Raw genomic sequence first — 62,432 nt, 5'->3', positions numbered from 1 at the left:
TTGGTTGATGGGTGAACCAAGTTTGGGAGAATCCTACTTGGATTAAGGAGAGGTTATTTTGTTTTTGGTTTTTCAAAATATTTTGATTCTTATTCAAATAATAAAGCTGAATTGAGACCTGTGTTAAAGAGAATAAAGATTTGTAAACATTTGAGCCATACTAGTATTGATAATGAATGTGATTCGATTATTGTTGTAAATTGGATAAGATCCAGTAGGTGTTCCTTATGGTATTTGTAGGATTTTTGGGAGCAGCTGATCGGTTTATTAGAGGGAGTAAACTTTTCGATAAAGCATCGGTATAGAGAAAGGAACAAAGTGGCAGATATCTTGGCTCGTCAAGGTATTATAGGAAGGAATAGTTTGTTTACAAATAGTAATCAACTCCTTAGAGTTATCAATGAGTTGTATAAACTAGAGAAGATGGATACACCTTATATGAGGTACGTTTAACTGATTTCTTGTTGGATTTAGTTTATGCTTTATATTCTTCACCTTTTGTTTGTTTTGTTGCTTGAGATTTGTTTTGTAGGTCCTTATTTTATTTTGTTTTGTTTGGACTTGTAATCCTATTTTGGCTAGATGTTGGTGTTATTTTTTTGAGAGACCTTTATAACTTTGTCTTTTGTTCCTCCTTTTGATTGTCTTGTAACCACGACATTACTCCGCCAAAAGTGAGGGTTTATCAATAAATTAATGAAGATGCCGCCCTTCTTTAAAAAAAAAAAAAAAGGGATAGTTATTTAAGGAGGCATGCCCGATTCTTTTTTTAAGGAATGGTCATACTTGCACTATTAGAGAGGGGAATATGCATGATTATTTACTTGGGCATTTTTATTTTGGCCTAAATACTAAAGACATGCAAGATATGTGCAACTATAGTAGACTATTTGCAACTTTGAACTATTTCAACTAGCGATGACATTGCTTCGACAAATATTCTTAAGGAGGTATATTGTTCCATCTAGGAGATACAACTTTTAGGCAATTACTAAATACAATAGACCTTTTGTCAAAAGAATAAGAAACAGAAAGAAATCTCATTCTCTGAAAACTTGATAAGCATCACCCATAATTATATCATATACATATGTAATTATTCAAGAAACTCTAGTTAGCATTAAAAAAAATAGTCGTTTTTTAAAGATCTAAATTATTATCAAACACCGCATGCCATATGTCACCCTCGCATACTTTAAAAGGTGCAATTGCATCTTAACAATTATTAATTAAGACCTCTGTGTAGATGGCGGAGCCCTGGAGGTTATCTTTAATTAAAGAGAGTTCATCTTTTCTAAAGTGAGCACATCAACAAGCCGTTAGGGGAATTTCAGAACCATGAACAATTCCAACTGCTACCATTATGCAATGTGAATTGTCCCAATCCAACACTACATGGGTAAAATACATCAATTCAAAACCGAAAGCAGGGCCACTGTAGCTATAAGAATATCTTCTCTCTTAATAAGAATCTTCAGATAAAGAGAGAGCATGAAACGCTGGCAATTACTTCTCATGATATTAACAACAATAGTAGCTATAAATAAAAAATCAGTATAAAGATAATATAATAGAAAGCCACATGTCAATCACATAATGATTGTTAATAGTCCAAATTAATAAGAGAAAGGAGTAGAGCATTTGAGTGGTCCAGGGAGTTGAAGGTGCCAACGCCACCCCCTTTAGGAAAGAGAAATGCCAATAACCCCTAAAGGTGGCTGATCTATTGTCTCCGCCTAATGGCGATATTGAAACATGGAAAATAAAAGAGTTGGCAGGATAGATAACGATAGATTCAGTTTTAAAATGGAATGCATGGTTTTCATCAAATTGCAAAAGTACATTTAAGAGCATAAATTTCGAATCTTAAATTTAAATTTAGATGAATTTAAGTAGAACTAAATATAATTTTACATATACTTTGTCTATATCTACACAAATTTAAGGCCAAATCTTCTCCCAAATAAAGGAAAAAGTAAAATGCTCCCACAAAGAGCATTTGAGCCTAGCACCACATCAAAAGGGCTTCTGAAATGAATGCCAACCTCAAAAATGCATAAATCGCTACTCACTTCCGACAAGCTGAGAGCTCCATCACTGGCGAAAAGGAAAAACATGCATTGAAGTAGAGATGTCAAGCTGCATCTCATGCTGTAACTAAAATCTCTTGTAATTTATTTGCAAACCAACCATTGTGTTGTGTAATTTTTCAAACAGGAGGATTCACTAAAGGGCCAAACAAGAAAGGGGCCAAACCCTCGTACATGCGAGGTAAATACTAAAAAACAAAACCAACTTACCCTAACATAATTCAGTAAACAGTAATTTGTTTTTCCTCTAAATTTTATATCTATATAACAGGGAACATAGCTCATTTCATGCTGTGGTTCTAGCCAGTTTTGCATTTATGCAACCGTAAATTCAACCGACACAACCTGCTAATGCCAGATAGTGGCAAATATCACAAGCCCAGCTTTTTTCTCTCCTCAAGTTTCAGTTTCAAATCTTCTTCAGATGGAACTTTACCCCCAGCTTTCAAGGCCGAGCACCACCATGCCATGAGCTCATCCTGTGAGAAAGATTTTTTTTTTTAGAAAAAAAAAAAAATGAGGAAAAAAGGGAGGGTATAACAACTTTAGGAAAACATAACACAACAAAGGGGCATCAATCAAGATTTAAAACCATTATTCATATGGTGGGGTTCCCAAGATATTTCCTCTAAATTGCATGATAAGTCTCACCCAATTATACATGTTTTTTATCCTACTGAAATGAATAATTTGACAAATCTTTCTTCAGTGCTAATTGACAAAAGACTGCCCCCGCTAATTAGGCTGCCTATTTAACAAACACAGTAGCCTTCAACTACTTCGCAATGGCAAGGGCCTTTGGTAGGCATTCTCAACAATCTCTTGAGAATACAACCCAACCTCTCATAATTTCCTCTTTAAGAGCATTGACAAACCTACATGCATCCTCCACAATACTGTACAAAGCATAAGCTTCTCACAACGGTTCATATAACTAGTCACTGTTGGGATTTGGTTTTAGTTGGTGCTACCTACAATTGGGTTTGCTGGTAACAATTTCATGAATAGGTCCATGGAGTCCTTTTGAGTCTGTATACGATTACAGAGCTTCCCATTGATTTTGTCACTTAACCACCACATGCTCATATGTCTAAACCTCTTGTTCACACAACTCTAGCCCAGTATTTCCTTTAGGAAGCTCCATGCCCACACCATTGGTCCATTCTCCATCCTAACATGGCACTTGTTTCCCAGGATCTAAGATGCCCTGCAACATTGTGGTCCCCAAGAATCACGATACTAAAAATATAGGATTTTCAGAAGTATCGGATTCCTATATTTGTTTTAAAAGCATATTATTGGTAGATTCCTAGAAATGTGGCATTTGGGAATAATAATAAAATAACTATATTTTTCAAAAATATTCTAAAGTTTAATGAGTGATGCTTCTTAGAAACACTCGTACACAGTATTTTATTCATGACATCTGTGAGTTGCATGCAAAGATTAGGCACATAATTACCACGAATTATAATGACTATAAGCTTGTTGCTAATGTGCATCATAGGTCTATAGTAAATATTTGGGTGACTTGAATTCTACCCCAGAAATTCCTTTAGAAAGCTCCATGCACGACACCATTGACCCATTCTACATTCTTATGTGGTATGTCGTTCCAGAGATCTAAGATACCCTCCAGAATTGTGACTCCCAAGAACCATGATACTAATTGAATATAGGATTTCCACATTTTTTTTAAAAGCATATATTATTCATTGAATCCAGAGACTGTGGTATTTGGAAATAATGACAAAATAACTATATTTTCCCAAAATATCCTAAAGTTGAATGGTGACGCTTCTAAGAGACTTGTACAAGGTATTTTAGCACAAAATTCAACAAATAAAACAAAATAATAAAAAATTACTCAACTCATTAGAAACACAATATAAAAAATAACAATTAAAATAAGGGAAGACGATGGTAGAAAAATCGTAAAGAGGAGAGGGACAAACAATGTGAGATTGGGAATGAAACAAAAACATGTGCGAGTGTTTTTAAATATTTTTAGAGCTATTTTTGTTAGTTCATGCTTGTTAAAGAATTGAGTAAGCCATCACAATCATTGGTTATAACATACATCTAGTATGCGATAATGACCATAGTACCCTCACTATCTTTTAGTCACTTAAAATGTTTGGTTCATAGGCTAGGTTATACTCGGCTAAGATCCCTTGACCCATGTTTGGTGCAATACATCACTTGAATAGAACTGGACTGGAAGGACTTTTGAGCCATTTTATGTGGGATAGGGCTGGCCGGCTCTTCCCCACCGACCAACGCCACCTAGCCCAAAAAAAAATTTTAAATGGGCAAGGATGCTCCAAACCCACCCCCCCAAAAAAAAAAGAAATCCAAATTATTGGAGAAGAGAATCATCATAGGTTGGAAATTAGAATCAGGCCTCAAATTCATATGCAAAAAATCACCCCCAAACCCACAAACCATTTCCGGTGACAGCCGAGTAGGAGGATGATTTGGTCGGGTTGAACCTAGGCAGGGAGGTGTTGTTTTTGATGCAGTGGAGCCATGGGAGCTCAAAACCGGTGTTGATGACCATGGTGACGTTCTACCACAGAGTTCTGATGGTGAGAGAAATCATGAGACTAACACCATTGTATTTCCTCTCTCCTCACCCTGTTTCTACCCTTCTAAAATTTCCACACATAGACAGATGAGACAATTTTTGGAATCATAAATTTCCATCTCTCTCCCCCAAAACCACATGGTTCAGGTTTCATCCCATTTTGAATCCCAAAATCCAATTCCCATTCCAAGATTTTCCCCTTTCATTTCATTTGCCTCACCAACCTCACCTGTTCCATTCAATTGCCACCTGTAATGATGATTTCCAATCACTTCAACTCCTTTTCGAACCCATTTCCATGTCTGAAAGCCATCTCTCTTCTCTGTCTCTGCTCTGTTCTGTTTCTCTCTCTAACCCATTTTTGCTCATCTCAATCACTGATTCTTGCCTTGCCCCTCCAAACCCAGCTAATCATTTTCCAGTCCTATACAAAAATACCACTGAACAAGCTTCCCTTCCACAGCAATGACTCGCGGTTACTCCTGCCATCAATATCATCTCTCAGTTCCTCAAACCTGAAAAAATGGAGTTCATTTTACAGGGCTGAAAAACCTCATAGATCTGCATGCTACTTTTTACCTAACGATAGTCAATAATAATAAATAAATCAATAATAAGTTAAAAGGTATTTTGGTCTTTTTAATGAGTAGTCTATCCCATGGATGCTACCACCGAAACATGGTTAAGAATAATAATCATGGCCAGTCCAGTCCAATTCAGTTCTATCCAATCCAATCCTATAAACCTTAGCCAGCAAACCAAACGCACGTTTAGGTAATAATACTAAATAATCAACAACCTTAACATTCCCCCTCAAGCTGGAGGATTGATATCAAATGCTCCAAGCTTGTTACAAATCGATTGAATATTTAACTGGAGCACCCCCTAAATCTTTAGAACATTTTAGCAACTTAGCATCCAGACTTCACATGAGGGGTTTTAATAAGCTTATGCACTAGTTTCTCTTCGAAAAAAGACAGTGAACTTTGACTTGCTTCATCCTCTCATGGAGCACTGGAATGGAGGCAATGTGCAGAGCAGCCTCTTTATCACATGTTGACTCCATAGGCCAAGATTGTGGAAAACCATGTCCTTCCAACATGCTCCTCAACCAAATCAATTCACATGTAGTGTGTCATGGCCATATTCAGACTCGGTGCTCGAATGGGCTAGTTTGTTTCTTACTCTTCTATAATACTAGGTTACTGCCATCAACAAACACATAGCAAACATAGTAACTAGGGGATCTCCTATCAGAGTGTTACCCAACCCAATCTGTTTCTGTATAACCTTGAATAGGAGTGGGACCATGATTTTGATGTCTTTTTTGGTGCACCTTCTTAGGTATCGCAACATACAAATGATAGCATCCCAATGGCTCATTCAGGGAGAATCAAGGAATTGGCTCACAATGCTTGTTGCGAAATATATGTTTGGTCATGTGAATATGAGGTCGTTTAATTTCCTACAAGTCTCCGATCATGGTTAGCTAACAAGTTGCCTACAAGAAGTAATAATTTGCTGTTTGGATCTTGACAACTAAGTTTTGTCTTAAAGATCCAAAACATACTTCCCCTACAACAAGACAGTCCCCATATGAGATCTAGATACTTCTATATCAAAGAAGTATTTTAACGGATCCAAATCTTTAGTATAAAACTTTATTTGGAGAAGTATACCCTATGAATGAATTTCTGACTTTATTGACTATGGAATGTGTTTAGAGAAATAGTTCATTTAAGGGGAGTTATACTTGATAATGCATGATATATGTTGAAAGTACTGAAAGTTTGATATATATTCTGATATGAGTTTTGAAAATTCTAATATTCATAAAATGACTTGTTAAGGATATGCTTATTGTATGGGGGAGCCTTATTAAGACTTTCTCATTTTTGCTCCTTATTTATCATCATCAAAAATGGGGAGATTGCTGGCCTAACAAGGCTTAATCTCGTTTTGATGATAACAAATCAAGGTCACTTAACATGTTTGTTTAAGTTTCAAGGCTTAAGTATTTTTATGAAATCAGGTGAGTATGCTTGAAGAGCTTGAATGAAGTTTACACTTAAAACTATGAGCCATGATGGATATAAAGCTTCAAGTCATGAGGAACATAAAGTTTATTGAAGCATTGATCAAAGCTCAGAAGAATACTAAAAGCTTTACAACATGAAGACTTAGGAACTTAAGAGAGTTTTATCTTGTTAAAGTCTTAATATTGAAGATTGAAGCTCTTAGGATTTATTATGGACTTAGAGACCCGATTTTAACTTATAGAAAATATTTTCATAAAGCCTAAATTAAGTTTTCCAAGTTACAAGTTTAAGTTTTTGGAACCAAACTTTGAAAAACAAAATGTGGCTAAATGGTTAGGCAACTGATGACATAGCATCAGGAGACTGATATGCTACTAACTTTGTTAATGAGAAAACAGAACAGGATCAAGCAACTGAACCATCGTGACCAGTCGATTGACCCAATACTGACTTTTTGAATGCGCTATTTTTAAAGAGTTCAGGCGACTGACCCTATGGCCTAGTCAACTGATGTCTATGTTTTAAACTGTTAACAGCGCGGAACTTGTTTCTAAATTTGGATGATTTGGTTTCCAAACTAAAAATAAATTTTGGGGAAAATGGTCTAAAATATTTCTATCCTATATAAAGGTATTATTCTCGCAAATTAGGTTAACTCACGACACACATAGAATTCACAAAAAATGAGTTATATTGATGAAATTCTTTTCTGAACGGCTGCTGTGTGTTCTTGCTGAAACATTGAGAAATTCTGATTTGATCTTTCGAAACCCACACTCTATAATCATATTATTGGTGATTGATCTCGAGCTTCATCTCTTTATTGATTTTATTGAAGTATATTGTGATTCTAACCTGTACAAATCTGCTCTTTTGAGGAGTATTTCTATTGTACAAACAATCTTGTTTTGTTTGTTTTGTTATTGACAGTTCAGGGCTTTGAATCGTTGCCTAGCAAGAGTGTTATTCTTGTTAGAGAGGCATCTCCACCTTGAACGGAGAGAGGGATACTTCACCTGGTAACGAAGTGGAAAGGAATGCAGATTGCTTGAGGCAAGGACGCAGGCTGTTGGCTGAACCTTGTAAAAAATCCAGTGTTCAACTCTTCTTCCCTTACTCTTTAAATTCTTGCAAGATTATAACCTGCGTGTATGTTTATATATTTATTGAGAACTTGCCGAATATTGGGAACTTACTGAATATTTGATATTGATTATGATTGAACCAAGTTGTATCTTAAAGATTGGTTTATACTGTTGGATTAAAAATCAAATAAGCCTTATCTCTGAATCCAGGTGCAAAATTGCTGAGGTTAAGTATTGGTTATTGATTATTTGTTTGAAGCATAAGTGCTAAGACAATCATAGTTGTACTACTGAAATTGTGTCTTGAAAATATTGAGTATGGCTGGAAATCATTTTCTGTTAATTGCTCAACTGAATTAATTAAAGTTTGAGTTTGAGTTTGGATTATAATTTCAGATATCACATTCGTATATAACTAGGACTGCTATTGGTATAGTACGGTCGCTGATTAGATTCTTGTGTTTGTGTGATTGTGGTGATCTAAATTAAAAGGGTAAAACTAAACTAAAATTCCGCTAAGAAATTTTAAATACCCAATTCACCCCCTCTCTTGGGAATATATATTTAATTTCACAAAGGATCCAAAGTACACAAACTTTTCTTAAGAATAGTTACGAGCTTACAACAAGCAAATATGCCAATATACATAAGATTTTGTGAGCTTGAAAAAAATTCATGGCCGTTGCACCCACTTTTCATTATGTAACATCCACTACTTCCACTACACACCACACTCATCACCATTAGGTTGTGGATCCCAATCTAATAGCTTAAGCTTTTAGGTAAAGTGATTATCTAACAGAATTCAAATTCAATCAGATTTCCCTCTGGTCACATCCCCTCTTCCTCCTATACAACCCTCTTTTTCTACTTCCTCAACTTTCTCCTCTCTCTTTCCCCATCTCCCTGCTATCCTACTTCATTATTATTCCATTTTAGAGGCAACTTTTCACAGAGGCAGTGATTCAAGGCGATGACCCTTGCACTGTTTGGGAGTAAGGAATTTGAGTATTGGATCTGATATTGTGGGTACGTCCAAACACAACGCTAGAAGCATTTCAGTTATAGTTGTCAGTATTCCTTCATGGATTCCTAATTTCCTGCATTGTACAATCATCTCAAGGTGTTGTAACAGTTGTTATCACGAAAATTACCATATCAAACTTAAAATAGCATGATGGAAGCAAGGGTGCAAGAGTTTAGTTTAAGTCAAGGATGCTACCCAGAGCAGTATTTGTGCAGGAACTATGATACTGCTAAATATATTTGTCATGTCAGCAAACATGGGTATCATCACAATGCACTATCGTAAATGGTCATCATGTTTGAAATATTAGAAGTGGCAATTAGGGTGTATGAATGTTCTTACAAGTATGACGAAGTGACTACAGAGTAGTGTGGCCACTCGCCAGTGCAATTGAAAATCCATGACTTCTTCAAAACAACACTTGATTCACTGGTAGCAGAGACCACTGATATTGTCATAACCATTTCCTTAGGTCGGCCCCCGGGGGGGAGGGGGGGGCAGTTCTAAACAACTCACCAATGTAAAATGAACTCATCACAAAAAAATTAGCACACAGTTATCTCAATTGTCACCTTCCCTCTTTTCATAATGCTTGGCATGGAAAACCATCAAACACAAGTGTTTTGAATATGTCCCCATCTAATATTTCATAATCAGTGAAACTAAAGCGCCATTATGTATCTTCTTAAAAAAATTGGGAAAAAAAAACACCATCATCTTCCACAAATTATTTTCTGGTTGCCTGCTTCTGTGATAAAAAAAATAATGATATAACTTGAGGAACATACAATGGTGTACCAAACTGTACATAACATGGTATGGACAAACACAATGATATAAAGCTTACCACAGAAACTGTAATGCCAGTCTCTAACACAGATACAAGGTGTCACCTCAAAAAGAACCCAACACATGCACACGTGCTTACACACACACACACACAGATCAATATTACTATTTGACCAAGTCTGTACCAACTCACATGCAACACACACATGTAGTGTGCATCAACAATGGCAAATTGTAGGTACAAAAGAAATTGCTGAAAATAGAGTTTAAAAAAGTCAAAAAATTTTACCTCAAGGAAATCATGGTTGGAAATATTTCGACTTTCAACTAAGCATTCAACCCCTCCAATGTTCACTGAAATAGGATTTCTAGATCCCTTTGTTAATCTCTTTTGTTGTGCCCCTGTCAACACAAAAGGGGAAAAAAATGGAAAGAAAACAAAAGTTGATACATATGGAAATAGACATCAAAGAAGTACATAAAAAACCATTATTTATAGAGGATTGTATAATCTAATTATACCAGTCACAGTTACGCAAGCCACGTGGTAGCCTGTTCCCCCCAGCCCTTCTTTCCAATTCCCGAGCCGCAAGCGCAGGAAAAAACCATCAAGAGGCAAGAGTGAAGTATGGCTTTTCATCCATCTGAGGCCCATGTATTGATGCAAGATAGAAGCGATCAATTATGTAATTTGAAATGTAATAGCAAAAACTATGTAAGTGCAGATTATGATAAAATAGCACCCATCATATTTGCTACTTCAAATGTAACCTTTCAAGTTTAAGTTTGGTTTCTGTCAGTGAAAAAAATCATGCAAGTGGTTCAGCCAAGGTCAAATTTGCAAAGAATACTTCACTAACAATTCCCCAACTTCTACAAAATAAAATTCCGCCACACCCAAAAAATAAAATTAAAAAATAAAGGTCTTGTAATAAGGTATAAAGCCCCAAAATTACCATTCACATAAAATAATTGAAGATGGCACCCCTCACAAAGCATCTCACAAACTATGCTACATAAATATGTGTAGGTCTGCTAAAACACCTTTCAACCTACGAAAACTTAAGTTTCCTATTCCAATAAGAAGCGGCCATATATCTTCAGCTTCCAAATCCTATCTAAACCCATTTAGAAGAACCTTATTTGAATTTAAGCCAAATTCCGATAAAACTCCACCTTGGCTACAATTCTCCTTTGTATACGAAATCTTATTCTTTGGTGTTTGTCTATAGAGTCCATCATGCACCTCATTACTTCATCTTCAATGACATTCCCCATCAACTTGTGCAAATTACTAGAAATTCTCTCATTCCATTGCTACCAAGACACCTACATTAAAAACTCCAACTTGAGCAGAGTACCCATATCCAAGCGAATCAAGTCCATCCAAAGATATTTAAATTTTTTCCAAGATTTGGCACGTGCCTAACATAGTGACATCACCAACAGCATTCACTCTTCCATCATTAAGTTCGATGATCATTTTTCCAATGTCTATGACAATTTCTTTTCCATCACCGTCCATGATAATAGACTCTTCGCACTTTTCGTATGTGTGACACCACTCCCTTCTAGAGTACAGATGATGGGACTAGCCCAAATCAAGCAACCATGCATTACTCAAAATTTCTCCAAACTCTTGAACTCTTAGAACAATATCATCATAATATTTGTCAAACTTGTAGCTACCTCTTCTACTCTTCCTTTATTCTTCTCCTGATTTGTCTACAATTGTTCTAAGTCTTCATTCATCTTCTTGCAAAAGTATTGAACGTACTCTATTTTGTGACAATAGTAGCACTTCTCATCACAATGGTCCACCTTCAATTTAGAGTTTGATCAAGACTTCTTCCAGTTAAAATTTTTCTTGTGTAAAGAGCTCCTTCTGCAATCTGAGTTCACTGGAAAAGCTCCACCTTCACAGTTGCTCCTAGGCTTCTTGAATTTCTCATTCTCAATACCAATGACAATCAACTCCTCTAACTTGAGCGCCGCCTTTCTAGCCAATAGACGGTTAAAAAGTATTTAAATGTATTCTAATGATTTTTCCCACCTCCATCTTCAATTCATACAAATCTTTACTCAAAAGAATTTATTTGCAAGGGACTTACACATGTTAATTCCCTTTTATTTCTCCAACGGCCCCTTTGGATGTCTCATTCAAAACACTATATTGAAGTTAGAAGCGACAGAAAATCATAGTATTACTTACTGTTCTTAGCTGGACCCCAAACTCTCATTGCTTGTTCTTCCCATTTTCTTGTGTGCAATGCCTTGATCTGTCCTTGCTGCAGGAAAGCATCCCTCAGAATAATACAGCCACAGGCTGAGCCCCAAATTGGGAGCACTTAAAAAAATGTGCTTATGGCACTTATCTCGTAAAATAAGTACTTGTAGAAGTAAGTATGGTTTGGCTTGACAAATTAAAAAAAAATTACTTAACACAAAAGTACTTTCAGGAACCACTCCTTTATGAGAAAAGTGGATTTGGAGAAACTATTAGGATAGCTGATTGCCCACACATAAGTGGGTAGTATAGGTAGGCGGTGGCAGGTCTGTAATTTTAATGAAGTTCAGTGGCAATCTTGTAATTTCAAAAAACTTCTCTGCCTCTCTCTGTGCAGCTTCCCTCCCTTCCCCTCTTTCTGCAGGTGCTCCCCAACGCCCTGGAACCCTCTCCTTTTACTCCACCTCCCCTGCTACAGCAACACTGTCGCTGCTGCCACTTTTTTTTTTTTTTTTGGTAAAAGAAGGTGATACCTCCATTTATTTATTAATAAACCCTCACTTTTGGCATAGGAATACCGTGGTTACAAGTTAACACCAACCAACCAAACTAGGACAAACAAAATTAAACATAACTAACAAAGGAGAAAAAAACATAAAAACAATCAAAAAACAAAACAAAATACACCAAACGAAACTCTAGAGATGACCTAACGACGAATGGAAACAAGACCCCACCTATCCATCCGAAGGATACCTTTTCAGAAAATGTGGTAGAAGGTGTTGTTCTTCGTAGATTATATTATTTCCCCTTTCTCCTTCTTTAGCAAGAAAATCAGCAGCACTGTTGCCTTCCTCATATTGATGAATCACCATGACATTCACTCCTTCTAACTCTGCCACAAGCTCTTCCCAAAATTCTCAAAGATACCACAAAGTACATCTACATTTCCGAAACCAATCAACTACAATTCGTGAGTCACTTTCAATAATCACATTAACATAATGCAAACATTTACACAAACGAATTCCTTCCCTAATTGCTTTTAATTCCGCACTATTATTCGTACCATTACCAAAATAACTTGAAAAAACCACTTTTACCATGCCATGGCAATCCCGAATAATTCCTCCACCTCCTGAAGTACCCGGATTGCCCCTACAACTCCCATCACAATTAAGTTTTATCCACCCTACTGGAGGTTTAACTCATGAAATAATTTTTCCAAGCCTCTCGCAAACTCCCTGATGCTTAATTTGAAACTTATTCAAAATCTTAATCTCCGACTTCTTCAATTTTTGAAAAGAAATGGTGCTTTCAGCAATAAAACTAACCCAAAATCGAACACTTTTCCACATATGATCTGCACTTTGATAAACTCCTTCCATTCTCACTTTACATTTTCGATTCCAGAGGCACTATGTAATCAAACATGGAATCAGCCCGATTAAAATACCTTTAATAGACGATTTTTTTGCATAGTGGAACCAATTTGCCATTTTATTTTTCCAAGGAAGAGATTTTTGGAAAGGAATCCCCAAAACCACACTAGCCCGACGCATCGCTGCCGCACTTCCTCCTCACATTGTCACCAGTTGACTCCTCCTCCTCAAGGCTTCCTCCTTGCTTTCTTTCCTCACCAAGCAACCCAAATCTGCAAAGCCTTCTGCCAGCATCAAGCTTCCTCCTCATCCTGCACCCTCCAGCTGCTTCCTCTGCCTACATCCGTCCCCACCTCCCACCCTCCACCTTCCTTTGGAAACCCAGATCTGACTTGCTGTGTTGTGTATGCCTTCTTCTTTTTTTTCTAATTTTTTGTTTTTTAAACCTGGATCTTGATAAAATCTCTTAATAATGCGAATTATAAATAGTGGGTAAAAGATAATAATTATTTATTTAATGGAAAATATTAAAAATTTTAATTAAAAAGTCAAGTAACATAAAATTAATTGAATTGTTAATTAAAATATTAATAATGTTAATTTAAAACATTAGTTAAAAAGATATTATTATTTTTATTAGCTGTTATTAATTCAATTTAATAATTATGTATTATTTTTTGTATATAACCTATTAAGTATATATTGAAAAATAATATTATTATTTTTAAATTCATACAACACTTGCAATAAAATTCAATATCCAAACAATATTTATTTTGTTAGCACTCATAATCAGCACTTTTTTTAAACACAACCAAACAACACTTATGACTTTCAACACTTATTCAACACTTATTAAATTCAATTTTTTTTATAAAAGAACTTATGCATAATTTTTTTTATAAAAGAACTTATGCATAAGTGGTTCTAAATGATCCCTAAAATTATTTTTACCATTAAATAGCTTGATCCAAATTTTGCTTTTGCAGCTCTTTGCATCATCAATATCACAAATTCTACAAAATCAAGCCTTTTGGCTCTAAAGACAGTTGTTAATAAAAAAAAAAAAAAACACACAAGAAAAAAAAGGATGCACAAAATTAAAGTAGTTAGGCCAAGCCCTACTCCATAAAGAATACTACACTAACAATAAAAGGATTAAAATTCCTAAGCTCTCACTCAAAAAACCAAATCCTAATACACTCAAAATCCATCCCAAAAAAATAAAGGCTTCATAAAATTACCAGTAACATAAAATAATAGAAGATGGCACATCTTACATGGCCGCTCATACCATGCTGCGTTTCACAAACCAAGACATTAAAATGCCCTATGTCAGCTACAACACCTTGCAAGGGAATTTAGGTTTACTATTCCAGTTAGCAGCCAGCCATATATCTTCAGCTTCCAAATCTTCACCGAGCCCATACAGCACAATTGATTCTATGTTTTAAGGAGCATGAGTCTATCTAAACCATCTTTGAATATCAGCCAAATCCCCACAGTTCCTAACCCGTAGGTACTATCAAGTCAAACTTTTATCTTTCTTTAGATCAGGAAGAATGAGAAAATTGCATGTCAAATGCAAAGACTAGGGGATAGCAAAAGAAAATGCTTTAGGAAAGCCATCTTCTACCCGACATGACCTTAAGGATTACAATAACATTAAAGTATGCAGGCCAAAAGAAGGAAACTCATTAATAAACCAACATGAGATGGTTGCCTTTTGAATTGTGTAGTGTATCATATCATGTATCACAAGTTTTTTAACAAGATAAGAAATTTTTTTATAAATGTACACACAATTAGATTGAGATAAATTAGCAATAAAATGAAGTATGGTATAACAAAGAAACCATTTCATGCATGCTATAAAGGTTAAATAGTTAAATGTGAGACCAAAGGACTATAGAAGTGTTTATCAAAATTGCCTAGAATTTCATTGCATCATATACCAACATTTTTCTAATTAGTTCCAAATAGCAAAATAACCAGGGATTTCAAACCAAAAATTTCACTTGAACCTCAACCACCTGCATCATTATATGCATATCCTATGGGGACCACTCCCTTCCTAACTGCTTTCCTTTTTTACAAGCTTAAATAAGCAATGAGAGACAAGAACATCTACGCTATATACAAAAGTACAAATAGTGTAAGTCATTTTATAGACAAAAATATCATTAAATTTTAAAAAAAAACCAAAAAGTCCCACAAGATGTAATTGTAAATCAATTTCTGGGTAAAAATATCCATATTTACAAAAGTAAATTTTTATAAGACCAACATTCCTAAAATAAGTAAATTTCTATACTATATATGACCAAATATTCTTAAAAGAAATAAATTTCTATAATATATATATATAGTAAATTCAATCAAATTAGATAAAATTATATTTAGAATGTATAGAAGTTAATGTTTGAACTTAATAAAAAAAAAAAGGGTTCCTTCCATTTGGTTAAAAAATAAATTAGACAGACACTAGATATGATATCTACGTCTATACCTATATTATAATAATAAATTAATAAAATTACGAATACTATAAATCATTTTATGACAAAATATATCCCTATATTTTAAAAGCAAGATTTGGATCTACAAAATTCATTTCGTTCAAAAAATAAAATAAATGCAATGGTATTATAAATGTTAACTAAAATAGAAAAGGGGTTCTTCACTGTTGGATCCTTCTACAGGAAGCTCTTTCCTTTGGAGTGAAACAGCTTTAATTTCCCTTGGACTCAGATTTGAAAGACAATTGCCCCCACAAAAGCTGCCTTTCTTGCCTGGGAGGCAACATATGGTATCTTGAATTTGGATAATTTGCAAAGGGGTCTGTTAGTCGCCAGAAGATGTCCCCTTTGAATGGCTGCACAGACTCAGTAGAGCACATCCTCCTTCATTGCACTTGGACCAGGAATCTTCAGAATACGGCATTGACTCTGATTGGACAATGGTGGGTTACTTACTCTGTGGTAGGGGAACTCTAGGCCTGGAAAGGGATTCGGGCAACAAAAGGAAAGAGAAAGGCTATTTCCCTCATTCCCCTCGCAATTTTCTGATGCCTTTGGAAAGAGAGGAATAGGAGAGTGTTTAAAAATTCAACCTCAGCACTCCAGATCAGCAAAGAGCACTGGTTTACAGCGGGTCAATAGCTGGCATAGTGGGACTGTTGTTAATGACTATAATGTAATCTTTGATTTTTGTCACACCCTTCAGGGTGCTCAACTTGTTGTACCATGAGCTGGCATCCCCTTGATGCCTTTTCAATAAGCTTTCCTTTATTTATCAAAAATATATATTTGTAAATTAAATTCTAACAATTATTAATTCATTTTAATTATATATAAAAAAATATTTTAAAATTACTAAATAATTTTACACAATATTATTTACATGCAATCACTTGCAATGCACATGACATATTTACTAGTAAATAAATCAGAAGTAGAAACAACCTTGAGCTAACCTTGAGACAAATTTTGAACCATTAGATGTCCCTTAAAATCCACAAAGTTATGTCTAATACACTGCCTTCCCTTCCCGAAACAAGAATATTGAACAGACTTTTGTATCAATAAAAATAGAAACTAAATGCAATATCTCGAGTATGCCTTGAATTATTGTGCCTCAAGCTTAGTGATGCAGGGGTTCTTTCCCAGGGGGCAGAGCAGAAGGCAGAGTCCACTGAAATTGCACCGTAGAATTATCAAGCAATATAGGTGAGTACAATTGAATAGACCTCTCGTCCCAATCAATGCACACATAACATGATTATCATGGTTAGGGCACATCCTATAGTAGCTCTAAGAGAAAAAGTCCAAGTTTTGATCCTCCAAAATTTCTCAAACTTGATATGATGTCAAGATGCTCCAAGGTAAGCAATAAATACTAGCAGGACAATTCTCATAGGCAGGGAGGTCAGGTATATATGGACGAACCGTTAATTCCTTCTTGTGGTTGATTAATCCGGTAGAATGCTAGCAAGATGACTCTCATAGGCAAGGAGGTCATGTATGTAAGAACAAACTATAAATTCCTTCTAGCGGTTGATGTAGTCCAGTAGGCCTTTTCGTAGAAACCTTAAACCATGACAAAATCTTAATGGGCCCTACTTGAAGTGAAAGCAGAAGAAGAATTAGGGTGCACAAGCATTTAAGTTTGAATTGCTCTCCAAAAAACATTTTCAATAATGTAGAGTATATGAGTTATCTCTTCATATCAATTTATTGATCATCCAACTACTTCATGGTAAAAATCCAATTGATGACACATGGAACCCAAGGCAGAAGGCTCCCAGTGCAAAACGATGAATCTTTATAAGAAAAATCCTTGAGCTAATTAGAATCCTCCAAACTGCCATCCCTCATACTTAATCTTTCTAGGGGACGGCCAGTTCCACTGTTTGGTCCACTATAAAATATTCAAAGACTCTGCATGCAAACTCTCCTCCCCTTTTCAAGAAGCCCATAAATACCTAACATTTATTGGTTCTATGTTCTACTCGTAGAGGTAAATTTTCAAGCCGTAAATGTTCACAAAGAATCACACAACCTCCTCTCTTCAAGGATTTCCTTCTTTTTATTTTTTATTTTTTCAAAATATTCTGGCTATGTTTTCTGTTTCGGGGGGAGGGAGAGGGCAGCATGGGAATTTGGTTGAAACTCAATGCTGAATGAGTTACAAATAAATAAATAAACAAAATTTTGTTGTCTTTCTACAAATTCTACTGCAGGGAGGCTAAACTTGTATAGAAACGAGCAGCATCACTAGTGTAAAAGGCATTTTATTGGCAGAAATCCGGAGTATGAAGATTTTAAAACTAATAAAATGCTTTGAAAATGAGGAGTTTCATCAAAATCATCCAAAGAAAACTGAAGGAAAAGACAATGTGGTGTGCACATGAATCATTTTATTTTCGTGAGAATGTGAGTAAATTTTTTAGTTTCAACAAATATTTGATATGAAGAATTCTTCAAATTTAAGTCTCACTAAATAGGAAAAATTCCTTCTCCGCAGAAAGACACTCTAATGAAAATGAATTCGAACAATATCACCGCATAGGGAAGTCATAACACCATGTTGTTTCAAAAAAGACAAAGGCGAGATGGTGTCAAGACATAAATTTACCATTAGGTGGTTAGTATGCTATACTTACTTGAGGATATCTGTGCGAGACACACGAAGCTTCTTCATGGTGTCAAAGACTAGTGTGGGCATGCCTGAAATCTGCTGATTGACACAACTGCACAAAGCTGTAATCTGCTTCTCTTTCAAGCTTTCCCCACAACTAGAAGCAATGCACTTCACTTGCTTTGAATTTGAAATTACCTTGTCAGTGTTCATCAGCTCCATCATTTTCTGCTTCGAAGTAGGATCCATGTCCATCTTATGACTTCTTGTGGTGCTAAACAAATGTGCACCAGGTACTTGAATTTGGATTTTCTTGCTTTCCAGCAGCTTTGTAGTGCTTTCATTTCCAGTATAAAGATGCATTCTACTAGAATTGCATCGATTAAACAAAGAAGCATTGTATTCCAATTGATGCTGTTTTCTGGATGAAACAATAGGACATGCTACAGCCCAATGATTGAGCTGAAAACATCTAACACACCAACAAGTTGCCTTTTCTCCCCGATCAGATGCAACAATATTTCTTATCAGATCCTCCAGTTCGCTTTCTGCTATCTCTGGGCAATCTTGTAAATTATGTCCTCTTAGGCCACAAAATAAACAGGCTGTTATTGGATGATCTGTGTTATCTGTTTCATTTGATGGTATGATGTGTTTGAAAGCATCCAATCTCCTTCCAAAGACTGTAGCAATAGCCTCTGAACTTCTAAAGCTAAAGGAAGGGGAAATAGGGTTCAGTTTATACCTGAACTTCCCATCATTATTTGCCTTGGTTCTTTTGGAACCAAAAGAAGCCTCAGCATTGGAAACACAATGTTGCAATTCTTCACCTAAAGCACTCAATGGCTCTCTACTGCAGTACTCCCTGATCTCAATTTTTTTCTTGTCCTTAAAAGAATCGACATGATTCTGAGAACAAGGAAGAAGCCTAGAGTAATCAGTGGATTTTTTAATAAATTGGCATTTTCGTTGGCTGCAATCCTCTGTATTTAGCACACACCCAGGAGTTTTTGCAGCAAATCGAGTTATCCACAAGCTACCAAGACGACAGTGATCATTATCAATCTCTTTGCCCCTAGTTTGAGGATCAAAATCATTGTTATCAGCACTGCTGGTTTTACGCTTCCCCAAAGAATTTGATGAGCTTGCTGCATCTTTCTCTGTATGACTTTCTGGGTTACATATTTTTCTCAACTCTGCGGAGTTTATGGTGCAGTTATCTAGAATGGCAGAAAATTTAGTCGATGAATTCAGAGGCCGGGTTGATGGCCCTTCTTCATCTCCAGACCGCAATCGGTCGAACTTCTCATTTGGCAAAAGATATTGACTGCCAAGGTTATCATCTTCCGCAAGACAGGCTGATGGAATACTGTTGACGTCATTTATGTTATTAGCAAGCACAATTTTCTTAGACCCTTCTCCTGTTTCACATTGGCTAATCAACATTTTTACATCCTGAGCCCTTTTATTTGGCCAATACAAGGACTGAAAAATAGAACGGAATCCCATTCTGCACCCAGAATCTTGGTTTTCCATGCACAAGAAGTTTTTCTGCTCATTGCTTTCATGCTCATGATTGGGATGTGGGAGAGTGAGAGCAAAAGGCGTCCCCCCTTGATCAGATTTGGGAAACCCCTTAGTCACGTTTGATATCCAATTCAGAAAAGAGCTGTCTTGTCTAAAAGATGTGGAAGGAGGACTCTCTCTCATCTGTTTTTTGACTCTTTTACTACCAAACAGTTTTTCTTCCAAGCTCCATCGCTTATTTCCTGTTATGGATAACCGAGCCCCATTAGAACTTTCAACGCTGTCATGGATGTCATCCTCCTCTTTTGACATCCTCTCATTAGCATCTCCCTCTGATAAAGACTTTCCTTTGCCCTTCCTTTCATAACTATGGATTCTGCTGCCTTTTTGAGAATGAATTTTGTCCCCAAGAATCATCTCTTCACCCAGCTGATGGCTCCTATTAACTTCATTGGCTGATTCTAATTCTATTATCTTATTCGCTGCACCAGAAGCCTTTTCACAATTCAGAAGCGTTAAATCATTTTCAGCAGTTGACTCCAATTTTTCTAGAGTGGTGCTACCAGGCACAATTTTTTTCATTTTATTTTTGCTTTTTTCTTCATAGAATAAAGCCAATTCCTTGTCTCTGTTTCCCAAGGATGTGGAATTGGTTGCTTCGGTATTGTGTTCTTCATACTGTCCCGCAGCATGAACTTCAGAGGCCAAAACCTCTGCTCCTCGTGAATGATTGCAACAGCCATATTCTCCACTTCCACCAATGGGATCAGAGTGTATTGCTTTAATAGAGTCTCTGGGCAGTGGATCAATTTGTGCAATATCTTGTTCTGGTTCACCTACTATGAATAATGTAGAATCAGCTAATCTGCCATCTTCCTGATCTGCATAAAAACCAGAGTTCCGGCAAGATGTCATATTTGAGGAAAATATGACGGTTTCATTTGCTACAATGTGAGCTCAAATCCCAATAGTTTTGTGTCAGGTTAATGGAATAGTACATCCATATTCTACCCATCTCAAGTTTAGAGCAGATAAAAAGAGGCTCCAGAATTTCACAATGCTCTCACAAATAAAATTTCATTTTCATTCATTTTGGTAAAGATTTAATTCTTGAAAATCCATGATTAATACTATAATGCTTAATAATGAGATGCAAGAGTTTTCCAGAACCATGTCACAGATATACTTTCCCAGTGTGCCAAAGACAAGGAGTGGCATTGTGCACCTTGCAATCTTGTACAGTTCTTCTGTCTAGTCTCAGACATAGTGGCTTTTTGCACATTGATTGGAATGCATGTATCCTCATTATCTTTTCCTAAATATTCATTCTGATTGATAAGCAGAACAGATTCTTGAACCACTGTGTCTGTATGCTCCATCTTATCGCCATTTCCTGCATAACAAGATTTCAATTCCTGCATTTCAAGCATGATTCTCAGGGGAAAAAACAAAATTATGGCCTTAAATAGACACTCATAGATCAATATAATCATCATTATTCTACTGGATGTCCCTGGAAAGAATCATCAGTACCTGTATTGTTACCATGAGTTGATTCACATATTGGGATGCCAGCATCACTACTAGGATAATCAGACGTAGCTCTCTCAGCTACTTCATTACTCTTTACATAAAATGTCCCTTTTGATCCCATTAAGTTCCCTTTCTCATTAAGACCTTTAGAACAAGACAGTGCTTCATTGCTTTTTGTCAGTGAAAGAACCATATTGCTAGGTTCTGCACCCCAAAGAACAGAAGTTTTTTTCTTGGCTAAAGTGCAATCAGCACATTTAAGACTCAAACCTGTGTGTGGAGTCCAAACTAATTCAGAAAGGAAATCGGTGGCCACAAATGTCATGTCAGCACTACAACCTGCATTTGCACCTGCACCTGTATTATTGTTTAAACCTCTTTGAATGCCTTGACTGGAATTATCCAGAGTAAGTCCTAAGTCAGTCCGTGATTCCATGTTGTCATTGCTGATGTTGATTTTCAGCCAGATAATGGGCAATCCTGAAAAGCAATCTAAGCGATTTTTCTTTGATGCTTGACACACAAATTATGAACTATCAGATTCTGTTGATTCAGAGGTAAGTTCAACCAAGAAAAAAGTCAAAGTGAAGTTTAAAGCAGCATAAGCTTTGAAATGGCATACTGAAATAAATAATTGAAGAACTAATGATACTTTAAATATTAAAAACAGATTGCAGCTGAACTGCTTTGTGATTATTACAGAAAAAATTCCCTGACAGATGCACAAAAATAAGGAGATTGAAATAGGGTGGGGGGGGGCATAAAAGTTCCATTTCTATTCAACATAGAAGAAACACCTTGTACGATACCTACTTGTTAGAGGTTCTAGATGTCTTTTAGTATTATTATTATAGTGTTAGTATGTTAATTAGTGAGAATTAGTAAGGATATTATTGCCATTAGAATGTATTTAATTTGTATTATAAATAGACTAAGAGACCTACCTTCCAGTTAGGTCGTTCATTTTAATCAAATCTTAATATGGTATCAGAGTGTAATTCAACCTAAACCCTATTTTCCTCAGTTGTTGTCAGAAAACACCATTCCCACGGCTGTTCTTTCCTGATACACCTCCATCCCCATATAATTTCATAAATCCAACCATATAGCCACAAAAAGACCCCCCCCCCCCCGCCATGACTCACCCCACAATCCCATCACTGGAGGACACCCCATGCGCCCTCGCGACAGCCAAATGCTAGCAAGGCCGAAGCCACGCTCCGGAACGTGAGTGAAGTTCCGGCCACTTTTTAGGCTATATTATCAAGCTGTTAGGCCAGTCTTTGGCTCAAAAAGTCAACATTTTTCATACATGCACTTGCGGTATTCCGTTCATTTCTGTTCAGGGTTTGTGAAGGCTTCTTTGTGAGTTTTTTAGAGCCGTGGCAGCATTCGTATGTTCAGTTGTGAGGGTGTGGCAGTGCTATATCCGTTGGTAAGTTGTTCACCTCGTCCATGGTTGTTCGGTGTTTCACATAGTCTGTGATTGTCCTGATTATTGATTGTTCTTCTTGTTTTCGGTGTGGTTGCTCATTTGTCAGTGCTGTGGCAGTGCTTTATCCGTCAGTGAGTTGTTCACCTCATCTGTTGTTGTGTCGGTGCTTCACATAGTTTGTGATTGTCCCGATTAATTTTGATTGTTCTTCTTGTTATTGGTGTGATTGCTGATTTGTGAGTGTTGGGATGGAATCTATGAATCCCAAAAATTTGTTTCCAAAATCGCTACCACAAATAACGACTCAAAAGTTGGATAGCAAGAACTATGTTCAATGGTCTAAAGCTATTTGGATTTATTTAGCAGGATTAGGGAAATATGAGCACTCTGCTTCAATCTGATTCTTCAGATGAGAAGAGAAAAGACGCGTGGGTTAGGGAAGATGCCTTGGTTGTTTCCCTCTTATGGAATTCGATGGAGCCACAGATAGCATGGATGTGTATGCATCTAGATATGTACAAGGAGATTTGACATTATGTCAAACTTCTATACTCCAGTAACATTGCACGTATGTATGATTTATCCTAGGAATACTTTTAGTTACAACAAGGAGATAGGAGTATTGCACATTATTTTGGAGAGATTAAGCGTATTCATGAAGAGCTTAATGCCGTGCAACCTATAACTGCTGACGTTCATGAGATGCAAAAGCAGAGGGAACAAATGACGATTCTTCATTTTCTAGCAAGCTTGAGACCTAAGCTTGAGGCAGTTCAGTCTCAAATACTCAGCAGTGCCAAGCTGCCATCATTTGCTGATGTTTATTCTCATGTCCTTCGTGCTTCCTTTAGCATGCACTCTCCTGCTGTCTGGCTCTGAGAGGACAGCCATTGCTACAAGGGTGATTCTAGTTCTCTACCAAATAACAGCAAAAGTTATCGCGGTGGTTCGAGTGGTTGTAGTGGTAGAGATGGACGAAGCAGAGGTACTCCTCGCAAGTGCGCTCATTTTGGACGGAATAATCATACCATTGAGCAGTGTTGGGATATTTACGGCAGGCCTTCAAGTGTTGCCAATGCAGCCACCACTGAATTCACACCTTTGGGGGCAGCCAATGCAGCCACCACCGACTCCTCACCTTTGGGGTCAAGTGGGGGGCAACGTACTGTATCTATGTCAAAGGAAAAGTATACCAAGTTCCAACAGTATCAAGCGTCACAAGAAGCTGCTCTTCCTATTGCATCTATTTCCCAAACAGGTAATCACACAATATGTCTGTCATCCAGTACTTCAGTTCAAGTGGGAGCTGTTGGAACTCACAAGTGAAGGAGAGATTGTTGAGAATTCCACTTGTGAGTTTGTCCCACATTGAAAAAATTGAGTGGATGATAGGTGCTTATATATGTGGTTGGGCCCAAGACCCAATAGAATTAAGCTTTTTGGTCAATTTGGTGCTCGCCCATGTGTATCAAGATTACCCATGAACTCCTCCAGTGCTAACAGTTAATTCACATGAGGTAGTCACACAGTAAAGGGGAAATGCTAGTGTCTATGCAGGTAAAGATAGTTTTAAAATCTTAAGTGAAGAACAGAAAAATTTGAAGCAACTATCAGTTAAGTTTTTTTTTTTTTTTTTTGGGGGGGTAAAAAAAGGCGGCACCTCCTTTCTTTATTAGAAAACCCCTCACTTATGGCAGAGGAAAATCGTGGTTCCAACTTTGAGACTTTTGGATAACAAAATCAAACCCCAAGAATCTAAAACTGACTTAACCAACTTATTCAAAACCAATAAACCAATGAACAACAACCAAACAAAAAAACTAAGAACTAAACAACTATAAGTGGAAAACAAACAAAACTTCGGAAGATCTCGAGAAATAAACCATCCACTACAACTTTCACAAACACCAGCACAAAGCATCACGAACGCAAGGAAGGAAATCCCAACAAATCCAAATGAATCATTCCCTTGACTTGCTATGGAAGATCATCCTGACAACTCTATGATCTAAATATACCAGATTCACCTTGCTTAGCAAAGAAATCTGCACTTTGGTTCGCCTCTCTGTAAACATGTTCCACTCTGTAATGTATGTCTCTCAATGCTAACACAAACTCTTCCCACAATTCCCATTAGTTCCAAGCCGAACACTTCCCAGAATTAATCCACTAAACCAACAAAGCAGAGTCACAGGCAATCTCCACTTGATCAAATCCGAGATCTTTGCATAGATTAATCCCTATAATAATTGCTTTCAATTCGGCCATATTATTGGTTCCATAACCCAGTAATGAGGAAAAAAGCTGCTTTAAATAATCCTCTTTCATCTCTTATCACATCTCCACCACCACAATTACCTGGGTTACCTTTACAGTTTCCATCCACATTCAACTTAACCCAACCTATCCGAGGTTTACATCATCTGACTACACGAGGAAGACGAACCCTCACATTTTTCACTTGAATATTCAAAGCACGAAGGATTGCAATATTCGTGCAAGAAGCAGGTGCACATTTAGTTGACTTGTCCGAAATGGATCTTATCTAATATTTAATATCAAGCCACACAGTTCTCACCGAATCATGAATTGATTCCATCTTGGCTCTACATCGATGAGTCCAAAGTCTCCAAATGATGAGATTATGTATGAGACCTACCAAAAATGCCTAACTATGAGGCCCGTTTTGCACAACTAAACCAGAAATTAACTCTAGCATTCCATGTATTCGTTGCCATAAAACTAACACCCAACGCCACTGCTGCTTGTTTCCATACCTCCTAAGCAAAAGATCCTGTGCAAAACACATGGTCTAGAGATTTAATCTTGGCATTTGAAAAATAATCACACCGAGAGGTTATCTGAACACCTACTTCTTGAATACGAGTATCAGCTGGATGACAAGTAAACCAAGACTTCCACATACAAATTGGCACCTGTTTTGGTAACATAAGATGTTAGATCCATTTTGAAACTAAGAATTACTCTTTACGCTCCCTTATAATTTCCCAAGCACTTGCTGTGGTAAATTTCCCATCTGTTGAAGGTTCCCAAATTATTATATCTGGACCCTCCTTGCAAGAAATAGCAGAGTTCATTACTTCTTTAGCCTATTCTTCACCCAACAAACCCACTAATAAATCAACAGTCCACCGATCTCTATCCCAACAATCTCGTGTTCATAGCTTATGGTTTCTGATTTCCTGAACCTTAGCACAAAGGGGACCAGAGGCTAACCATCGATCAAACCAGAAAGAGGCCGACCCTTCTTTAATATGAACACAAACATGCTCTAATACTTCAGGTATCACACGTGCAATCGATCTCCAAAATCTGATTCCTTTATCTGGCTTCATTTCTCTCAAGTGGCGTCTATTATTCAAATACTTGGCTTTAAAGAATTGAGTCCACAGATTATCCATAGTTAACAATCTCCACACAAACTTCATATGCAATGATTTTTTTACTTCCTCAAAATCCCTAATACCCAAACCACCCTCACAAACAAGCTTACATATATTAGGTCAAGAACACAATTTCCTTTTCCTTTTATCATTTACTCCACTCCAAAAAAAATTCGATAACAGAGAATTTATCTTTGTGAAAACAATATTAGGAATGTCAATTGCTGCCAATTGATGAACCGTCTTTGATGATAATACATGCTTAATTAAAGTTAAGTAGCCCCCTTAAGATAAAAGCTTAAATTTTCAACCCGCTATCTTTTTCCTCAATTTAGCAACTAGAGGCTCTAAAATATGGGCCGTAAGACGACCCAATACCAAAGGAACACCCAAGTATGTAGCAGGGAACCCTCCTTCCGCAGAGTCAGTCATCCTTAACAAGGATCAATTCTGAGCATAAGCAATTCTCTTTGACAAAAAAATACTTGACTTGTCTTTATTTATCATTTGACCAGACCAATCCTCATATTTCTTAAGAGTGTTGATAAGCATTCGAATGGAACTTCTCTTACCATTGGCAAAAACAAGAATGTAATCCACATAGAGTAGGTGAGATACCAAAGGCGCCCCACGAGGATGATAGCAAGCCCCTATCTTATTCTCCATAAAATTTTTCTTTAGAAGCCGAGAAAGAACTTCCTGTAAAATAATAAACAAATAAGGAGATAGAGGGTCTCCTTGGCGAAGCCCTCGAGAAGGTTTAAAGAAACATTTATAAGTGTCATTCATCATAATGGAAAACCAAGGAGAAGAAACACATTCCACCACTAAACCATGTCAACCTTGATCATTATTTTTCCACCATTAGACTTCTTATGTAGTGAATGAACCATTTCTTGTACCAATGTAATATTTTCAAATATACTTCTACTGGGAATGAAAGCTCTCTGTTCCATAGAAATCAAAGAAGACAATAAACCTGTCATCCTTGCAACAATAATTTTTGAAAAAATTTTGTAGATAACACTGCAAAGACTAATAGGCCTGAATTTGTCAAATCTCTGAGAATTCTTAACTTTTGGGATTAGAACAATGTAAGATGCAGAATAAAATCTAGTAAGAGGAGACCCAACAAAAAAATCTCTAGCTACATCGATCACCTCTTCTTTTACAATATCCCAACAATCATGGAAAAAGGCCGAACCAAAACCATCCGGACCTGGGCTACTATTTCTAGGGATAGAAAGAAAAGCATCCCTTACCTCCACCTCGGACGGTGCACGACAAAGAGCAATATTCTCCTTTTCAGAAACCATAGGAAATAGAATATCATCAAGGTAAGTTGTTCAATTGGGTCCTACACCTGTTAAGAAAGTTTGAAAATACCTTACGGCACCCTCATGAACAGCCTCCACAGAATCCAACACTTCTCCATTCGAAAGCTTCAATGAATGAATCATAGCCTTCTTCCTCTTTTGGTTCACAAAAGCATGAAAGAACTTTGTATTATTATCCCCTGCCTCCAACCACTTCTTTTTGGTTTGCTGAGAAATATGAATCTCCTCCCTTTTTTCCTATGCTTCCAACTTGAGTTTAGAAAGGAAGAAATCTTCCTCAATTTCTGGAAAATACCCTTCCTGAAGCTGAGCCTCTAGAACCTCTATACTTTCCTCCAATTTTTTAATGTTCTGATGCACATGTCCAAATACCTGCTTTTTCCAGTTCCGGATTGCAACTTTCGTATGCTTCAATTTAGCACCAAGTCTTACTAAACCCGTGCCAAGGAATTCCTCCCTCCAGGCTTCCTCCACACAAAACTTAAAAGACTGATGAGTGCTCCACATATTCTGATACCTGAAGGGAGAAGGACCATACCTATGCAAATCTCTATGAAACCAAATAATCAATGGTTTATGATCTGAAGTCCTCCTATTTCCATACTCAGAATAAATATTTGGCAAAGATTGGAGAGATTCGAATTATAGAGGACCCTATCCAATTTTGGCCAACTCCGAGAATGTCCACTGTGACCATTACACCAAGACATGTTGCTGCCAGAAAAACCCAATCCATAAGACCACAGTTGTCCAAGCAAGTATTAAATTCCTCCATAGCCGATAACGGTCTCGTATGACCACCAATACATTATGAATCTGAACGGATGATATTAAAATCTCCCACCACTAACCAAGGGAAATCATCCCTCTTTACAACCTCCAAATCATTCCAAAGTTCCCAGCGATCTATTTGACGACATTTAGCATAAACAAATTAAGCCAAGAAATTCTGGTCCACAGAACTATAAATATCCGAAATAACTGGATCAAACATATGTTGTAACCCAAAGTGCACTTCCTCTTCCCAAAACATCCAAAGTTTACCCCCCACTGATGCATTCGCACAAAAATTCGGAAAATTTAGAAAGCCAGCCCATTGCAACATCAACCTTTCATCAGAAAATGGCTCTGAAAGAACCAAAATAGAAGGCAAAAATTTCCTCATTAACTTTTGTAAATGGCATTTAGACGTGCCTAAATCCCGCACGTTCCACACTATAATTGTATTAATCATAAATCAAGTTTCTTTGAATGAGTAATAACCCATTGAGATTTCTTCTCACTTTGCCCATTAATATCCTTCAACTTAAAAAGCGGAACGTGTAAATCATCATCCGAACAATAGCCTTTTTCTAATGGGAGTTTCTTCAAAGTATTTATCTCCACCTCCCTATCCGATTCACAATTATGTAGGACATACCTGGGCATGATTGTACACTCTTATTCCAAGATTTCTCAAACCACATTACAAGATGTCATCAACTGATCACACACAACTATAATATCTTCCACTATCAAAATATCAGCGTCGGGAGTACCCAAGACTGGTTTAGCAATCTCCTCCCTCTGCTCAATCTCATACTATTTTGTGTACATCTGCAAAATCTCCACTTCAGGCCTCAGTTCTTCAGGTACAAACTCCCCCTCTTCCATCTCACTTTGCGGAACTGTCTCAACCACTGGCAAAATTTGTGATGCCGTTGCACCCTCTTGAACATGATCCACCTCTAAAGGTTCTTCAACAATGCATGGATCAATCAATTCTCTCTGAACTTCATTTCCTTTATCCAAATGCTTCTCACGCCAAACTTCTTGTTGATTTTTTTGTCTAGCATTTTCCGTATCCTACGTTTATCCCCAAATTTCTATTTCCTTTCACCCACTTGGCATACCACTTGGAATGCCCTTGTCTATGACATTTCTCACAATAAAATCCTTACTTTTCGTACCTCACTTCCTGCCAAATTTTTTGATTTGCAAAAACAACAATCGAGAAAGCATCCAGCTGATCTACCAATAAATCCACCTCCACGCATATTCTCGCACCCATAGCCCTAGTTCAATTAAGTGTAGCATTGTCAATTCCCAAATGCTCCTCAAGTTGGCTTAGCAGAAAATCTTAAAAGACAATTTTGGGAAGATATGGATAGTATTATACGAGGCATACCAGGGACTGAGAAAATATTTATAGGAGGAGATTTGAATGGACACGTTGGAAGATATAATAAAAATTATGAAAGGATACATAGAGGATATGGATATGGAGACAAAAATGAGTATGGGGAGATGATCTTAGACTTTGCTATGTCATATGATTTTAGTATAATGAATACTTGCTTTAAGAAAAGAGAAGAACACTTAATAACCTTTAAAAGTAGACAAAATAGAAGTCAAATAGATTTTTTTTTAACTAGGAGGGTAGATCGTGTATCATGCAAGGATTGTAAAGTTATTCCAGGTGAAAGTCTAACCACACAACATAGAGTCTTAGTGTTAGATATATGCATTAAAGAATGGAAGAAAAAGGATAAAATAAACAAGTGTAGGAGAACTAGATGGTGGAACCTAAAAGGAGAAAATATAATAAAATTTAAAGATAAAATGATCAAAAATGGGGATTGGACCTTAGAGGATGGGATAGATTCAAATATTCTTTGGAATAGATTAGCTAGCTCTATTAAAAAGATAGCAAAAGAGATTTTAGGCGAATCAAGGGGAATATTCTCAAATAGCAAAGAAAGTTGGTGGTGGAATAAAGATGTACAAAAAATCATAAAGACAAAAAGAATTTGGTATAAAACGTGGCAAAAATGTAGAGCGATAACTTTGAAAAATATAAGAAGGCAAGAAAAGATGCAAAAAGGGCCGTTAGTGAAGCTAAATATAGATCATTTAATAGTTTGTATGATAGATTAGGTACAAAAGAAGGGGAAAGAGATATATTTAAACTTGCTAAAGCTAGAGAAAGGAAGAACAAGGACTTAGGAAATGTAAAATGTATAAAAAGTGAGGATGATATTGTCTTGGTTAAGGACGAAAATATTAAAGAAAGATGGCGAAATTACTTCAGTAAGTTGTTTAACGAAAACCAAATAAAAGGCTTAAATTTAGAATTGTCAAATGAGGAAAAGACTAAAAATATAAGATTTATTCGAAAAATTAGAGTTAACGAAATTAAGTTTGCACTAAAAAAGATGAAAAATGGGAAAGCTATGGGACCAGATAACATCCCAATTGAAGTTTGGAAATGCTTGGGTGATGACGGAATTATATGGTTAACTAATTTATTTAATACAATTGTAAAAACTAAGAAAATGCCAGATGAATGGAGGAAAAGCACTTTAATACCTATATACAAAAATAAAGGAGATATTCAAAATTGTAATAACTATCGTGGAATTAAACTTATGAGTCATACGATGAAACTATAGGAAAGAGTAGTTGAACAAAGAATAAGGTTGGAAACGAAGATCTCAGAAAATCAATTTGGTTTTATGCCTGGGAGATCTACCACAGAAGCTATTTATCTTTTAAGAAGATTAATGGAAAAGTTTAGGGAAAAGAAGAGGGACTTGCATATGATATTTATTGACCTTGAGAAAGCATATGATAGGATACCTAGGGAAGTTCTATGGTGGGTTTTAGAAAAAAAAGGTGTATGTTGTAGGTATACCGATGTCATTAAGGATATGTACGATGGAGTAATGACTAGTGTAAAGACTATAGATGGAGAAACTAGAGAATTTCCAATTACCATAGGTGTACATCAAGGATCTGCTTTGAGTCCTTATCTTTTTGCTTTAGTGATGGACCAATTGACAAAGAGTATTCAAAAGGAGGTTCCATGGTGTATGTTGTTTACAGATCATATTGTATTAATTGACGAAACTAGGGATGGAGTAGAGGCTGAGTTAGACTTATGGAGAGAAGCTTTGGAATCTAAAGGCTTTAAGATAAGTAGAAATAAAACAGAATATATGAAATGTAATTTTAGTAATGATAGGACGAATATTAGAGACAAAGTTAAACTTGATGATGAAGAAATAAATAGTACTTGTAGATTTCGATACCTTGGATCTATTATGCAAACTGAAGGAGAAATTGAAGATGATGTAATGCATACAGTTAAAGCAGGTTGGGTAAAATGGAGAAGTTCTTCAAGTGTTCTATGTGATCATAGAATACCCTTAAAATTGAAAGGGAAGTTTTATAGGACAGCTATAAGACCAGCTATGCTATATGGATCAGAATGTTGGACGACGAAGAAGCATAATATCCAAAAAGTAAAAGTTGCCGAGATGAGGATGCTTAGATGGATGAGTGGTATAACATTGAAAGATAAATTAAGGAATGAACATATTCGTGGTAAGTTAGGTGTAGCTCCTATAGAAGATAAGATAAGGGAAGGACGACTCAGATGGTATGGACACTTGCAACGTAGGCCTTATAGTGCACCTATGAGGAAGAGTGACTTAGTTACTATGGGGGGCAGTAGAAGGGGTAGGGGTAGACATAAAATAACTTGGGAGGAGATAGTGAGTAAGGATTTAATATCTTTGAATCTATCAAAAGAAATGGTCCATGATCGCATAAATTGGAGGAAAAGGATTCATATAGCCGACCCCACTTAGTGGGACTAAGGCTTGGTTTTGTTGTTGTTGTTGTTGTATTGTCAGTTCCCAAATATCGACCAAACCTCGTGGCTAGAATCTGTAAACAATCAAGCCTGTACATGTGCATCGGACGACCATGGAGGAATAACCATTGAGGGGCCAAGGATGGTTCCTGCTTCCAATTGAAATCCTTTGTCCAATGAAAAAGACGAAACAGGAATCCAGCCAAAATTCTTCCTTCACGTGACCATCCATGAAGAAAATCTCATTCATTATTCATCTGAACCAATACATGAAAATCATCCATGAAACTAACAGAAGGGATCTATGAAAAGCCCCAAGACTTTATGATATTCAAATGGATAACATCAATGGATGGCCTAGAGTGCAAAAATTTCAAAACTAACACAAACCAGAAATCTTCCGCCCTTTGTTCATCTCAGCCTCAAAGAAAATGAATCCAATATCTCCATCTACATCAACGGGATATCTCATGGCTAGTTTGAAAGAGGAAGACGACGGGTTAACAACATGAGAACGTGATACTACATGGGCATACGATAAAGGTCCTGAACCACCTTTAGAAAGAGGCACCACTGGTGGAGGATCCACCAGAGGACCGGCGGGCGCTGCCATCGAAACCCTAGGTCCGTAGGCGCCTAGATGCTCACAAATGCTGCCAAAGTGTCTTTCCATAGCATTGCTTGCGATATGTCTTTGGTGCCGAAAGGGAAGGGCTGATGACGCTGAAAATTGGAAAAGAAAATCGGCAAACAAAAACCGAAGCTCAGTCTCAGGGGGAGGAGGACGAATACATACCTTGCAACCGACAGTGGTGGATTCCGGCGACTCCTCTCCCTCTAGCGACTGACTAAGCGGAGGTGGCTTGGGCGGACTCCGACGACTCCAGCGAATGGCAGGCGGGAACCCTGGTTCGGCAGTCGGCACTTCGGTACGTCGCCTTCAAGGCTAATTTTTCGCAAGGAGAAAGAACAGGGACTGTTTAGTTGAGGCAGCGAGGGCCGCGAGGCTGTGACAACGTGAAACCATGAAGCTGAAGGCTGAAAGAGTCACAGGCGCAAGCTCGCAGCGGGACAACGGCGCTGAGAGGACCATGGGAGGAAGGAATGAGCGGTGGCAGGAGTTTTTGAGATATGACTATTTTCTACTTCAATTAAATTTTAATTGCATATTTGCATTTTAGGTAACTCACCCAAATTGAGTTGTCTTAATTACGTAATTTGCATTTAAGATAACTCACCCAAATTGAGATGAATCGGATGATAGAGAGGTATATCAAACCTGGTTATGAATGCAGTGCAAATTTGGTATGTCTAACAAAAGAAAGCAGCATGCAATTCAAAATTGAGGAGTGCCCATATGCCTGCTGAGAAGCAAACAAAGGGGGGGAGAGTAGGAGGAAGAGAGCACTATGTCCTCCCCATTGTCTAGTTGCCAATTTGAATCAACCTTCTTTCTTTTCTTCTTTCGGTTGGAGCATCAGCCACATTATTTTTATTTTCCAACTATATGATCCACTGGAATCGTGACCTATAGGATTATCTAAAGAATTCACAATGATTATGCATTTCTTGTCATTAAACATTTGTGATCGTCTGACAAATTTGTTCCTGCTAGGATAATTCCAGCTATGCATTGACAAACACTAAAGTACAAATCATCTAAAAATCTAAAAAACCCGCATCTAAAACTCTTCAAAACTTCAAATAAACCAAACAAAACAAGAGAGAATTACTCTCTAATCACTTGCATATCCTCAATACACGCGCTCACACATTTTTTTTTTCTCTTTCATTTTCCAAAGTAGATGAACTGCATCACAAAGGCGAATAAGAGAAACAAAGAAAATACTACAGAAACTGAACTGAAAAATTAGGGAAAAACTTCAACACAGAGAGAGAGAAAGAGAGAGAGAGAGTGAGAGAGAGAATTCGAACCAATGCAAGTCATAGACCAAAACCAAGAGTCGAAGCAAAGAAACCATGACAGAGGCATGAAAACTGGCAAAAACCCATCACAGAAAAACATGAAAATGGGATTCCCACATTGCTCCTATTACCTTAATCCGCTTCCTGCCGTCTTCTTTCCCCTGAAATCAACCAATCCCCGCTGCCCTCTGCATTATTAACACAAGACCCTTGTTTATGAACCAACTACATAGTCATGGCCGTGTGTGTGTGTGTATGTGTGTGTGAGAGAGAGGAGAGAAAGAAGGTGGGTGTGCGCAGTTTACCAGCTGCCAGCCAACATGCCATGGCCTTGCCACCAGAGTCACATGAAGGATCTTGGCTTTTCAAGTTCGTGGCACTTGAGGCGGAGTTGCTGCCACGTGGACACCGTATGCGCCAGTAACGCTAATCTGTTTTAGTGTTAATACAATACTTATCCGTGCAAATGGAAGAAAGATCGAAGGTCCTCTGTTTTATTAATCCCTTTCCATAAAGTACAATTAAGAAAGAGATTGTATCAATTTAAAAATGATTCTTTCAAAGAGCAGAATCAATAGATATTATGCAGGACCTGATAAAATCTAACCTCATATTAAACAATATTTTTTTAAGTATGAAAAAAGGGACTAGCTTAATTAAAAATTATTCTTTTCCATAAGACAAGAAAAAGAATGGTAGATATCAAACAGAGGCTTTACAAAATATCATGACCCATTTACCGACTGTCATCCTCACTTATCCAAAATCCCAAAGTATAATTTGTTTGCACCCACCTAGATGGGCATTACAAATTTTACTAGGTTAGGATTTTTTTTTTTTTTTCTTTTTCTTTAGCAGCCCATATATTGGGCACTACCCAATCAATGAATAAGTTAATTAGATTGATGATTTTGAATTAGCCGATCTGTCATATTACCGTAACATCATATAAATTATTAATAATATTATACTTGAAATATTATTACACATGTGGTCCAAGATTTCTAATCACATTTTATAATAATAATGTTAATACTATGGGGATAAGATTATAGAATATGTGGTCCTAATCATTGTGATGCTAATGCTATACTTACAGGGATCACTTTACAAATACATGGTCCTAATCAAATATTATTATAGTACTTATCAAAAATAATATTATATATGTTATCATAATCACCTATCAACTAATTATAATAAAAAATAATTACTAGCCATAATTTAGATAAAATTTATACTTTTTTTTAAATTTTCTGAAATATACTTAAATTATTATTAAAAGTCACATAGATATTAAACATGGAGAGAAAAGTTTAATTTCATTACTTGTTTATTTAAGTTGCGTTAATTGGCATCACATATTACTAATATTATTATCCATATAAAAACATAGGACATCAAAGTAAAGTTGGTTGAGCAACTTAGGTCTTGCGATGAAATCCTCCTTCCAACACCCTCTCTACATTATCTTTAGAGTTTTTATAATCTGGTTCAAACCAATTTCAAACATATGGCGCTATTCATTTTAGTTCTTATTTGTAAGTAGTAACCAAAACAATCTTATGATCAATTCTGATGAAATCCTTAAATTTGATCCAAGTCTCAAAATCATGATTCCAAGTATATAAATTTCGTGACATTGAACCCTATGATTGCTAGATTAAATCCATTGTAAAGGGTCAATGATAGTTTCTCCTAGGGGCTAGTTAGTGGAAATATGATTTTTGTTCATATATTATTCCTACAAAGTCAAGGATAGTTATTGACGTTGAATTTTGTTTGAGAAGAAAACTTTTCAAAACATACAAGAGTTTTTCATCTTTTCTTTTGCTCATTTCATACTTATTTTTAAAACCACTAAATTTAAAATTAAAAAAAATGAAGGCTTGAATAAATTTTTAAATTTTTTCACAAGATAAGGATTTTCTAAGTTTTTTTCTCAAATAAACTTTAAATTGGTCGGGGCAAACTTTTCTCCTCAAGCCTTGTACTCAATCTATTTTTTCCTCCCATCTCTGAAACAAAACAACAAAGATAAAACCAAAATAAAACAAAACCTTCGACGCTTAGTCAATCTTAACTTACACATACCCCAACCACAAACAAGAAGTTAGAAGTCACATTCAACTTGAAATTTTACAAAACATGGAACACTAACTTGCTTGACCTAGTTCTAGCTCAATTAGGCCTTAGTTCTCCAATTGAAGTCCAATTGGATCCAAAATTGAATTAAGATGGGATTGGGTTTGAATTGGATATTGATCGACAGTTGGTAAACTACATATTGACAAGTAGTTGGTCAAATTATGTTTTTCCAATTTAACTTAAATATTGTGTGGTCAAACTACTCTTCTTAAGCCATTGAGATTACTCTAAATATCTTAATTTCGCATATTATTGACTTTTGAATTAAATTTTGATAAGTTCTTTTGGTTGTGTGTTAAGGCCCTCAACTTTAATCCATTTTGTGAAATAATTTGCTACTACCTCAAGGAACTTCATTTGCCCAATTGGCTTTTTAAAGGACCTAGCAAAGTCGCTCTCTACTAGTTCAAAGGCTATGGACTTGATATGATGTTTGTGACTAGAATCCTGGGGATAATGGAGTGTTGTTAGCAGATGTTGCGTTTTCTTCATAAAATTCATTACATTCTTATGAAGACTTGACCAATGATAACATCAACTTTATCAACAAATTTGTTAACTCTTGAGTGATTCCTACATAGATATTTGTTATTTCACGAAGAATATAATGGGCTTCCTTTAATGATAAACACTAGATAAAAAGGTAAATAAATTGCCAATGTAAGTCTTCCCCTAAAGTGAGTACTGCGTATTGAGAATTAACACGAAATTCTCAGATCATATGAGAAATAAAAATAGAGAAATAATCTATGCTAAAGAAAATAATCACACGCACAAGACAATATTTACGTGGTTCTTACTTAGTCCTTCACTTCATGGACTAAGCCTTAGGATAGAAATTTTTCATTAAAAATCACGCAATATTAATTCGGGTTGTGTAAGGACACGAACCTGAGTGGGTTCCTACATATAAATTTTTCAACAGACGCAATAAATTTCAATTATCTTTATTATCAAAGCACTAATTAGTTTTATTACAAATATACATCTCAAATATTAAAATTAAAATTTATAAAATTCTAAAATACACAAACATATTCTAAATTTTATTATGTTAAATTTTTATTCTACTATACTCTTTCTACTCCCGCTCATGCACTTACTACGCCAGATTTCTGGTACACTCTTCAAAATTACTTAAAATGTAAAATAATAATTGGGGTGAGACTACGTTCAGTAAGTAAATAAGATTATTATTTGTGTGTGGTCAAAATGAACTTTCATAATATTATAATTTCGTAAAATAATATTTAATACTATAACTTCAAAATTATTGTTAAATGAATGTAAATTTAAAATTTCTGTATAAAACTTTTACATTCATTTATAGCATTAAAATTTTATAAACATATACTATAATTGTTAAGCTGAGCTTTTTAACTTTCAAAACTATAAATATAATACTCAATCATGCATATATATATATATATATATATATATATATATATATATATATATATGTTTTTTATTATTAAATCATCATTTAGGCACAATAATACCCATATTCACATAAACATATAATTTTCCTTCAATTCATCAATAGTTACGTACACGTAATTAAATATGTATATACACGTACTGTAAAAACCACTCCTAGGTCTGTTAATCGTAAATCATGTTTACCCCCATGACTAGGTTATGCGGTCTGAAAACTGGACTTAATTGGCTAATCGGTCAAACTAAATCAATATACATCATCATAGAGTGAGATTTTCCCTATTAAACTCTGGTCCGACCCAGGTGTGCACTTAGAAGGAATTTACTACCATATAAAATCACTCTGTAAACAGTGTGGGTACACTCTGATCTGTTTAAACTTTAAGTTGCGGTTCCAAATATTCGTAGTTTTCTATATCCTCTGAGGCATAATGGGTTTTGAAATATCTTATTATATTATTTATGAAATTAAAATAATATCAAGAAGATCTCATTTTTACTCATATTTTCATGAAATACGCAACATAAAAATAAACTCATGTCATATTTACTCATGTTTTCGTGAAATAATGTAATGTAAAAATAAACTCATGTCACACAAGTTTTGTCTTAAAAAAAATTTTTTGAATAGAAATTAATGTTGTAAAATGCCCAAGGGGTTTAAAACATTTCTTAATTCAAAAATAAACGCAAATATATTAAAGATAAAACTGGTATAATTAAATATGCGTAAAAATAAATTCAAAAAAATTTTATGGAAAATAATTAACATAATCAAAATTTACTTACAAATAAACTTAGGTATAAATTTTAATAAAAAAATCTAACATAATCAAATTTACTTACCTTTACTTAACCTTGTGAGATGGTTACAATGAATATTTTTAAAAAATGATATCAGAAAGAGTGGGTGAGTGAGAATTTTAATTATAACGAAAATTCTCCGTCCCTCACTAATTCTTTCACTTACTAATCTTTCTCTTCATTTGGAAATTTTTTGTGAAAAACGAAGGTTGAGAGCTTCCTATTTATAGGAAAATTTTGGAGAAGAAAATAAAATTTGTAAAAGTGTGGGGAGGGATGAAATTATAATTTTTTTTTTTAAATAAAGAAATGGGCATGAAATGGGCTTGGAATGGGAGGTATGGGATGGGCATGGGGATGGGGGTACATGTGGGGAAAATGAGAGTGTTTGCCGACACTCTTATTTAATTAATTTTTAATTAATTTAATTATTTATTTATTGAAATCATTATTATTTATTATTATTATTATCATTATTATTATTTTTAAACTATGTTTTAGTATTTTTTTTATGAAAAAAGAATTAAGTTCCAAGTTCGAAAACTCATGTGGGCCCCACACAACTTCGAGACCTAAGTGGGCACTACGTAATTCTAATAGTCCTCACACGGATTTATGGGCCCTATATAGTTTCGAGACTCATATGGACTCCACACGGTTTCGAGACTCATGTGGGCCTCACACGGTCTTGTGGGCCCTGTATAGGATGCCTATATTATTAGTATTATTTTATCATATATTTCTACAAATTATGTTAGTCAAAATTTTATTTTATGTATATGTACTTATTTACGTGTACAAATAGTGTTTATCTTGTTTATCCTGTGAAATTCCATTTTGACTAGGTCGATATCCGGGGAGCGACTGAGCCGCAATAGTCTTTAAGCATTCGCTAAGATAAGGTCTTTCTTAGGCATCAAACATGGAATCAAAGATCTGAACAGAGAAACATTTTTGTATTGATATTAACTTAATGGGCATTTTTTTATATTATTATTATTGTTGGAATTGATGTATTGCTAAGAGGGGGTAAATTGGGTATTTAAAAAGTTTCTCCCTAGGTCAAATTAAACTAGTAGTAGTAAAACACAACCTAAGGTTTGTTTAAACAAATACCAATTACCTAACATGAATTTAACTGAGCGAATAATCAAAGCAAGTATAGCAAGCTCAATTTATCAATCATTCACAATAATAAAACATTAACATTCAAGTGCATAAATTTAAATTGCAGAAATTAAGATCAGACACAAGGAATGTTATTGGGGTTCAGCGAATACTACCTACGTTCCCGCCTTAAGCCGCAGCTCAAGGATTCCACTAGTTGCTCACTTCTCGGGTGGAGCAACACTGTTTACAACACCTTACAGGATGATGCACCTAATTCTCCTAATCTAGTCTGAACCAATCTGACGCTCTCCTAACCGAGTCTGAGCAAATCTGGGACTATTCATAAGACTAGTCTTCCTCTTCCGACCATACGTTGGGAATACAACAATATTCAAATAAAATATTTTTCATAGAACCAAAATGCTTCTAAAAAGCAGATATGTATCACTATGCACAATCAATCAATACACTCAAGTATGATATAAATAGAAGCTCAAGTGAGTATGTGTGATTTTCTCTCAAAGATATTTTTATGAAAAAAAAAATGTGAGAGAAAATAATAATGATGATCTTTGATCTAAATACAAGATATTCAATAGGTATTTTTGAAAGATCTAAAACCCAAATAATATCTCATAAAATATTTTGCAAAGTTGAGTGTACGAGATATTTGGGAATGTGCTTACAAAAATATTTATGAAATAAACTCAGTGTAAGCCTTTGAATCTTGCAATGATAATGCAAAGACTCACAAGTTAAAAAGAGTTTTTCAAAACAAATATTTATCAAGGAAAATAATATGGGAAATGCTTTAAAGAATTACTCTCACAATGATTTTCAAAGATGAAGCGTATATGAGAGTGAATGCTTGAAAAGATATGCCAAAAATAAAACTTCTTTCAACAATCTCTCAAGAACAAAGGATTTACAAGCAAAGGAGTGAAAGAGAAATCAAAAGCTCTCTTAAAATGATTTTGAAAGTTGAGGTGTAATCCTAAGAGGGGGGTGAATTAGATTATTAAAATTCCTTTTTATGAATTCTCAACCTATTTTTTATTTATCAAATACACAGCAAGTACTTAATTAATTATTCAAACCAAAACTTAACAAAAGTAATTAACTTAAGGAAACCAAAATTTAAACAATCATTCAACCAATATAATCTGTAGCTCTTTAGCAATTTTAGCTTTTGCAGAAATTTGAAATATTTGTTTGTTTACAGCCGTGTGAATATATGTAAGCTTTGTTGGTTAATTGATTTGATTTCTCAATTTGCTGCATAATCAACACTCTTTTCAAAAGCTGAGACTTTAAATAAACTTTCAGTTAATATGTCTTGGGTGTTGAATCAATCAACGTACTTACTTACGATTTTTGTAATTTATTGATCAACCAACGTACTCCCTTTTGGTTTCTGCAAGTCCAAAAATAAATTAATCTTCAGCTTATTTAATTTCCAAACTACGTAGTATATATGATCAAGAATTTAAATCATCTATGCAGTTTATGGGTATGCTGAAAAATAAAGAGTAAGGGAAAGAGAAGGAGACCAAGGCTTTAACAAGGTTCAACTTATCCCCATCCTATGTCCTCGCCTTAGACAAACCACCTACGGATTCCGCTATACTTGTTCCTTTCCGGGTGGAACAAAACCTTACACACTCATTCAATTGGCTAGAGGAACCACCTCTCCAAGCGATATTCCACACTTGGGCACTCCTTCAATAGGCTAGAGTAATCACCTCTTTAAGCAATACCCCACGCTTGGTTAACGATCCAACAACCTGGAATCGTCAAAAACACTACAAAAACACAAGATAATCGTTGCGTACAAGAATACTCTCTCAAAGAGCAGATTAGTACTCAACACTATGTACTGCATAATTTAAATATCAAGATGAAATAAGATGAAGTTCAAGTATAGAATTCAACAATTCCTTCTCTAGATGGATATCAGCAATAAGAACTATATTTGAGATGATCAGTACTTCAGTTTTTCAGCAAAAGAGTATTGCAATGAGTGAGCAAGAGAGAGCTTTTAATGAGCAAGTTGCTTTTAGCAGATTTTTTCAATTCTTTCTCTATTGGTGTAAATTTGTTTTGAAAAACCATGTATTTATGGGTTTAGAAAAGTGTTTTCATGATGCCCAAGTTTACTTGGAGTATCTTCCAAGTTTTTAGAAAATTTGGGGCATAAGCAACCTTAATTTGAAATTTAAAACATTTAAAATTTCTGACCGTTAACAGTGTGCATACGACTGAACTTTCAGGTTCAGTGTTTTGAAGTTCCTTAATGCTTTGAAAAATTGAATCTGGACACAGGGTCAGATGTTTGAAGTGTAGGTTCAGACTTCTGAAGTTCTTGTTTAGATGACTGAATTGACCATTCAGACGTTTGAAGGTGTTCTACATGTTCTGTTTTTCAAAAAATAAAATCTTCAGTCTTTTGAATTAAATTTTTAGACTTCTGAAAAAATTCTTCAGACGTCTAAAGTAAAAATTCAATTATCTGAGGTGCTTCTTCAAACTTTTGAGGATTCTCCTCAATTGTCTGGGCAGACCACTTTTAGAATTTTCATTTTACTTTTCTAAAATCCTTTTTACTCTTTTGCTTTGATTTGTTATAAAACATTTTCTGGTTTTTGAAATAAGGTCTCTAAGTCAATATTTAACCCTAAAAGAGCTTCAAACATATTTCCATAAGATATTTAAAATATGAAATACTTACATAAAGACTTCTTAAGACTTTTACATTCTAAGTGCTTTAGTTTTCATGCTTGTCTTTCCTTAAACTCTCTTGCTTTGCTTTTCTTTGGCTCTCTTACTTTTCTTCAAGCTTTGATATACTTTAAGCTTTTAGCATGTCCTTTTGTAACATCCATGCTTTGACTTTTTAAGCTTCATTTTGATCATCTTTCTTTGGAACATAAGCTTTGAATTAATCCTTGTGAGCCTTTCCTTGTGTTCTCATACTTGAATCCTGAAATATCATCTCTTAACAAAATATGTTAAGTTCTTTTTCTTTGTTATCATCAAAATAAGATTTTAAGCCTTATAAGGCCAACATATTTTCAAAGGAGTATAAGAGAGTTAATAAAATTTAACACAAAGAGTTTTGGGAGAAATTAAAATCTAAGCATTAGTTTTAAAATTGAGTAATGAGGGACTATCTATAGACAGAGACCAAAATATGACCGTTAGGGACACATTAGGAATTTTAGAAAAGTTTAATTAAGAATTTAACCCCAATTACCCTTAATAAACCATGGTAAAAATAAGGCAACCTGAGAGTTTTGGTCGCCCGGTTCTTAGGGCCGGTCACCCGAACAGACACACAGAGAAAAGTAAACTTTTTGACTTCAAGTCGCCCGAACAGCAGGTGATGGCAGAGATGACTAGAGGTTCAGGGGAGCAAAGCTGCACGATTGAACAGTTCACGCATATAAGACCCCCATCATTCTCTAGAGGAGCTGACCCACTCGTGGTTGAGAACTGGGTTCAGGATATAGTGGATATGTTGGTAGTTATCCCGTGTACAGATGAGTAGAAAGTATTGTTTGCGACATTTAAGCTGACAGGGGAGGCAAAACGCTAGTGGAGATCAGCGAGATTGTTGGAGGAGTAGAGACCTGACCCTGTAGTAGTGATGTGGAACTGTTTCAGGGAGATCTTTCTCGAGAAATACTTCCCCACTACCGTTAGAAGTGCGAAGGCAGCTGAATTTCTACACTTGACACAAGGACCAATGATAGTACAATAGTATGCAGTTAGATTCATTGAACTATCTCGATTTGCTCTGTATTTGGTACCGGATGAGGAAAGGAAAGTAAGGAAGTTCAAGGAGGGCCTAGGATAGAGTTTATTTGAGTAGGTTATAGGCTTCCGGGGCTAGACATTTGAAAAGGTAGTGGATAGAGCTGCAGTGATTGAGAGTGACCTTCAGAGAGGCACCGTAGCATAGAGCTAGGGAAAAAGGGTCGTGACTTCAGATTTTCAAGCAAAGTCCAACCGAGGGCCTTGGAGGAGGCAAGATAGTAGAGGAGGTTGGAGAAGGGGAGTGCGAGATCAGGCAATACATGGTAGGCAGATGCCCCTTCTTGTCCTATATGCTATAGGAGACACCTAGGAGAGTATTGGGTCAGGGGGATGGTTTATTATCAATGCCATCAATCTAGGCACATGGCAAGAGACTGTTGAGCACCACCAGTTGTTGCACCTGCTTATATACCATACCAAGAAGGTCATCATACACCCTGAGGCAGACAGTAGAGGAATATCACCCTAGCACGGGTTTATACGCTAACACCGGGGGATGCTGAGGCTGCAGGAGATGTCGTGACAGGTATTGTTTCAATACTGTCATTTATAGCTACTACTTTATTTGATTCAGGGGTGGCTCATTCTTTTATCGCCCGAGAGTTTGTTAAATTTTGTGGGTTAGAAACATAGTAGTTGGGTGTCCATTTGTCATTGACTACGCCGATAGGGGCTGTGGGGATATATGAGAAGGTACTCGAGAACTGTCTAGTATGCATTCAAAGGAGGTATTTATTAGCTAATCTGGTGGTCTTGGATATGCATGGGTTTGAGGTGATATTAGGGATGGACTGATTAGCTGCTCACTATGCTAGTATAGATTGTAATCAGAGAGAGGTAGCGTTCAGACCTCTAGGAGGATAGGAGTATAAATTCATGGGGTCTTGTGTGCGCACCCCACCAAAGTTGTTATTTGCCATTCAAACAAGGCGATTGTTGTTAGAGGGTTGTTAGGGATATGTGGCCTGTGTGAAGGAGATATCAAAAAGGGAATTGAGGTTAGAAGACATCCCGATAGTGAGGAATTTTCTCGATATCTTTCACGAGGATTTGTCGGGACTATCTCTAGATCGTGAGGTAGAGTTTATTATTGATCTAGTTCCGGGAACAACGCCGATTTTGAAAGTGTCGCACTGAATGGAACCGATGAAATTAAAAGAATTGAAGGACCAGTTGCTGGAATTATTCGGCCCAGCGTGTCACCTTGGGGAGCATCGGTATTGTTTGTGAAGAAAAAAGGGATGGGTCGATGAGAATGTGTATCGACTACTGAGAAATTAACAAAGTGACTATAAAGAATAAATGCACGCTTCCCCGAATCGATGATTTATTTTATTAGTTATAGGGGACATAAATTTTCTAGAAGATAGATCTGCGGTCTGGGTATCATCAGGTGAAAGTCAGAGCAGAGGATGTTCTAAAGATAGCATTTAGGACTCGGTATGGCCATTATGAATTATTGGTTATGTCATTTGGACTGACAAATGCTCCTGTAGGGTTTATAAATTTGATGAACAGGTTTTTTCACCAATATCTGGACCAGTTTGTGGTAGTATTCATTGATGATATACTGGTGTATTCAAAGAGCCCAGAGGAGCACGAGGAACATTTGAGGATAGTGCTTCAGGTGCTGAGGGAAAGGGAATTGTATGCAATATTCAAGAAGTGCGAGTTTTGGTTGAAGCAAGTTACCTTCCTTAGACACGTGATATCCAGGGGTAGTATCTCAGTAGATTCGAGCAAGATTGAGGCAGTCGTAGACTAGGTACGACCTAAAAATGTGCAGAAAATTAGAAATTTCCTAGGATTGGCTGGGTACTACAACATGTTTGTTGATGGTTTTTCTAAATTGTCGGGTACGTTGACTAGATTGACTAGGAAAGGTGTGAAATTTGAGTGGACCGATGAATGTGAATGGAGCTTCCAGGAGTTAAAGCAATGACTCATCATTGCACCAGTGCTAACGATTCCTTCAGGAGAAGAGGGTTTCGTGATTTATATTGATACATCGCATAAAGGGCTCAGTTGTGTTCTAATGCAGTAGGGGAGAGTTATAGCTTATGCCTCCCGATAGTTGAAAGAATATGAGAAGAATTACCCTACTCATGATCTGAAGTTAGTAGCGGCGGTCTACGCGCTGAAAATTTGGAGACATTATCTTTATAGGGGTAGGTATGAAATTTTCACCGATCATAAGAGTCTGAAGTACTTTTTCATGTAGAAAGAATTAAACATGAGGTAGAGGAGATGGCTAATGTGATGACCCAAAAATATATATATGATTAAAGCACAATAATAATAAAATAATAAAAATGGTCATTAAGTTAATATCAATATAGAAGTGTTATTCTGTAGGATCCTCGATTCCATGTTTGATGCCTAAGAAAGATCTTGTCTTAGCGAGTGCTCAGAGACCATTGCGGCTCAGTCGCTCCCTGAAGGTCGGCCTGGTCAAAATGGAATTTCATAGGATAAACAGCATAGACACTGTTTGTACACGTAAATAAGTACATAAAATAATGTTTTGACTGACATAATTTGCAGAAATATATGATAAAATAATAATAATATAGGTATCCTATGTGGGGCCCACAAGACTGTGTGGGGCCCACATGAGTTCCGAAGCCGTGTGGAGGTTTGCACGAGTCTCGAAGTTGTGTAGGGCTCATAAAATCGTATGAGGATTATTGGAATTACGTAGGATCCATTTGAGTCTCGAAGTTGTGTGAGACCCACAAGACCATGTGGCCCACATGAGTTTTCAAAATTTAAATTTAATTCTTGTTAAAAAATAAATAATAAAATAAATAAATACTAAAAATAGTTTAAAAGTAATAACAATGATAATAATGATTAAGAAAAATAATAAAATAATAAAAAAATTAATTAACTAATTGATTAATTAATTAGGTAAGTAGTTAATTAAAAATTTATTTAATGGGAATGGTGGCAAGCACTCCTACATGGCCTCCATCCCCATCTCATACTCAACGTATACCTTGTCCATCCCTTACCTATTCTTTAATTTTAAAAAAATTATAATTTCACCCATCTCCCCACACTTTTATAAATTCCATTTCTTCCCCAAAATTTTCCTATAAATAGGAAGCTCTCAACCTTCATTTTTCACAACAATTTTTTCAAGGAAGAGAAGGATTAGTGAGTGAAAGAATTTGTGGTGGAGAGAAAATTTTGAGTAAGTTCTCACTCACTCACTCTTTCCGATCTCATTTCTTAAAGATAGTTATTGTGTTCGTAGCACACGGTAAAAGAAGAAGGTAAGTAAATTTTGATTATGTTAGGTTTTTTTATTTAAAATTTATACCTGAGTTTATTTTATAAGTAAATTTCAATTATGTTAATTAGTTCTACAAAATTTCCATGAGTTTATTTTTACCCATATTTAATTATACCAGTTCTATCTTTAATATACTTGTATCTATTTTTGGGTTAAGAAATGTTCTAATCCACTCGGGTAAATTTTCAGCATTTCTTTCTATTTAAAAAATAAAATTATATATATTTTTAACACAAAAATTGTGTGGCATAAGTTTATTTCTACGTTGCATTTTTTTTTTTTATGAAAATATGAGTAAAGATGAGATTTTTATGATATTATTTTAAATTACATAAATTATAATAAGATGATTTTAAAACCCCTTCTGGCAACGAAAGTTCAAAGTTACAGATACTCGGTACTGCAACTTAAAGTTTAAACAGATCAGAGTGCACCCACACTGTTTACAGAGTGGTTATTTATGTTAGTGGATTTCTTCTGAGTGCACACCTGGTTTCGGACCAGGACTTAATAAGGAAAATCTCACTTAAAATTTACGTACGTTGATTTAGTTTGGTCGGCCAGCCAGTTAAGTCCAGTCTTCAGACCGCACAACCCAGTCATAGGGGTAAACATGACTTACGACAAATAGGTCTAAGGGTGGTTTTTATAATATATGTTTATACATAGTTAATTACGTGTACAAAGTTACTGATGATTTGAAGGAAAAGTGTAAGTTTACATGAAAAGGATCATTCTAGTGCTTAAATGACGATCTAAAGAAAACGTATAAGGAAAAGTATATGTATATTTATCATTAAATATTTATGCAGTTTTAAAGTTAAAAGTTTAATTTAACAATTATAGTATATGATTATAAAATTTTACTGTTATAGTTGATGGTAAAAGTTTTATGTAGAAATTTTTAAATTTATATTTATTCTAGAGACAGTTTTGAAGTTATAATATTAAATATTGTGTTAGAATTGGTGTATTCCCAAGAGGGGGGGTGAATTGGAATTTTAAAATTTATCACCTAGGTTGAACCGGATAAACAGCAGTATATACACAACCTAGGGTCTGCCTATTCAATTTCCAAATGCGTAGATAAGTATAATGTGAAATTTAAGTCATACGCATCATTCACCCATAACATACATGTGCGGTAAATATAAAGTGCGGAAATATAAATGAACACACGATATGTTATCGGGGTTCGGCCAACCGTGCCTACGTCCCCGCCTTAAGCTCGCAAGCTAGAGGATTCCACTAATAGCTCACTTAAGGGTGGAGCGGCACCGTTTACAACCAGGTCAAATTAACACAGGGCTGACCTCAACCTTAACCAGGTCAATTAGCGGGGCTGACCTCAACCTACACGCCTTAACAGGACGACGCACCTAGCTTTCCTAACCGGGTCTAAGCCAATCCGAGACTATTCCAGGGCTAGTCTCCCTCTTCAGGCCTGTGCCTGGAAATACAATCAAAGTGTATTACAATCAAACGGTACAGTGATTGTGCTTTCGTGTAAAGCAGATATGTACCCGGATGCACGCAATAATATACACCACAGTATGATTCAATATGTAAGCTCAATGTGGTCTAGATGATTCAACTCTCAAAGGTATTTTCTATCGGTGTAAAGCGTACGTGAGAGTGTCAAACAAACAATCTTTGTATCACAAGATATTCAACAAATAGTTTCACACAAAGATGTCAAGTCTTATGTATTTCAATCATTAACATATCTCAAGCATGTATGTATTGAACGATGTATATGTTTGGTTTGCAAAAGACGTGTAATCTTTGTATTCAGCAAATAGTATATGAGTGAAAGAATATTGCAACAAAGATTTTATCACACTAACAAATATCTCATCAAATATTTTCAAGATAAAAACACAGTAGATATTTGAAAATGTTTTTGCAACCAAAATGAAAATACCCTCTTCTTAAGATCTTGCAATGAAGATGCAAGCTTAGAAGATCTAACAAGGTTTTCTTAGGAAATGCTTATTAGCAAAAGCCTCCTAAGAATCCTAAGGTTTGGCTCTCAAGAAAATCACATCAAACAAATAGCATAAGGAGAGCAAACCTATTAAACAAAACACTCAATCAACTTACAAAATATGTAGGCAATGCTAGAAGGCAAGTATGAGTGGTTTGAGTAATAAAATGAGTAGTATAGGGTTTTTATTTTTCAGAGAATTCTTCCCTAATCAAGGTGGCTAATCACATACTAATTTTCTCAAATGAACTTGTATATATAGGGAAGGGAGAAAATATGACCTTTGGGGACCTATAGGGTATTTTTAGAAAAGTTTAATGACGTTTAAGGCATTTTAACCCTGTTTAGAAAAATATTAACCACGGTAAAAATTGGAACAACCCGAGAGGTCCGGTCGACCAAAAGTGGTTCGGTCGACCAGGACTCAAGTGGCTCGGTCGACTAGGGGGATTTTGAACTGAGTGGTCGGTCGACCGGGCAAGGGCGATTTTCAAAAACTCCGAGGTTCGGTCGACCGGGGCCTTTTTGAACTGTATGGCTCGGTCGACCAGACAGTTGGGAATCCTCCCAAGACCCCTCGGTCGACCAGGCCGTTGGAGTACAAATATGGTCGGTCGACCGGGAGGTCAAACTATTGACTCCCAGGTGGTTCGGTCGACCGAGGTCAAATGACCTGTAAGTGCTCGGTCGATCGGGCCTGGGTCAAATAGTTGACCCGGACCGGTTTCGGTCGACCGGGCCAATTTTAACTGAATTGGCCGGTCGACCGAAAGTACACCAAGTGTGCATTTCGGTCCCGTATCTACCCAAACAATTCCTATTCAAGTGCCTAATACATACAAGTGCAAAAGTGAGTGTCCTAAGGTCACTTGGGTCCAATTTGGAAACACCGAAAAAGTCCAGTGTCGGTCGAAGGTTCACCCTAAGGTCTTTCTACGGTTCGGTTTGAGCTTGCAAATTAAATCATGTTTGTGATGTGTGTGCTTATTACAAACCGAAGAACCCTAATTACTATTACAGACAATTTTACTGAAAATTATTACAATTAATAGTTATGAAATTGTCTTCAAGCCTTTCTTGCTTTGTGCACATCTTGATCTTATCATTCTTGATTCCTGCACAAAACTCAACAACTCATTAGATACAATGAGTATTTGTCATAATCAAAACCGGGCGTGACCAATAAGGTCAACATATTGTTTTACGAAATTTTTAAAAAAGCTCATTTTGGCCACACACTAATAATAATCTTATTTACTTACTGAGCGTCATCTCACTCCAATCATATTTTTATTTCAGATAACTCTGAAGAGCATGTTGGAAATCAGGCTTAGCAAGCATGCGGGTGGGGGTAGAAAAATAAAGATTGTTTAGAAATATTAGTATGATTCCATATATTTATGCTTATGTAATTTTTCTTCTTTTGAAATAAATGATTGTAATATGGATAATTAGTGCTCTGGTTTAATAATAATAGAGTTTATTTGCTTCCGCTGTAAATCAATAGTAAAAAGTTAATATCCCATACCCCTCGAGGTTGGGTTGTTACAACTAAAGTTGATAAAAGATTACGACTGCACCATCAGTTACAACCCGGGAAAGGCTATTATTGTAACATCCTCAAATTCTCACCATTTTTTTTAATAACAAATTACTTTAATATTTGAATATAATGGGCACCCCTATGCAGCGGGAAACATAAATCACATAACCACATACACATATATATACAATAGCAGAATTCAGTATTTTCATCCATAGCTACATAATACATCTCTCTCTCCAGTGTCAACTACCCAAAAATACAAAACCCTACACAAAACTTACCCTATAACTAGGGTGACCAAGTGATCTCTATTCGCGAGCTTGATATGCTTGCCTAGCTGGCTCACCTGAAAAATGTTAAAGTAATAGGGTGAGTCGATACTCAGTAAGTGGAAATATGCTATTACTAGTGTGTGTCGACCAAGTCATAAAATTATAATAATAGTATTTAAACTACATGATCTGGAAATTCTATAAAACACATGTATAATAACTTAAAACATTTGTATCATCTGAACTTTCTATCATTCATAGTGCTACATCATACTATATACAATAAAAGCTGTAAAACTATATACATATACATAACTGTGTTCTTTCTCTGGGACTCTGTATGTCATGATTTGACCCCTCATGACAAGGTTGTGCGGGCCGTAGGAGGGACTTAACCTGGTCGGCCATCCAGGTAAGTCACTATACTCTACACTACCTCAGCTCGGCCAAACTGCATACTCTCTTAGGCACGAGACTGGCTGCTACCTCGTCAAACTGGCCCCCTCCATCTAGTGAACTGGGGAGCTGCATACTCTCCGAGCACGGTCGACGGTACCCACACACTATTTGAGATATGTGGTTGCACTCTATCTGTATCTAGCAGCGGTACCGTGCTCTGTATTTCTTTATCTGTGTTGTATCTGTCTGTAATCTTTCTACAGGGATCTAATACTATATATATATATATATACATACTATACTCCTTATACTCTTTTCATTATATTTCCAAAATAACCACAACACTATATTGTTGTACTGTAAATACTATAATATCTGTAGCATCTTGATGTTATAACTGTGTAATCTGTCTGTACTTTCTTTCTATATAATCTGTCTGTACTTCCTTTCTGTATAATCTAAGTGTTATGGCACTTAGGAAAACATAACTTTCTATATACACTGTATATACTGTTCTGAATAAATATCTGTATACTGATATATATATATATATATAACTATCTATGTAATCATCTGAAATAAACTATATATATATATATATATATAATTCTGTTTGTATAAAATCTGTTATTATCTAACTATATCTGTATAACTTGAAATACTGAAAAACTACATAAAACTCCATATCAATATCATATACTCAGGCCACACATGCTTTAAAAATTCATAACCTGTATAATATCTGGTATACATGCATACATATATAAAATTTCTGATAACGTAAATAAATCTCCAAGCATAGCATATTTCCCTTACCTTATCTCTGAAAAACCCCTACTAAATTCTAGCCCTATACCCGCAGGGTTCCTAACTCAACATCCTGGAAATAATATCTCTTAGAACAAAACATCAGTATTTTCTTACCTACAACATTTCTTATAACTGAGGAAAAGACAAATACCGAATAAAATGTCTTACCCTGAGATTAGGACGAAATCCAAACCAACTTTTCCCATGATCAACTCCGACAAACTTGCAGAGAACTTCGGTAGGAGCATCGTGGTAGCTTCAGATCTTCAATCTGGCGACCAACGGGCCCAGAATCGAAGAGAGAAGGAGGGAGAGGTGTTTTTAGAGAGAGAGAGAGAGAGAGAGAGTTTCACGCTGAATTCTATTGAAAAATTTGGGTTTTCACTATTTATAGAGCCGGATTCATCGACGAGACACGTCACCTTGTCGACGAGTCCTTTAATAATTTCGTCGACAAACTTCCCCCCTCGTTGACGAATTTTAGACTGTCCAAAAACCCTTCTTGGTATCTTCTAGTCAACGAGGCGTGACTTTGTCGATGAGGTCCCCTTATGTGCTCGTTGACGAACTCCCTGTGTTCATCGATGAGGCCCTGTGGAAAAACTACCACCTTTTATTTCTGTTTCCATTTCCCTTCCTTTTTATTATTTAAAAAAAAATCATTATTTTTTGGCTCGTCACAATTGTGGTAGCTGATGCCTTGAGCCGAAAATCAGTGGGAGCATCAGTGTCTACAGTGGCGATTTAGCATCCGGTCTTGGAGTAAAATTTGTAGAGGGCGATCATTAGGAATTCATTGCCAATCTGGTGTTGCAGCCGACTCTACAAGAAATAATTAAAGCGGCTTAGAGGAGTTATGTAGAGTTGGTAGAGCTTATAGAGAAAGTACAAGTTGGTCAGGAGGCAGATTTCAATATCTCAGATGATGGAGCCTTGAGGTTCCGTACCAGGCTGTGTGTACCTGTTGACCCTAAGATTAAGAAAGTTATACTGGAAGAAGCGCACCGATCCCTGTATATGGTACATCCTAGTAACACTAAAATGTATAGGGATCTTTGAGAGTCTTTTTGGTGGAACGGTGTAAAAAGAGAGATCGCCGAGTTTGTAGCGCAGTATTTGACATGCCAGCAGGTGAAAGCTGAGCAATAGAGACCGACGGGATCATTGCAGCCGTTGTACATTCCTAAGTAGAAGTGGAAGCATATAGCGATGAATTTTGTCATAGGATTATCACCGACACTACACGGACAGAATGCCATTTGGGTAGTCGTAGATCAACTAATGAAGACTGCCCATTTCTTACCTATTAGAGTTATTTACTCCTTAAATAGACTGACAAAATTATATATACAGGAGATAGTTAGAATGCATGGCGTGTCAGTGTCTATAGTTTCAGATCGAGACCCATGATTCACATCCTGTTTTTGGAGGAGTTTGTAGAAGGCCATGGGTTCTCAGCTGTTGTTCAGCACAACATTTCATCCTTAGACAGATGGGCAAACAGAGAGGACAATACAGATACTTGAGGATATGCTGCGTGCATGTGTATTGGACCTTGGAGGCAGTTGGATCAAGTTTTTTCCATTAGTTTGATTTGCATATAATAACAGTTATCAGGCCAACATTGGGATGACACCATTTGAGGCATTATATGGCAGGATGTGCCAATCTCCATTATACTGGGATGAAATTGGGGAAAGATAGATATTGGGGTCAGAGCTGATGCAGCAGACTCAGGATAAAATTAGACTCATCAGAGATAGGATCAGATTGACATAGAGTCGGCAAAAGAGTTATGTAGATACTCACTGATGAGAGTTAGAGTTTGACACTGGGGATCACGTGTTTCTGAGGGTGGCACCACTGAAAGGAGTTATGAGATTTGGGACGAAAGGCAAACTGAGCCCTAGGTATATTGGACCATTCTAGATTCTTGAAATAGTGGGTCTAGTTGCTTACAGGTTGGTGTTACCGCTGGTTTTGACTAGAATTCATGACGTATTTCACGTTTCCATGTTGAGGAAATACATCCCAAATCCCTCATATGTGATTAGTTATGAGGCACTGGAGCTAGATGATGCTTTGCCTTATAAAGAAATACCAGTGCAGATTTTAGATCGAAAAGAGCAGGAGCTGTGTACGAAAAGCATACCACTGGTAAAAGTTCTGTGGGTTATTAAAATTTCTTTCAAATCTTTTAATGAATTCTTAAGCTCTTGATGATTTATGAACAACACAGGACAAACCTAATTCTTTATTCAATTCACAACTACAAAAACTTAAATGAACAAGCAATCCTTAAAACCAGTCAACCAAACCAATTGATTTACCAAGCACAAGTGATCAAAAATTTAAACATCCATATAACCAATCATCATCTAAGTAATCAAAAACAAAATACTCAAGCAAATATAATTTTCAGCACTTTGCTAATTTCAGCTTTTGTTAATAGCCCTATGTGTATGATTGTTTCAAGCCTTGTAGTGAATGTAATTTGATTCAATGCAAACCACAACTCAAATCCCAAACAACTCAGAATTTAAATAAACTCTTAGTTAATTTGTCTTTGGGTGTAAACCAATCAACGTACTCCCTTTGAGGTTTGTGCAAAGCATTAATCAACCAAAATACTCCCTTTCGGTTTTTGCAATCCCAAAACCAAATTAAACTTCAGTTTATTTAATTTTCAAATTACGTAGTATATATGATTAAGAAATTAAATCATCCACGCAGTTTATATGTTTTCTGGAATTTAAAGAGAGTAAGGGAAAGAGAAAGAGATCAAGGTTTTTACGAGGTTCAGCTTATCCCCAGCCTACGTTCTCGCCTTAGGCAAACCACCTAAGGATTCCACTATACCAGTTCCTTTCCGAGTGAAACAAAACCATTACACACTCCTTCAGTAGGCTAGCGCAACACCTCTCCAAGCAATACCCCATGCTTGAGCACTCCTTCAATAGGCTAGAGTAGTCACCTCTCTAAGCGATACCCCATGCTTGGTTAACGATCCAACAACCTGGAATCGTCCAAGAACTACAAGAAATACGAAATAAACACTGCGTACAAGAACACTCTCAAACATAGCAGATTAGTACAAATTCAACACTATGTACTTCAAAATTTAAATATCAAGATGAAATAAATTGAAACTCAAGATAAGATATCACCGGAGGTTCTTTCTTAGGATTTGAAAAACTTAGTAGCAAGATAGAACCGTGGCTTTTGATCAACATCAATTCAGTAGAATTCTCCCAGCAAGAATGTGAGCAAGAGTGAGCTTTAGAGAAAATTGAAAGTAGGATGCTTGATTGCTGATTTTTGCTTGGTTATTTGGGTTAAAGAAGTATTTATAGACTTTTTAGGGTGAGTTTCCTTGTTTCCCAAGTTACTTGGAGTGTCCACCAAGTTTTTATAATGTTTAGATTTGAAAAAAACTAATTTTTAGAATTTTCCCGTTGAAGTTTAAATTCCTACAGTGTCAGTCGGCTGGGTCACTCAACTGGGTCATTTTTGTATAGGGTCGGTCGATTAAGACCATTCTATCTGTCTTAGAATTTTAGAAAATAAGTGTTAGTCGGCTAACTGAACTCAGTTCAATATTGTCAGTTGGCTGGACAGACCCCTTGTCAGTCGGCTGACTAAACACACTTCAATCTGGTCAGTCTGCTGAACAAACTAATTAATCATTGTGATTTGTCAGTCGGCTAAGCAAATAAAGCTTGTTTAAGTCAGTCGGCTGAGCAGTTCATCTTTTCAAAAACTTTCATTTTTTAAGATTTTAAACCCTTGTTATTTGAAAAACTCAATTTTTACTTTTCAAAATCATTTCCCAAAGTTTTTAAAAACTGGTCTCTAAGTCTTAATTGCATCCTAAAGAGCTTCAAAGTATTTCGTAAGATATTTAAACATGAAGTACTTACATAAAGACTTTATAAGACTTTGATATTCTAAACACTTAGGTCTTTATGCTTGCTTTGGCTCCATCTTGTCTTCAAGCTTTAATATACTTTGAGCTTTCTCTTTAATATCCATGCTCTTATATTCTTCAAGCTTTAATAGATTCTCTTGGAATCCATGCCTTAAGTTTCATTTGATCATCCTTATTTGAAGTATAAGCTTTCAATGGATCCTTGTGAACACTTGACCTTACTTTCTCATAATTGAGTCCTGAAATGTCATCACCTAACCAAATATGTTAAGTTCCTCTTGTTTGTTATCATCAAAACAAGATTTTAAGTCTTGTAAGGCCAACAAGTGGGACTCAGGGTTGAGGTATGTATTTTGATTTAAATAATGTAGCATAGGATAGGTAGTGTTTGATTTTGTTTATGAATGGTTTTGAGAGAATTTATTTGGGTTATTGTAATCTCCCAGGACCGTAATATAATCACGGTATTCCTCCGGCATAAGTAAGGGTAATTAATAAAATGGTGATGTTTCTTCTTAAGAATGAGAATATGATAAAAGGAAAATTTCAAGGATGAAATTTAATAAGAAAGGGAGAATGTAGAGACCCGAAAAATTAAATAAATAAAAGTAATAAAAGAAAAAGAGAGGAAAAGAAAATAAATGAAAGAGAAGGAAAAAGGGGAATAGAGCATCAGCAGGGGTTCGTCGACGAAGACTCTGTCGACGAACCCAGAGTCTTCGTCAACGAATGTCCCCATAGTTCTCGTCGACGAAGTACACGTGTCTCATCGACGAGAAGATACCGAGAGTTTGGGGAATTTCAGGAAATTTCAGGTTTGTCGATGAACTAGCCTTCTCGTCGACAAAGTGCCTTCATGGGTTCGTTGACGAATCACTTGAACTCGTCGACGAATGCCGGGCTATAAATATTGAAATCCTCATTTTTAGTGCTTGATTCTATCTCCTCTCTCTCTCTAAACTCACGACTCTCTTTTTCTCTGTGTTCGATTTTGGCTCCATTAAAGCCCAAATTCACGATCAGGAACCACCACGAGATTCCTAGGAAGATTCTCTGCAACTTAGGTGGAGCAGATTTTTAGTTTGGAGTTCTTGGGCATCATCCCAAAATCAAGGTAAGTAAGATATTTTAGGGTTTAATGGGTTGTTTGGGGTATTTGAAACCTAGGAATACTTTAAACGAAAGTTGTTTTGGGAAATGAGTTGTCTAACTTGGGAAAAATGTGATTTTTAGGGTTTTAAGCTACAAACACCGAGGAGTGTACATTTTAGGGTGTTAGTGGACCTCTCAATAAGTTAAGAAAAGGGAATAAATTATAGCAGTCTTTTCTGAAAATTATTGGTTGAGAAATATGAGAAATGGAAATATGATATTTTACCTGAAATTATTATGATATGAGTATCCGATGAAAATTATATGGCATATGATTTATATTGAAATGTATTTGAAATTGAGCTAAATGGTTTACATTGAGAATAATGAGGCTATGAAATGTGTACTGAAATATGAGATTTGAAATGTGAAAGATGATGAAAAGTGATATGTACTGAAAAGTACCTTCTGAGAAATAATGAAATATGAAATGTGGAAATGTTATATTGAGAAATGTTGAATAACGTGAAATGAGATATGTATATGTTATTATGAGATGAAATGAGTATTGAATTGATGAAATATCATTGAAATGATGAAATGAATTGTGAATGTAGGAAATGAAAATACTGCAATGTGAAATCTACAATGTAAATCTTAAGATGTGATTACTGAAAATGTGAATATTGCAATGTTAATGCTGTAATGAGAATGATGAAATGTGAATACTGATAAGTGAATATGAGAATGTGAATATTGCAATGTGAATACTGCAATATGGATATTGAAATGTGAATATTGCAATGTGAATACTGCAATATGAATGTGAAATGAGAATATAAGAAATGTGAAAATTTGCATTGTGAAATATTGCAATTATGAAATATCGAAATTTGAAAATGGGAACCTTGATGGATGGATGTATTGTTGTAATGAGCACGGTACCATTGCTAGTGGTGATTAAGTGCAACCACACGGACTCGTGGAGTGTGTGGCGTGAGAGTTTGAATGAGCCAGCGAGAAGGGTAGTTTTGCCCCCAAAGTCTGGATCAGAGTATATGGCAGGTCATTGGTACTACAGATGAGTATATGGTACATTTATTTTGATCTAACCCGGTAGGCCAACCGCGATTAGGTCCAGCCTTCAGACCGCACAACCCTGACAATGGGGGGAAGCATGACGTGTAGTATGGAGAGTGACCTCGACCATGAGGTGAAGCATAGCGTGGAAAATATCCTCAGGGCAACCATGAGTTACAGACGCGGAAGTATTGGTTACTGAGGACACTCATGAGCTATATGTGAAATGGAAATGAAAATGGAAATGAAAATGGAAATGATATAGCATGAATTAATAATATAAATAATTAAAGCGAAGTAAAACACTCTTACTGAGTAAGATGAGTGCCCTGATGAGTATCAGTTGTAGTCGAACCCGAGTTATTTAAGCAAGGATACAAACGATATCAGAGTAGCGGGGAGCCACATATATGAGCGTGTATTCTCCCCTATTCTCGGGAACTTCGCTGGTAAACATAGGTGGCATGAGAATGAATTTGGAAATGGAATTAAAAACTTATGAAAGCTTGTGTTTTATATTTATATGTTTATGAGTACAAATGGTATATTTTCTCAGAAGATATTATTATTGAAATGAATATATGTTATGATATAATGAAACTCATACTGCCACACATTGTAGATAATTTATTCCATCTTACTGAGATGTGTCTCACCCAAACTTCTAAATATTTCAGGAAACTGAGATAGACCAGGTGCTAGAACTTCGAGATAGAGGGGAGTTGATACCCTGCGTAGACAAGGTAAGTGTTCTAAGCTAGGGATAGAGGATTCCCCTAGAATATTTTGTGTTTCTTTTTGGATATGTGTTAGACATGTATATATGGATGGTTTAGTATTCTGGTATGTGTATTCGCAGTGGTATGTATAAATATAATGACTTCCACTGTTAGGTTTGTGTATATGAGAATGGTTGTGTCTCGGTACCCACTTCGGGTCGGGTTATGTATAAATGGTATCAAAGGTGTTGACGTGGCCAATATGTGGTTTGATTAATATGTTTGTTTATTATTTGTATAAGAAAAAAAATGGTAAGAAAAATTGGGGCATCACACTTCCTCTTGAGTCTGGGGAATGTCCTTCGCCTAAGATGATTCTTTTTGGACCATCTTCTTCTTGAAGGAGCCACCCTTTCTTTTCTTCTTCTTTGTAATCGTTTGTTCAAATTCAGCCAATCCATCCTAAAAAGGTTAAAAACATATATAATAATACATATACATATCTTTATCTCTTTAAAGCAAGATGAGGGATCAGGGGTCTATCTGATGAGCACCACTTATGAGACCCGAAGACGCCCACTTTATGAGTATAGCTCATGAGGCAAAAAAAAAAGTGAGCACGACTCACCGAAAATGACCCATCTGATAAGCACTGCTGATGAGGTCTGAAGAAACCCACTTGATAAACACAACTCATGAGGCAACAAAGAAATGAGCAGGGCTCACAAAAAATGACCTATTTGATGAGCACCGCTCATGTGGCCCAAAGACTCCCACTTGATAAGCACAACTCATGAGGCAACAAAGAAGTGAGCATGAATCACCAAAAACGGTTAGTCTGACGAGCATCGCTTATGAGGCTCGAATACGACCACTTGATTAGCACAACTCATGAGGCAACAAAAAAGTAAGCACGACTCACAAAAAATAACCCATTTGATGAGCACCACTCATAAGGCCTAAAGATGTTCACTTGATGAGCATAGTTTATGAGACAAAAAAGAAGTGAGCACGACTCACCAAAAATGACTCCTTTAATGAATATCGCTCATGAGACCCAAAGACGCCAACTTGATAAACACAACTCATAAGGTAACGAAGAAGTGAGCATGACTCACCAAAAATAGGTCATCTGATTAGCACCACTTATGGGACCCGAAAGCGTCCACTTGATGAGCATAACTCATAAGGCAACAAAGAATTGAGTACAACTAATAAAAAATGGACTACCTGATGAGCTCCGATCATAAGGCCTAAAGATACTCACTAGATGAGCACAACTCATGAGGCTACAAGACTTAGGGGAACTCTAGGAGGAGTAAGAGCTCGAGAGTGGAAAGGAGGGCAACTGATATAGCCAAAATTAATACGATACATAAATCAAAGATAAAAATCAAGGAACCACCATTACTCCCCATTATAAATACTTTAAATTAGATCAAAACCTCTTTCCTTTAAATTATTGACCATAAATATTGAATTTAATAAAGGTATGACATCCATTGCTATAAAAGGGATACTTTGGGAGGAGGTAAGCGTCTTATGCTTATCTATTCTTTCTTACTGTTGCAATCTTATCCTCCCACACTCCCTGACTTAGGCATCAGAAAAATCCTCAGAGTACACCCTGGTTCCTCCAAACCTCTGATATTTGATTCCTTACAAGTGGTTTCGCTCAAAGATTTGTTTACATCAACCAGCCAGTTTTTTGGCAGCAACAATCTCTAATCCAAAATATTTTGTTATGAAATATCAGTGCCCTTGTCAACTTAAAGGGGGATGGCTTGAAAAAAATCATTATGCAACCAAATGACAAATATTAGTAACTACAATTACTAAATTATAGATTTGCATTAGATTAAATCAAAAGAGGATATAATCATTTTTAAAGCATTCCTCGAGTAATATTCAATTTAACATTCTTTGTAGTATGAATGACTTCAGCCTTATTTAACATATATGGTTTAGTATATTATATGTGAACACATCTATTTTCTGTTTCCAAATTTTCTTGGGTTCCATTGCTCAAATTACTTATATCAAGTGGTTTAATTATATTATAAATGACTCATCTCCAATAAATGTCAAAACTCATGTGTGGAACAAACACACCTTGACCAAAGAGTACAAAATCGATGACAAATGCTATTGCAGCTGTTCCTAAAGATAGTTAAAATGAAATTGTAATTTATTCATTTGAGAATAAGAATTTGCTGTTATTAATCAAGCAACTCAATGCAATATTGGTGCATGAGCTTATTATAAACAACATGCTGTGCCTCTCGGAAAATGTAAAAAATAGTAAACTCCAAAACATTGCTTTTGACAATCAAGATAAAACCTCTTTATATGCAATTAACTACAAATAATATATAATATTAAGAGATGTGAAATTAGATTTTTATTGTTTAAAGTTTTGTTGTCAATATATAGTGTATCTTATCGTACTAATAATAAGATTACATAATTTGTAAATATTGTGATCATTCATACTAAGAAAGATTAATTAGCTATAGATTGTAAATTATTACTACAATCTATGTATTATCATTTTATAATGCGTAAAATCTACTCCACATATCACGTGCAATGCACATATCCCTAGCTAGTTGTTAAATAGAAACGAAAATTTACATGAGTTGATTTAGAAGTTTAAATTTAGAGGTTAGGGCTGCGAAAATTTTCACTTTCACCATAAATCAAAGAAGATCTGCAAAATAAAAACTGACACACACACACACAAACCCTTAAACCCAAATCCTTGAGTGTGTGGGTGGTGGATTATTGTTAGACATTAGAAAGGCACTATGTTCGCTTGCCGTGTCCCTACGTATAGATTAAGGACAAAAGCTAGCCTTCCATCTGCTTTGATCGGATTGCAATAGAAACTATATATTATATTATTTAAAACTATTATGTTGTATTCAACTAAATAAAAAAAAAGAAGATACTAGGTGCAACAAAAATGCTAACCAGTGTTAGTTTTTGAGAAGTTCATGTGTGAGTTTGCCCACATTGAAAAATTTAAATGGATGATGGGTACTTATATATACGATTGGATCTAAGACTCGACAGACTTAACCTTTTGGATCAAATTAATGCTCATCCATATATATCAAGTCTATCCATAAACTTCTCCGATGCCAATCGATCCTATTGGAATTCTCAACATTACCATGTAGAGAAGAAAGTCAGCTGGGCATGGCTTATTTTCAGCACTTGATTATAAATACCCTCATTTGAACAATCACCCCACATGCGTGTGATGAGTCTGCAAGAGAGAGTGAGACCATACAAATAATATCCTATAATTTTTTCACTGAGGGTGATCCTCCATCTACCATTCCATTTTGGGGCATGCAAGGTCTATTCCATATGCTACTTTTCTTCTGGTGGCCCCCCGGGGGGCGTCTGTCCTAGACCTATCCCCATCTTACCCTAATATATATCAACCATCAATTGAGAGAGTTTGGACCATACATGCATGTCCCAATTGCTTTTCATTCATAGAAGTTGGGGTAGTCCCCCACAACTAGCTACAGGGCATGCCTATCCATGCAGGACAGCCATGAGTTTCTCTCTCGATGATATGGGTGTTTGTTGTGGTCAAATGATTCCCAACGAGAATTAGTACTGCTGTTCAAAGAATTGCCTAATCTTATTTGCTTGATTTATTTTAATTAAATCGTTCGCTGAGAATCGATTTAAAGTTTTTGGGTTCACTCGCGGTCATGAATTTAAATCAAATATATGGGATAGGCTCAGGGTTCGATATAATGCAAGCAACTTGACTCAAATCAAACGGATACTAAAGGTTTCAATG

General features: G+C 36.0%; 1 protein-coding gene across 11 annotated transcripts; it reads right to left on the bottom strand.

The window, feature by feature from the left end:
- Nucleotides 1–2,152: 2,152 nt before the first annotated feature.
- Nucleotides 2,153–34,591, bottom strand: LOC131150429 (uncharacterized). Of its 11 annotated transcripts, none has more exons than XM_058101134.1 (8): nucleotides 34,469–34,591; nucleotides 34,173–34,351; nucleotides 21,426–21,938; nucleotides 21,118–21,285; nucleotides 18,391–20,773; nucleotides 10,140–10,261; nucleotides 9,907–10,019; nucleotides 2,153–2,569 (listed from the first exon to the last, which is right to left on the bottom strand). In XM_058101134.1, exons 2-8 carry the CDS (start codon nucleotides 34,261–34,263, stop codon nucleotides 2,462–2,464), a joined length of 3,498 nt encoding a protein of 1,165 aa, XP_057957117.1. In that variant the 5' UTR covers nucleotides 34,264–34,351; nucleotides 34,469–34,591; the 3' UTR covers nucleotides 2,153–2,461. The 11 variants fall into 11 exon arrangements, with proteins under 11 accessions (XP_057957117.1, XP_057957119.1, XP_057957120.1 ...); XM_058101136.1 differs by having other exon boundaries at nucleotides 21,426–21,905; XM_058101137.1 differs by having other exon boundaries at nucleotides 21,426–21,968; nucleotides 34,295–34,351; nucleotides 34,469–34,590.
- Between the last annotated feature and the right edge of the window lie 27,841 nt (nucleotides 34,592–62,432).

The sequence above is a fragment of the Malania oleifera genome, chromosome 3 (assembly GCF_029873635.1).
Source record: "Malania oleifera isolate guangnan ecotype guangnan chromosome 3, ASM2987363v1, whole genome shotgun sequence".
NCBI classification, from domain to species: Eukaryota; Viridiplantae; Streptophyta; class Magnoliopsida; order Santalales; family Ximeniaceae; genus Malania; species Malania oleifera.
The sequence above is the reverse complement of the archived record's forward strand: the minus strand, read 5'-3'. Positions and strand labels throughout refer to the sequence as shown.

Coding starts and splice junctions, on each gene's coding strand:
- LOC131150429 (XM_058101134.1), bottom strand. CDS start 34,263: ATGTTTTTCTGTGATGGGTTTTTGCCAGTTTTCATGCCTCTGTCATGG. Junction 20,774..21,117: donor GAACTGTACAAGATTGCAAG/GTGCACAATGCC, acceptor GTTTTTATGCAG/ATCAGGAAGATGGCAGATTA. Junction 10,020..10,139: donor GGCTTGCGTAACTGTGACTG/GTATAATTAGAT, acceptor TTGTGTTGACAG/GGGCACAACAAAAGAGATTA.